The sequence below is a fragment of the Callorhinus ursinus genome, unplaced genomic scaffold (genome assembly GCF_003265705.2).
Source record: "Callorhinus ursinus isolate GAN/ISIS: 27379988/994484 unplaced genomic scaffold, GSC_fseal_2.0 scaffold1, whole genome shotgun sequence".
In the NCBI taxonomy this organism is placed as follows: domain Eukaryota; kingdom Metazoa; phylum Chordata; class Mammalia; order Carnivora; family Otariidae; genus Callorhinus; species Callorhinus ursinus.
Window position 1 is genome coordinate 13,499,410 of NW_027397063.1, and position 72,089 is coordinate 13,571,498.

Genomic DNA, 72,089 nt, shown 5'->3' on the forward strand with positions numbered 1-72,089 from the left:
CAAACTAATTTCTCTAACCATTCATTCCTTCTTATTGTCCTTAACTCCTATTTTTTTTTGTATTTTCTAAAAAACATAGTTGATTGGATATGATTTTTTAATCAAAAGTAACAAAGTAAAAATATTTAATTGGTCTAATTCTGTGGATGTGAGGCTAACATATGAAAGTTCCACTACATTATACCAAAACGTATTTTGTAAGGCAAACATTGTTCATTGATATTGTATTTTTTTAAAGATTTTATTTATTTATTTAAGAGCAAGAATGAGAAAGAGAGAGAGAGAGCACATGAGAGAGGGGAGGGTCAGAGGGAGAAGCAGACTCTCTGCCAAGCAGGGAACCCAATGTGGGACTCGATCCCGGGACTTCAGGATCATGACCTGAGCTGAAGACAGTCGCTCAACCAACTGAGTGACCCAGGCACCCATTAATTGATATTTTAAAGTTCAATTTCTAGAAAGTTTCAGTTTTGTTGTGTCAGATAATATGTATTTTTATTACATGTAGTTTATATGCACTTCATTCAAATAGTAAGAAGCTGTATATTCTGAATTAGGATGCCATGATTTTCATTGCTGTTTTGCAGTAACAATCACACTAACCCAACAGTGAGTATAGTAATTGTTTCCAACTTGCTTGACAGACATTATGCAAACTCAGAACTTTCTTTGGTTATGGTAATAGACCTCATTTTCAATGCAATTTGTAGTCTATAAAACAATGTCATTTTCATTATCTCATTTTATTTGTCTCATAACAATTCTATGTAGTGTTTATTGTCCATTCAAAAGGACAATAAGTTTTTCCACCAAATATTTGAAAAAATTGCCATCAGCTCATGATAGAAGAAAATGTTCAATCATAAATGCTCCAGTCTACACAATAAATGGAAAATGTGTGAATTTTTTTTCTTGTTAACCTTACCTTGTTGGTCCATGTTGGAATGAAGTGTTTTGATGAGAAAAAAAAAAAAAAAAACTTTTCAAGCAAATAAAAAGGGGGAAGAAAAAAGGTGTTAAGAGAAAATAAAATAATTACAGGAAAAAAAAGTTGATGAAAACTTTTGTGAACATCACAGTGTTATTGTGAGGGACTAGAATCCCACCAAATGGATGATCCTATTTCAACTTCCTTTGCAAACTTATAATATAGTAAAGTTCAACCAAATTTGTGGCTGGAGAAATTCTTACTAAAGAAATGTGGAATAATAAAACACAAATAATCTGAAATCAACACATGAGATAATTCAAAATCTTTTTAGTGTTAATCAAATATATCTATCATTTGGGTTACTGAGTCACTGGATGATAGCAAAATATTGAAATAATCATGTGAACTTCAGATATTCTGGTTTCTGATTGTGAATTCTAATTGCAAATTAATTAATATTTTTCTGTTTCCTTTTTCCCCATATGAAATTTAGATATTAGGAGTCAAACTCTATATACTAAGAGGGATCTCTGGGTCATACAAGCAGAGAGAATCATTACAGAAGTAAAAAATATACAATATAATCTAGATAATATGATCTAGATACAATGTAATCTAGATAATATCTATCTAGTAGCATAACTACAGTCAGGCTTCAACAGGCTATTTGTTATATAACCCTGCTACAAAATTCCTATCCAAAATAATAAATAATGTTACTCCAGTTTTACAGACCTATGAGTCATTAATTATTTTTTATATAAAACCCCATAGTAGGTGTTGGAGATAAGACCTCAAATTATTCTTCAAATTCAAAATATTATCTCTTACATGCAGTCATTTTAAGGCAGACCTCAATGTGAGACAGGAATCCATCAAAATCCAAGAGGAGAACATAGGCAGTAACCTCTTTGACATCGGCCACAGCAACTTTTTTCAAGATACATCTCTAAAAGCTAGTGAAACAAAAGCAAAAATGAACTTTTGGGACTTCATCAAGATAAAAAGCTTCTGCACAGCAAAGGAAACAGTCAACAAAACAAAGAGGCAACCAACAGAATGGGAGAAGATATTTGCAAATAACACTACAGATAAAGGGCTGGTATCCAAAGTCTATAAAGAACTTCTCAAACTCAACACCCAAAAAACAAATAATCAAGTCAAAAAGTGGGCAGAAGACATGAAAAGACACTTCTCTGAAGAAGACATAGAAATGGCTAACAGACACATGAAAAAATGTTCATCATCATTAGCCATCAGGGAAATTCAAATCAAAGCCACATTGAGATACCACCTTACACCAGTTAGAATGGCAAAAATGAACAGGGTTGTGGAGAAAGGCGAACCCTCTTACACTGTTGGTGGGAATGCAAGTTGGTACAGCGACCTTGGAAAACAGTGGGGAGGGGCCTCAGAAAATTAAAAATAGAGCTACCCTATGACCCAGCAATTGCACTCCTGGGTATTTACCCCAAAGAAGAAAGGCCATATGCACCCCAACGTTCATAGCAGCAATGTCCGCAATAGCCAAACTGTGGAAAGAGCTGAGATGTCCTTCAACAGATGAATGGATAAAGAAGATGTGGTCCATATATACGATGGAATATTACTCAGCCATCAGAAAGGATGAATACCCAACGTTTACATCAACATGGATGGGACTGGAGGAGATTATGTTAAGTGAAATAAGTCAAGCAGAGAAAGTCGATTATCATATGGTTTCACTTATTTGTGGAACGTAAGGTTTAGCATGGAGGACATTAGGAGAAGGAAGGGAAAAATGAAGGCGGGGGGGAATCAGAGGGAGAGATGAACGAAGAGAGACTATGGACTCTGAGAAACAAACAGGGTTTTAGAGGGGAGGGGTGAGGGGGGATTGGTTAGCCCAATGATGGGTATTAAGGAGGGCACGTACTGCATGGAGCACTGGGTGTTATACTAAAACAATGAATTGTGGATCACCACGTCAAAAACTAATGATGTATTGTATGGTGACTAACATAACATAATAAAATTTAAAAAATTAAAAAAAAAGGTTGATGGAGAATTACATAGGATTTGAGAGATAAAAAGTAGTCTGTTAATCAAATGTCTCAGGTCTTAAAGTTGAGAGATGAGGAAACTAAAGTTTATCAAGTTGTCTAACAACGGAAGCAGGACAAAAACCTATGTTTTCTAATACAATATCTACTAAATAAAAAATTATATCTCCAGATAGGCATATAAATATATCAATTAATAAAACCAAATTCATTAAAATTAAATTTAAATGGACCTGTAAATAATATGCATAAGCCACTGCGTGTGGAGAAATTATTCCTTGGGGAGGAAGGTGGGTGCTAAATAACTGAAAAACAAAAAGAAGAAAAAAGATGAATTATTGGTGGAAAGAACTCTGACAGACTTGAAACACAAAATATATGAACATTGTATTTTTTGGGACAGTATATATTATGTAATAGTTGCTTTATAAATATAATTCATCTTCTCAGATAACTTCAATGAAAACCAAAGGTCAATTCCAATCAATTTAACCTCTTACTTATCAATTCATTTTACTGAGGTTGTCTGGTTAACTCCTGATAAATATCTTTACTTGTAATATTTTGGTCTATATTTATCCTGTAACCAGATTAGAATGCAAATATGTATTATATGAAATCAGAAATATACTTTCAGAGATACTTTATTTTTTTTTTTAAGATTTTATTTATTTATTTGAGAGAGAGAGAATGAGAGATAGAGAGCACGAGAGGGAAGAGGGTCAGAGGGAGAAGCAGACTCCCTGCTGAGCAGGGAGCCTGATGCGGGACTCGATCCCAGGACTCCAGGATCATGACCTGAGCCGAAAGCAGTCTCTTAACCAACTGAGCCACCCAGGCGCCCGAGATAATTTATTTTAAAACTGTTAGAGTAGAAACTATAGTTCAGTAATCAATATTAAAATATAATGGTTTAATATTTAAGTTCCAAATTAATTTTATTAAGTTTCATTAATTAAGCTTCAAATTCATTTCAAACAGAAATTCTATTTAAATTTATACATTTTGCTGTAATATCACTACTATAAGACAGGTTGACTTAAGTGATACACGTGATAGATATTTTAAGTGATATTTATTATTTGTCAGGTCTTAGTCTAAGTGACTAGTATATATTAACATAATTAAATTTCACATAATCCCATGAAATAATTATTTTGTATTTTCCATTTTAGTGGGGTTGAATCTCAGTCATGAGAAGTTTAATAAGTTTCACAAGGTCACCTGCTGCTGAATTTTGGGTTGGTTACAAATCCAGGCAATATAATTTAAGAACTCACAAGCTATCATTTTGCTATACTAAATTGTAGCATTCCATTTTTAATACTAATTTATATAATAGAAAACTACTTATTAATTGATGCAGTTTAAAATAAAATGTAGATAGCATATAAATAGTAAAATTAACAGAAAAAATGTAAAAGAAAATCACCTTTAAAATAGAGGAAAAACATCCAATTCAGTAATTAATTTATCAATAAATAGTATATAACATTAAGGAAAGTGCAGTGATATTTATGATAAAGAACAGATATGTAAGCAATCCTTTGCATCACACCCATATCTCAGATTTAAAAGCACAGAAATTTCAGTAAAATCCTAGAAACTAAAATTAAGGTTAAAAGAGCCAGGAAATATTTGCAGTAGATACAACAAATAATTCTGACATTTATGATATAGAAATTCACTCAAATTCAGAATAAATTTAGTTGTTAACCAAACATAAATAATGAAAATATTTATTGTCAGTACAAAAGAAAAATAAATTGTAGAAAACATATAGAAATGGAAAATATGTTATAAATAAAATAGATCCTAGCAGTGGAGTATTTCATTGTCCTAATAAAATATTTAGTAGAATTTTATTGTCAACAATCTTGGATCCCACAGAAAGTGATATGATAAGATGATGTGGAGCCAAGAGTGCTCATTATGTAAGACTTGAGCATCTCATCCTTACATGGTTATGGAAAATAAATTAACAAAATAAGGAAAACTTAATATTCCCCCAAATAATTGTGTGTAGGCAGATCAAAATAGTTCAGTATATATGATTCTAGGTTTCAGTAGCATGAGTTCAATGTTATGTATTATTGTGCCTCATCTCAAAAAAATATAATATAATTGTTTTGAATTCAATTTAGGAAGTTGAAGTAAAAGTAGTGAAAATATGTAACCAAATATTTAAATCATACATATACATATATATTACACAAATACATACAAGTCAAAGAGCTAGGTGGAATGATAAATGAATATTTTCTTGATGTAAATGATGTTTAAATTTAACAAATAAATATATATATATAATTTATAAATATACGCACATCTAGCCCCATATAAATGTGCCTCAGTATTCTTTTGGTTTCCTTTCCATAAATGGAGAGAAGGGGAGACCAGAGGCAGATATTTTGAAGCAAACAAAATGGCATTTATTAATACAGACCAGAACTATTATAGTTTATTAACTTTCTGCCAAAACCACTATCAGGGTATAAGTGTGCATACTATTATCTTTTGTCATAAATTTTATCACTGTGAACTTTTTTTCTAAAAGAAACTTTTATCTAGGCTTTTCTTTGGCCAGGATTCCGTTATAAACATGATGGCTTAAACTCGTCCGGTGTTTTGATTTAGTCTAGAGCTAGGGTATGCATACTGAGGATCTCAACTCCAACCCTCCACTGTTTCTGTAAATGGCATTTTATTGGAACACAGCTACAACCATATGTTTTGTATTTTCTTTCACTGCTTTTATACTAAAAGCAGAATTGAGTAGTTATGACAGACTGTAGTTGTCAAAAAGCCTAAAATATTAACTATTAAGGCTGTATTTGTGAAAAAGCCTAAAATGTTAACTATTAAAGCAGGAGACTCTGTAATGTTAGAATTCCTGAATCATGACTTCTGTTTACAATTCCAAGAAGTTTCTAAACTCCTGCTGGCATATCATTAAACAAATAGAATTTGGAAAACCCATTTTTGTCATGGAGTGCATGTGTGTATTGGGGAAGGAATAATCCTTTTATTCAATTCTTCTAAGGATTTAATAATTTTGATCTTGGGAATCAGAGCATGATATTGACAGTAAAGATAAATAGAAAATATGAAATATATATATATATAATTGCATAATCTAGGTAACATACAACAGATTGTGCTTCTAAATTTATAAGGGTTGGTAGTAGAAGATTTTATGTTGAATTTATAAACTCAGTAATACAGACTTGTAGGCAGACAACCACATACATTTCGTATTTATTAAGCTCATGCTGTCCCAGGAGCATAATTAATAAATCATTTGCTAGATTCTGACTCCAAATATGTTATTTTTTGCTTTTGAGCCTGCTTATATTCTGTCTTCACCGTGCCCTGATCTGTTGCTGTGGTATAATGCTCAGTCTGGCCATGTGTAGGCTACAGCCTAATTTGTTCTATTTTAATGATGTGCATTAAATTGCCCTAGTGCACCTTGACTTCTTACAACCAATAAACATGATTAATATGTCTAAAAATGACAGTGTGTTTTAAAAATAGCACTATAAGTCACTGTTTAGGTTGAATATATCTTATGAAATTAGCAGCTGAGTGTAGCTGATGATTAAGGTTGCTATTCTGGGAAAGTGACAACATATAAATATATCTCAGGGAAGAAGGCATGGATATTTTTTTCCAGTTAATGTCTGCACATCTTGACCCTTCTGTTTACATGACAGATAGCCAACATGGGTCTCATTTGTAAGGATGACCTATTTTAAGAGAGAGTATGATTAAAGAAAACCTGATCTGAGAACCAGTCCTGAAGGCTGTCCCTTCATTTGCTCACAACATACAGAGGTGCTTCTTATCCTAAAAAATAAACCCCGCAAATCCTATTTTGTGACATTATTGTTGTTGAAATAATGAATTTTCCCAAATATTTATTCCCTTTTTATGATTAATGTGAATTCTCCAAGAGATAAACAGGAAATATCTCTGTGTTAATTTTTATATGTGACAACATTTAATAACAAAGTATCATATTTTCTTTGTAATAATAAAAATAATAAACATAAAAATCCCTCTAAAAATAGCACAATTTCCCTGCTCTCTTCCTTATGATAGCATTTGTATATGATTTTGGGGGAATTTTAATTACACGTCAGGAGTATTAGTTTCAGCCTTAATCATAGGCAAAGTATTTATCCACTGTATACTGTTGGAGGTTCACTAAGTCTGAATCCTGCATGTGTCATTCCTATTACCACCTATTTTCAAATATCAAGTAGAAGAGACCTAAGTGAATAATATTTTAAATACAGCAGTACATAATCAGAAAACATTTCTTAAGCATCTATTATAAGAAAAGCTTCCAAGGAAGTAATGGGATGGAGCATGAGAACGATTTGTTTGTTGATTCGCCTGTTTTCATCTTTCCGGTGTGTAATAAATTTTTGAACCAGTTTCAGACAAGAAATCTGTTAGATTGTTTTTTTGTTTTGTTTTGTTTTTGTCTGTTTTATTTTGAGAGAGAGAGAGAGTGTGTGGGGAGAGGAGCAGAGGGAGAGAACCTCAAGCAGTTTCCATGCTGAGCACAGAGCCATATGCAGGGCTCGATCTCATGAAGCTGAGATCAGGACACTGGTTGAAATCAAGAGCTGGATGTTTAACCAACTGAACCCCCCAGTTGCTCCAAGAAATCTATGAAGTTAAAATATTATTAGGACGCATACAGTTGATCATTAGGGTGGAAAACATCTTATAAAAAATTTCAAAAATTGAGCAGGAAGTGTGGATGACAAATTTACTAATTCAGAGATTTTTTAAGATTAGTTCTAATAAAAAATAAATAAAAATGTAACTTTCAGAAGTAAAGATAGCTGCTCATGTTATCTATGTTTCCTTTTTAAAGATTTTTCTCTGAGTACAAATAGAGTGAGGAGTTTTTAACAGGCAATGCTTAATTCAAGCTGTTGTGTTTTTAATGATGGAATAAAACATAAGACTTGTGTATGCTAAGAGATATTCTATAAAGTAAAAATCAGAACCATGATTTAAAAGGAGTTTTGATGACAAAGATGATGGTGCTAAGAAATGGAATTAAAATTTAGTATGGATCAAGATTAGGTCCCACATTTCAGTCAAAAATTAATGACCTGTATAGGACTGGCTACCAAGGGTTTTCATTCACTGCAACCTACATCATTCTACAAATATAGTAGCGGTCATAAAGTCAATGCAGCCTAGGCTGGAGAATAGAAGGCTAAGATCCGTAACAATTGAAGCTCTGCTTCTGAAATCACTTCTTGACTATGTGTTTATTTATGAAGCTCATTTGCAAAATTGGTTGTTGTCAGATAAACATATCCAGGAGATTAGAAATCTGAAGCCCTTTGTGTTCGATTTAGTGAAATGAAATTACCTGCAGCATTAGAAAAAAAAATACTGAAAACTACCATCATGAAATGAAATTGTTGGTTCACAACGTTAGGAGTTGCACATGAAATCTGAAACTGGCCCTGGTACAAGAAAGGCAAGGAAGGAGTACACCACTACGGAATGTTAAGATGGCAGTTTAGATAAGCAATGGGACTTACCTAAGAGATTTGTTTTTGTTGGCTGCAAGAGGACATCTCCTCAGCCGCCTTCCAGAATCTTAAAAGTTTATATAGAAGGCTTAACTGAGATCAGTCACATATTCAGCCCAGATGTAAATTTGAGTCATGTACATGTACATTTTCAGATCATTTTGCCAAAATGTAGAACCTAAAGAATTTGTTCCATTCCCTTTAGGGCTGTACCAAATTGAAAAGAACACTACTAGAAGTAAATACAAACACTATAAGCATATAAGGTCTTAAAACACCTTACTCTCTCAAGGCTATGCCCTTGGAATGGCTGCTCATGTGGGAATAGTATACTGGGTCCATTCCAAGGACTCAGGAAAGGGTGAGGATTCTCTCTGATTGCCTCCTCCTGCTCTGGGGTAAACCAGAAGCCATGTCCTCTCATGATATCTTCCAACAGCAAACTTCCTATATTTAAAGGATGGCCCCATGAGAAAGATGGATGCCTGCTGTTTGGGGAGCATTACTAGGATCAGGTGGATGAAGTGGTCGACGCAGGTTTCTGCTGACGGTAGGAACAGTTTTGCAATAATGAAAAAAATCACCAATTGAAGTATGTCAACTTGTGAGGAAGTGCTTCCAGTTATGTAGCACAGGCAATTCTTATTACACTAAATATATATGTTGTACTAAATGCCGTCTAACATTTCTTTCAAGTCCACAAATCTATCATTAATTTTGTTTAAACATTGGATTGTTCGGTTTAATGTAAGTATATTGTGAACAATTGATTTGTGCTCATTCTTTGTCAAGAAAATGCAGGGGTTTTTTTGTTTTGTTTGTTTTGTTTTAACAAAACAGCCATAGATAGTAGTATTATTTTAATAAAGCATTATTAATATAAATTAGAAAGATGAGTAATGAAAGAAAAACCCTTGACAATTAACCTAAGCTAAAAAAATGTGTTACATCTCATATCAATCTTTTCAGCTCTAGATGTTCCTTACGTAACTGTTTCTCACATTTAAATGTGTTTTAGCATGATTTTTAGAGTGCCTTTTGCAGCCTTATGTATCAAGTCAACAAGATGTCTTTGCATATGCTCCCAAGACATGTAGACTTCATACTTATATTTGTTGTTATGTTTTGAATTTGCATCAGTCCTCACAAGCATAACTACACACAGTGTTAATCAAAATCTTGATAATGATTTTGCCTGACAAAATTATGATTTTGAAAACTATCATTTTCATGATATTGTATCATTCACTAGTAGATAACTATGGTCACAACTATAAAATAGATAGGAGAACATATTTACTTAGGGGTTTCTATCCTGGTTAGCTGTTTGGTGCTTCATTGATATCAAATTGTAATATTTCCGTTTCCCAAAATGATCACTGGAGAAGGGTAATTTCATTTACTAACCAGTTAAAATTTCCCAGAGAAATGTACTTCAGGGAGGATAATGTAACTTTTTATTCACTGAATATACTGCACCTGGTTGGAACATAAGAGTTGGCTAAACTATTTCTTTTTCTGCTAAGGTGGTGGGTTTCTGAAATCAAAAATGTAAAAATCCCTGTACTTGAGCAGCACTGCTTTGGGGATCCTCCATAAATATCTGGCTGTCAGAATTTTAACTCATAGTAATATACCAATCCCAAGGGAAATCCACTATTATAATGGAGAACAAAGCCTTGTCAAGGGAAGATTATTCTGCTTATAGTGTTTGTATTTACTTCTAGTAGTGTTCTTTTCAATTTGGTACAGCCCTAAAGGGAATGGAACAAATTCTTTAGGTTCTACATTTTGGCAAAATGATCTGAAAATGTACATGTACATGACTCAAATTTACTTCTGAAGTGATCTTTGTAGTCTCAGATTGTTGTCAAGATCATGATGTTTGAAATGACAGTTTTGTATCCTTAGTCACCAAAGAAATCAAGAATGGTAAAAATTATTAATGAAACTTATCATTTTGTCATTTATAAGATTTTGTTAATGTTTTCACTTTCATATATTTTATGGGTTGCTCTGTAATAATTTATCGTGCAAAATAATCTTGTAGTAAAAATATGTAGCAACTGGAAAGGGAGATAATACGTAGTAAGAAGAATATAAATAGGGCGCCTGGGTGGCTCAGATGGTTAAGCATCTGCCTTCAGCTCAGGTCATGATCCCAAGGTCCTGGGATCGAGTCCCGCATCGGGCTCCCTCCTCCTTGGGAGCCTGCTTCTCCCTCTGCCTCTCTCTCTCTCTCTCTCTCTCATGAATAAATAAATAAAATCTTAAAAAAAATAAGAATATAAATAATCTATAATTTCTTATTTTTTATAGGAGGGATCTGCAAGTTTTTCAGTGTCTGAAAGTATGTAAGAATAGTATTTTCATACTATATTAGGTAAGTGGAATTTAGAATAAATATTTCAAAAATTATTAAATGTATGTCTTACATGTAGAAAAAAGATTATATGTTATATATACAACTATGGGTGTATATATATATTCTAACATAACATAGAATTATAGTATATGTATAGCATATATATAGCATATCTATAATATAAAATGTATATTATGCATTATACAATTTGATATAAGGTATATATTATGCATTATACAATTTGGGGACCAAATTCTGGAAAAATAAAATAAATCCAGTAAGTGTTCAAATAAAAGCAGTGAAAATATTTTAAAATTCCAAAACTAAATGATTATTGGGCTTAATACCAGCAATTATGCTGGACATTTACTACACAAAAGTGTGTAAAATTAATATGCCCACTATAGGAAGTTTTCAATCTGAAGATAAAACAACAAATAGAAAAGTAAATACAAAACTATTTGGTTCATGCCATGGTTGTAAGCATTAAAGTGTGTTTTACGAGCCCTGGATAAGGACATGTGACCAGACTGGAGAAGGTAAAAGGATAGTCGCTGAACACAGTTTGGAAGTACTAATACTAAACTGTAACTTAAAGATCTTGTCAGGTTGAACATGAAGCTATGAGTTTGGCACTATTTTATATAATGATCAAGGCTGAGTGAATATGATAGTGCAACAAGAAAAAAATGGCCATAACATCTCTTTGAAAGAATGGGATCGTTTCTTGTGGCTGAACAATGAGTTCTGTTGAGGTTATTGTGAGATCACAAAGAGTGGTTAAAGTCAGGTTTATGGAGATGAGCCGGACCCAGATCCCATAGAGTCTGCTCAGCTAGGTCTGTAATGGTTTCTCTTCTTTTGAAGTTACTAAAGGCTTCTTTCCTTTTTTTTTTTTTTTTGTTTCAAGTATTTATTTAAATTCTAGTTAGTTAACATATAGTGTAATATTAGTTTCAGGAGTAGAATTTAGTGATTCACTACTTACATAGAGCACTCAGTGCTTATCACAACAAGAAGGTACTTCTTTCCTAAAGGGAGAATCTCACTCTGTCTTTGTCCTGTGATTATGCCCTGAACATTGATTACTACTACTTCTATTTGATGACTGACGTCTCAGTACTTGCTTGTTCACTTCTAATTGAATTCTAATCCTCACCTTGAAGCAGATATTTCAAGTCCTTGTTTTCAAAAAGAAATGGTATCTGCAAACTAAATTAGTATGCTAATGATTCATCCATTTTACTGACGGAGATATTGACAAGAGTACACCTTTTATAAGATCTGTAGAACACTCTCATCCTTTTTAGACCAGGTAAAGAAACAATAACGATGATGGGCTGATGAAGAAATAGAACAAATGCCATTATACGGTTTTATGAAAACATATGCAATATGTGTTATTATTGGCCTAAATAGCCATTATTCCAAAAATCTTACACATTTTTATCCAAGCAATGCTGTATAAATACAAATCCTGTTATTTTTATTTATTTATTTATTTATTTATTTATCTATCTATCTATTTATTTATTTACCTTATTTATAGGACTTCAGATTATGTCAAATTTTAGCACTGGTATTTTAGAAAAAAATATAAATTCTTTACATGCAGAATTAAAAGAGAACATATGACTTATTTTCCAGTCTTTAACAAACCTTGAGTTCACTTGCTTCTGGAACTCCAGCCAGGAGGATGGCAATATTCAAATAATGTTGTTTCCCTGTTGTGATATTTATTATTCAATTAAGTTTTTGATGCTTTCATCTCCTATGGGCAGGAGTAGTAAGAAATCCCTTAATTACTTTCTATTTCACATAGAGCTGCTTTAGGTAATCTTAGAAAACAAATTCTAATTAAGAAACAAAAAAAATATAGCTGAATTCTACCTATGGTCTTTAGTCACTGCTGAAAATACGGGTCAGCAAAACACTAGTGATAATAAAATTATTCAAGACTTCGATTCAAATTTCTTTCAGTGTTATGATTTTTAAGCTTTTTATTTTTAGGTATATAATTTAAGACGCTGATAATGAAATTTTGAATTTCTTTCAAGGAATTTGATGGCCATGACCGTCCCTAGGCCTGCTAATCCATTTCTGACATCAATGGTTACAGACACAAGTTAATTAACATTTTTCCTCTTTAAAAATAAAAACATTCTGATCACAACAGAATTGATTGAATATTGATTTAATTCATCTGATCAGATCTCTGCAAATTTCACTTGATGAAGTTATTACTTTGATCAAAGTCATAAAGGTTTAGTATCACTATTTTGAATGTGTAAAATTAAGTTTAATTTTTCATTTTGTACTATAGATATAAAGGTTACTCAGGTTCATACATTTGAAAGAATCCTCAACACTCATGGGAGCTCACATAAGGATTTAACAAAGGTAAATAATGCAATACAGCAAGAGGAGAGATCAGGCAAATTTGGGGAGGTCCAAGAGACTTGTAGGCACAACTCCTCAGGGACCTTATTCTCACAAGTACTCTACTCTTGAAATGGAGCCAACATTTGTGTTGAATTTGGCTTGGAGAAAAATCAAGGAGGCAGATACACCTTGTGGGAGCTTCTCTGCCCCATGAGTCATGTAGCCTAGATAGAAAGGGAATTTAAAGCAGCAATGGCAGTTTGTTGGGACTCCCCAAGAATACCCTCAGGCTCAATGATTTACTAGAAGAACTCCAAGGACTCAGAGAAGCTGCCATGCTCATGGTATAAATATACTATTGCTATGGTCAAAGTATACAGACTTAAATAAGCACAGGGGAAAGGCACATGGGGCAAAGTCTGAAGAGACCAGGTACAAACTCCCAGATGTCCTCTCTCAGTAGACTTGCTCATTCTCTCAACGATGACGAGTGACAACATATGCAAGGTGGTCCCAACCAGGAACGCTCATCTGAGCCTGGATGTCCAAGGTATTTATTGGGGGTCAGTCACTTATGCCCACAGTGTTTGCATGCTTGACCTCAGCTTGTTAGACTCTAGCCTCCAAGCAAAAATCAACCATTCACCATGGATAACGTCATTAGTATAAACTGTCTGAACAAATTAGTACCCTGTGCCCAAAGGCCACAGGCATAAAAAATAAACATTTTTATCTCAGGCAAAATATTTCAAGGCCTTGGAGCTCATCTCTCAGAAGCCAGGCATGGGCCAGGTGCAAAGATAGGCCTTTCTTGGGAATGTTCAAGGCTGGAGTAACCAGGGTCTGCTGGGTTAAATCTTTCCTACACACAAATGGTTTTCAGTATATTGTTTTCAAGGTAAAATAAAGAACTAAAGAAGGAATTGATATATTAAAAAGCAAGTTAAAAGACTAATCAGCCTATTTCAATTTAGGGGCTTATTTGAAGCATTATACTAGCAAATAACCAATAAACACTCTGTGTTTGTGGGTAACATTTATGAAGCAATTAATAATTTTAGCACTAGATTTTTTAAGCATAATAATAATAATATGGTTATATAACAAGACCTTATTCTATAGATTTGCATCCAGAAATATTTAGAAATTTAATTAAATTCAATATCTGTAGTTTATTCAAAATAATTTGAAGTTAGAGAAGATGAGAGTATAAATGAAACAGTTTTTACCATAAGATGATAATTGTTATAATTGAGTGATAACATGAGGGTTTATTACACTCTGCCATAATTACATGTCTAAATATTCATATGTGAACATACATTTAAATAATTAAGAAGGAAAATTGGTTATTAAAAGTAATTTAAGTAATTTGAATGGGTACTGAGTAGACTGATGGATTATTGCTAATCCTGTTAGATTTGATATAGTTAATATAGTTTTGTAAGAAAATGTATTTTTAAGACCCATTGCAATGTATTTTGGCTTAAAATAACATATCTTTTACATATTTAGCAAAATAAAAAGAGGGTAAGACTAGATGAAACAAAGTAAAGTGTTGGTAGTTACTGGATAGTGGCAGGTACATAGGAATCTATTCACAATTAAATTTTATGCCTGTGTGTGTGTGTGTGTGTGTGTGTGTGTGTGTGTGTGTGTGTGTTGTGGTGTGTTTTAAATGAATAAAAATCAAAGAAATTTGACACTAAGTACAGAATGAACATCAATTTCCTAGATATGCAAAGTAATGCATAGTCGTGTCTCAGATTTTTTCAAGAGAATAATTAATAGCTTATTTTATGGCACATTTCACAAGGAGATGGCCTTTTTAATTTTTATTTATTTATTTATTTATTTATTTATTTATTTATTTATTTGGAGACAGAGAGAGAGAGAGAGAAAGCACGAGAGGGGGCAGGGGCAGAGGGAGAGAGAGAGTGCCAAACAGGCTCCATGCTCAGTGCAGAGCCTAATGTGGAATTCAATCTCAGGACCCCAAGATCACAACCCAAGACAAAACCAAGAGTCATATGCTTAACTGACTGAGCCACACAGGTGTCCCTGGTATGTTTCAAAGCACTTGGTGCTAATTTAAAAATGAATATTTTAGCATAACTGTAGATATAACTCTCCCCTGTTCTATTTCTAGCGTACAATGCGTTATTATGCTTAATGCATGTTTTGCATCTATGGGTTTTTATTCCCTTCCATTTGTTTTAGGAGCATTTGTAGCAATAAAATGTAAACTTCCTGAAATTCTCTCCTCTTCTATGTGCAGGCATATTAAAGTACCCCCTCTTTTCCATATTTATTACTTTCCTATACTTCTGTACTTTTCTGTATTTTTCAGCTCTTGTTCTCACATGTGGATATTTCCCAAGATTTTGCCAGCATTTATCATCTGAATGTATTTGTTAAGAGTTTATTTATCCCAGCCCTCCTCCCTGTGTTCTTTCTCCATTTTCTTAAATTTTCCATTGACTGTTTTTTATACTTATTAACCAGCATTCACCTGAGTTCAATACAGATGACACTGACCTAATCATATCACAATTTAAACTAGAGCTTCATCATGATCTCATTAATTTTCATTATGATCTTCTTATTTTTCATCATGAAAATATGTTTCTCTGGATTTCCTAGGCTATAAAATATGTAGTTATAATCTGACTCATTCTTCCTCATCCACCGCACCTAATTAATCAGTAGCTAATATTGTTTTCACCTTTATTTTACTCCTCTTTGTCTCTTACTTTACTCCACTGACCAGCCCCACCCACAATTTCAGCCTTTTACCATTAGACCATTTTAGTCCCACACTAATTAATAGGTTGACTAATAGGGTTTCCTATATGTCATTTGTCTAAGAATCTACTTCATCATCTCTTTCATCTTTGGACTGAAACCTAATGCCTCCACAGGTGCTACTCTCCTGCAAAAAATGCAAATCCACTTGCATGTCAGGTAATATGTTCAACCATTTGTCCCTGATGGGGTTTTACCATAGCACCCCGATCACCCCTAATATTACCACATTACTTAATGTTATTTCTTCAGTGGGTGCTTTTACTACCTTTTCTTCTAGTTTCTAAATTGGATTGTGGATGAACGCAAAAGAAGTGAAAAGGTTATAAAATGCCAACAGTTTCATATTTCTGTCCAGGAAAAATTAGAATTTGCTGCCTCTGACGTGATCCTATTTTGCTATTGTGAGACCAAGTAAATGCTGGATTATTAAGTGTGATTAAAATAAGATTTGGGTTCTACACTCCACTGCCCTCTGCCGGGTACATATTTTTGTCACTTTTCTTATGGCTCAATAATTGTTGTTCCCTTGCCTTTCTCCTCTCTTGGTAGATTGTCCCCATCCTTCAATTGACTGGTCTAGGATGAGCATATCCCAGGAATTATGGCTAGTATTCCCTTCCATATTCTTGTTATTTAGACACCTTTGATCACTTCTTGCTTACTCTATTTTCAAAAAAGAAAAATTAGGATAAAATAAGTTGAAAAAAATAGATGGAAAAACAAGAAAGAATGTTAAAAATGTTGACTATTTTCTTAGTCTTTTAGACTATTTCCATTCTCATTACTACTTTTAATGATAAAACTCTCCGTTGTATGTCAATGTTATTGGTTTTTTTAATACCTTATCTTGTTTTATTCGTATCTTTTACCTTTAGTAAGTCAAAATTATAGATTCACATCCCGAAAATCTTAATTACTGAGTATCTGCCTTGACCCATAATCTCGTGATATAAACATTGGTTTATACCAATGTCAGTCAATAATTCAAAATTTAAATAACTTGAACGTGCATAAATACATCTAGTTTCCCTTTTACTTTTTCTTAAGATATTTTTTACTTATTTTATTTTATTTATTTTTTTTAAGATTTTATTTATTTATTTGACAGACAGAGACAAAGCAAGAGAAGGAGCACAAGCCAGGGGAGTGGAAGAGGGAGAAGCAGGCTTCCCGCGGAGCAGGGAGCGCGATGCGGGCCTGGATCCCAGGACCCTGGGATCATGACCTGAGCCGAAGACAGACGCTTAACGACTGAGCCACCCAGGCACCCTTTATTTACTTATTTTAGAGAGAGAGTATGAACGAGAGACAGAGAGAGCACAAGCAAGGGGAGCTGCAGGCAGAAGGAGAAGCAGACTCCCACTGAGCAGGGAGCTGGACATGGGGTTCAATCCCAGGACCCTAGGATCATGACCTTAACTGAAGGCAGACACTTCACCGATTGAGCCACCTAGGCGCCCCCTTTTACTTTTATTAACATAGTATGCTCATATTTTTCTGATAAAAAGTCTAAGTCACAAGAATCATCTGTATACAATGGTATTTACTTTTTTCTAAATCCTATTCTTTTTACATAAATTTAATGAGATGACATATACAAATCCTTTTCTGATAATAAAACTAGCAGTATCAGATAAAAATTCTGCCCGCACTTATGCTACAGAAGAAATCATGTATTACTTTATATATTTTGGGTTAGCAGTACACCAAAATAAGGCACAAGGTATTTTACAATCTTGGTATTTTTTTAATATACTTGGAAAATTTTATTAAGTATATTTGAATACCATGAGTCTTATAGTTCTTATTTGTTAACTAATCTCAATACATATAAATTTGTATTTGTATCTCTGGAAAAAATTCTAACTGTAACTCTCAGTCACATTGAGCTAGACAATAATTAGAAATGCAATCATCACATCAAATATATTTCCAAAGTAAATTACCTTAATTAAACAATTTGTTTAGTACAATGGTTTTTCTAGTTATTTTACTCTAATTTAGCCATTAATCTCTGATTTTAACAAATAAAATTATTGAACACTAGTATTTAAAAATATCTAGTTTAAAGAGCTCTCTGGAAAAAAGGAAATATTTAGAAAATAGGTAATAACTACTTGGGATGAGCGTGCTTTATGATTTTCTTTTCCCTATCTTTTTCCCTTATCATTGTGAAAAACATGTTTATGTCTTTGAGAGAATATACCAATATATATATAAGAGGAAGAAACTGATGGGGGAATAAAATAGACTACAATCAATTTCTCCCTTAAGAGTTTCCTGCCACACCCCCACCAGGGTTAAAAGTGATTAATAATGTGCTTATAATGGAATATAATTGTAATCACTGATGCAATGTTAATTTTAGTTTTTCTATGTACACAAATACAAAATGAAATATAAAAAATGTGTTATTAGCAAGGTCTTTATTTATAATTTTCAATTATTTTTCTAGTTTGTTAAGCTGACATCCAAAAGTTAGATTGTCAGGTTGTAGCTAATACAAACAGGGTTTTGACTACAAATATGTTATTAAACACCCACAGATTTCTTGGTTGTGTATAATAAGTTAATTAGATATTTCATTCAAATACTGTGTATCTTTTTTTTAAGATTTATTTATTTATTTGAGAGAGGAGCAAGTGAGGGAGAATCCGTAGACAGAGTAAGGGAGGGGCAGAAAGAGAGAGAGAGAGAATCTCAAGCAGACTCCCTGCTGAGCGTGGAGTCTGACATGGGGCTCGATTTTATGACCCCAAGATCATGACCTGAGCTGAAATCAGGAGTCGGACACTTAACCAAATGAGCCACCCAGGAACCCCACAAATAACACAGATTATAATAGTATTGAATATTTATAATTTAAAGAAAATAAAATGTAAAGTAAGTGAAATACCCAGGGATATTTTAATAGATATTACAAATATACTGCAAATCACCAATTGATTTAAAAATAGTAATATTTTGAAATTTTCTGAGGAATCCACAAGAACTTTGTTTAATCTAAAAGTAGAATTTTCTTCTTCTGAATGTGCCTTCACACTCTTCTGACTATACACACTCCAAGCTCCTTTTTTTAATTTGATAATTTGCAGAGAATTTCCTATAAGACTAAGATTGTATTCCAAAGAACCCAAGTAATTAAGAGATTAGAAGGAAAAATAAAAGATAAATTAGACTATACTTATGTGCATGGAGGCAAAATAAACTATATTCCCAGAATTAAAAAAAAGACTACTGCAGGAACAAATAAGATGCTTATTTGCTTCTAGTTGATGACTACTCGGTTGTCTTCATTGTTAACTTCTCATCAGAATCAAAAATTAAAATGTTTTAGAAAAATATCTCTTGTTAGTCAAGTCTGTGGGCAAGTAGTAGGATATCAAGTAACAATTACAAAAAGTGCATATCTTTATGGATAATTATATATTATACATAGATTATCCATCTATCTGTGCACAGCAGTGCATGGATGATCACTATGCAGATGTATAGCTAATTCTCAATAAATTCTAAATCATGTTTCATAAATGAGCATATGACTCAAAAGAGTTAGTTGGCTTTTATTAAATTTGCACAGGATGTTAATAATGTCTTCCTAGATAAAGAAGAGTTTTTTTCATACATTTTGGGAATTTGTGCAATTCAGATGAATAGAATATTGTTATATATGTGTTTAGTACAAAAAAGCATTTTAGTTTTTTAAATTAGATACAGAATTTTCACTACTTAATCATCATTCTGAAGAAATGTAGACTATAGACTATTTAACAATAAGCAAGGATAAATAAACTTGATAGTTCTGGTTGAGTCAGGAAAATGAGCATCTACAGGAATAAATGGGTTTAATATAGGAATCAGGGTTTGCATGAAAATGGGAAAGATGGGACAGCGAAAGTCATTTATTACTTCGGCCTGAAGCACTCTATGGATATAGGAGATGGAACTATGAAAGAATCCGGAAAGTTGAACTTTAGGGTGGTTGTCCGATAAACCATGGTATTTGATTTCTATGGCTGGCCATGACACAGAAGTTGGACAATAAGCCTAAACAAATTTCTCTTATCTGGCCACCAATCCTGTGAAATGAGAGCTGAAAAGAAGTCAGAGGATGCAACACATCTACCACAATGTCTGAGAAACAAGTGTACCTCGAAGGACTGCAACACTGTCATGCCTCCCTGCATCAGCTTCCCAAGTAACAGCCTCTTCCCCTTCACAGTCCTGAGTAATTCCTTTCATTAGAAAACTCTAACCCAGAACGATATAGAAAAAGGTGTTCAGGAAATGGAATTCCTGCCTTCTTCTTTGCAGTGCAGGTGATATCGTAGCAGTAGGTAATTGTAGTTTAAATTTGACAACTATCAACGTGGGATAGGCTACTTGTTCATCAACTCAGATTCAATATCATCCTCTTTATTTTTACTAGCTTCCAAATAAATGTAGTAACATCATGCTTTTGCCTAGCCTACTGGAATGATCTCTTCTGCATACAGTATATATCAGTTAGGATTATACCCAAAAGTAAAGCAATTGTGCATTGTATGTGGGTACATATTTACACTTATGGTTATATTCATATTTATATTTCCATAAGAGACATTACAGTTGATTGGCTTACAAATTTTCTGGGGGGTGATTAAGCCAGTCCAAAGTCTGAAGGGTCAGGAAGGGAAGATCAGGTTCAAGTTGGAGCCCTAGGCTCATGTGCTGGAGCTTATTTCCTGAGCGCAGTCAGGAAGGAAGATCCAATGGTGGGGAGAGAAATTGTAGAACTACTTGTAGATTCAGCTGCTGTTGAGAGTCTCTTAGTTCAAGAAAAACATAAACAGCTTCTGGTGGTTTTACAAGCAGGCAGAGAGAGGAGGGAATTTCTAGGATTAAATGCTGCACATTAGCTGTCAGAAAATATGTTGTTTTGTCAAGTAAAGAGACCCTATCTGGAAGAGCAGCTGTAATTTCCGTAACCACAAGAATACATACAGGATAGTCTTCTGTGAATCTGTAAGATTCAGAGCTTAAGACAGGTCAAATAGTTAAGATGAAAGGCGAGGTGCTGGAAATCTGTACCTCTGCTATTGTCAAGCCTCTGATAGTGCTGCAGATTTATTCAGTTTCTCTGGTTTTATGGTATTTGAGGGTCATTTACATAGATAACTGCTGTCACATCACAGGCCAGGGAATCAATGTGGACGTTTTGCCAGCTACTGTCCTCTATTCCAACCATACACACTTCTGCTGGGAAAATAACCAAAGTGTGGAGCTGGTACCCACCAACACCACTGTGTTGTAATTCATCCAATCATCCTTTGTCATCCGTCTTCTATGAACCTGATTTTGATTTGAGAACCATAGTGGTACTCTGGTTCCCTGGGAGTTAGAGTATTATTACATTTCTTGAGAAAAAATATATTTTTTTAAGTAAGCTCTATGCCCAACCTGAGGCTTGAACTCACAGCCCTGAGATCAAGAGTTGCATGCTCCACTGACTAAGCCCAAAAGGCACCCCTCCTAAAAATATTGCTTTGCCTTAATGGCCATGGGTAAATTTGGGGAAGGCTAGGGAGAATGTTCTATAAAATTTTATACACATCTAAATTATATATACTATATATGAAACATTATGTATATAAGAATATATATACACATTTAATATAACCTCCATTTTGCATATAGGAATTGTCTGTGAATATTATTCAGTTGGTAAGTGGGATAGCATACTTCCCAACCGGAAGGCCCGGATCTAGAGTCTTTACCCTCATTTCCATATTATAATGCTAATATAGTTCATTCTTCAGTAACTGTTTGAGATAAAATTCATGGAAGGAAAACCATCAAAATGCTTGAACATCTAAAATTGTCCTTATTACAGGATTCATTTGTTGGATTATTTTTCTGGGTAATGCATCCTTAGTAGAAAAGCATTTTACCTTACCTTCTGGTGTTGGTGTTTATCAACATATCTCTGATTTCAGTTTTCCAAAATTTTATGGTCAATTTCCAGGGAATACATCTTCCTTTTTTTTCTTCTTCATTCATCAATTGTTTGAGATCTTAATGATCCCCATTCACTATGAGATCTCATTTTTATTATTTCTGCAAAATCACATTTTGATTTATTTATTTTCTCACATGAGTACTCTATTTTGAGAATACTATTAGTTGCATGTTGGCTCCTCTCACACTATCCTTTATTTTTTTTTTTTAATTATTCCTGCCACTTTGTGCTGTTTTCTGGAGGTTTTTGCCAAACTACTTCAAAATCTTTTCTAATTTTTAAATTTATTTTGTTATTTTTTAATTTGCCAAATGCCTCATTTTATTTTAATTTTCTTACTAGTTTGTTGTTTCATAACTTTCTATTCTTCTTTTTTTAAGTCAACACTACACCCATTGTGGGGCTTGAACTCATGACTACAAGATCAAGAGTCCTATACTGTACCATTTGAGCCAGCCAGGTGCCCCCATAACTTTCTATTCTTGATTCACAGATCAATACAATGGTTTCTACAATAGTTTTCTTAACACTACTTACACTGTTTTGATTCACTCTGAAGTCTTGTTTTGTTCTTTTCTTTTAGTTGAAGTTTACTCAAATACATGGAGGCTCCTGTCTGAACATACACATTTACTAAATACTAAATAACTCATTGGAAGCTGGAGTGAAAAAAAATCTTTTTACTGATATGGATAGAGGAGTTGAACTATAGTTTAAGTTAACAGTCTTTGCTTTTTTTAGTTTGCTTAGTAATTTGCTTGGAAAATAATTTTCTTGGTATGAAGAACATAAGGGTTAGGATCACACCAGTCAGAACGTAGACCGAATGTAGACCTTAGCCATGATTTAGTTATGCTTTTCTTCCCCTAATATTCCTCTCCACTGTTAAATGGGAATAATAACTAGAAAAATCTGTCTCTTGATTACACATCATTTTTCTGATATCAGTGTGACCTGTACAACTTTGAGGAATAATCGGTCTTCTCCTTTATCAGTACTTGTGTATCTCAGGAGGAAATTATATAGGAAAACCATTATTTCTGAATAAATATGATTAATGACACATCATAATTATACTTTCACAATGAATGCATAAAAATTAAGTGTATCAAATTTATTTGCAATTATTTTCAAAGATTGAGATAAAGTTGAGATTTTATTTTTCTTTATTTTATTTTATTTTATTTTATTTTATTTTATTTTATTTTATTTAAAGATTTTATTTATTTATTCATGAGTGACAGAGAGAGAGAGAAGCAGGCTCCCAAGGAGCAGGGAGCCTGATGTGGGACTCGATCCCAGGACCCTGGGATCATGACCTGAGCTGAAGGTAGATGCTTAACCATCTGAGCCACCCAGGCGCCCAATTTTTTTTTTTATTTTTTTTAAAGATTTTATTTATTTTTTGACAGAGAGACAGGGAGAGAGGGAACACAGCAGAGGGAGTGGGAGTGGGAGAAGCAGTCCTCTCGCTGAGCAAGGAGCCCGATGTGGGGCTCGATCCCAGGACCCTGGGATCATGACCTGAGCCTAAGGTAGATGCTTAACAACTGAGCCACCCAGGTGCCCCTAAAGTTGAGATTTAAAAAAAATATTTAAATGCTTTGTGGATTGTGAAGTTTGATGTTATAAGCTAATTTTTCAATGTTCAATATATGTGGAATGAGTTTCATTAACAATAGTGGAAATAAATCTATATATCAATTGGTCTTCTTAATTCGTTGAGATTTATTTATTTATTTATTTATTTATTAGTTCTTTAAGATTTATATCCTAGCAGATCACAACTGCTTTTACCTTATAGAAAGACTGATTATAAACTTGTAATTAAGTATAGACATGTCATTTCTCCCATTTTCTTGTTTTCTTAGCCTCGCACATTTATTTATAAGTTCATTTGTAAGTATATAAATACACAGTTCATTTATAAATTATTCATTTAAAATCACCTTTGCATCTTATGGAGTTTGCTTTAGTTTACTTTAAAATAGTTGGTGTGATACATATTAATGCTGGAGATAGCACTCAATATTTCTACTTGAAGAGCTCTCATTCTCTCAAGTTATCTTGAGTGTTGTATCTGAAATGTAATTGTATGAAATACACATTATGTGGATTCATCAGTGGCAATCTATGTATTAAATGTCGAAAAACTTAGTCATTTTATTTTTAATATGAAATCACCAGAAATATTAATTTTATTTCTTCCGCATCCTAATGGATCATCTCGTACACCCATTGGTGTGCACACTACTTTGAAGTCCACAACCCCAAAAATGTCCACCTAGGGGTCTATATTGATCATATAGTAGAATTTTCCTACATGTTCTGGGACGCATTCTTGTTTCACCAATAAAGGAAAAGGGAGACTGTCAGGTTAAAAATTTAATATTCACAACCTATAATTTTATTCTTGCTGCCCCAGGAACAAATTACACACACACACACACACACACACACACACACATTCATACCCACATTTTGAAATGTACCTATGGCTACATAAATATGCAACTGGAAAGTATCATGCATTGGATCTGATTTGGTAAACTGGCTATAGTAAACATTAATTTTGAATATAAAATATATTTTTTTTAATTTGAAGTCTTAAGCTATAGAAAAATCTAAGGCATGGCTTTAATAATTGACAAATTTTCACAATATGACCATATTCTTCAGCTAATGTCTCTATATCCTTGAATAATTTCCATCAGGAAAAATGTTATTTCCATAATTATAATTAATCTTGAAATGTAATCAAAGTAATCAGAATACTATAGTAGTTACTCAGTAGATTGTTTGTATTATTACAGTGTTTTTTAAGGGAAGTCTTGGCCAAATGTCAGGGGAGAATCCTTGCTGTCTGCTAAGACCTTAATTTGTTTCTTGATTTCATTTCTAAGGCAGAGACTAAAATGTTCAAAACTCTAGAGGCAGATTTGTTTATTCAATTCTTCCTTTTATTTTCTTCTCAGCCTAATAATGAATATTCGTAATAAATTACCTATATCAGTTACAAATCTCTTAAAAGCAATGCAAAAGATCCCTCCTTTAAGTTTTGTTTTGTTTCTTCTTTTTTTAAGACTGAGGAGGACTACTGATTTCCCGTTTCATGCAATTTTTCTATCAGAGAACCAGGAAAAATGTCTCAGCCATTCAGATTCAGGTTTTACTGATACAACTCGATCATAGATTCTTCCTATTAAAAAGATTGACAGTGATGGCAATAATTACATTTGTCTCTCTAATTACAAAACAATGGGGAAAAATGACCTTGATATAGATAAAGATATGAAGAATGAAGAGACATCTTATATTTTTATCTCCTACTAAATTGATATTTATGTAAATTATGTTACTTGGCTCATACCTTGCTGTGGCATGATTCCTTAATGAATTCCTCCCTCTCCAATTTCCCACCTTCACTCTTCCCTTCCTGCTATCTTCTTTCCAAAAGAAGTATTGTCATGTGACAAAGAACCAGAAGTCTTGACTCGAAAGACAAGATTTTCTAGGAATGCCTTGGTATTCACTGAAGCTGGTGTGTTAATTTGTATTAAAGAATTAAATTAGAGAAGCTCATCCCCAAATTCTTCCCATTTTAAATTTTATCTTTTCTGTTTGTGTAGAATTGTGTAGGTCACTGTCAGAGTATATACACTTGAGTAAAACATGTTATGAGCACTGGGTGTTATTCGTTATAATGAATCATTGAACACTACATCAAAAACTAATGAAGTACTATATGCTGGCTAACTGAACATAATAAAAAAATAAGTTTAAATAAATCTTTGATTTTTTGTGTATGTGATATTTCCTTGTGAATCACTTTTGGTAGAAATATTGGACAAAGACAAAAATACACACACACACATATATATATGTGTATATATGTGTGTGTATATATATGTGTATATATGTGTGTGTATATATATGTATATATATGTGTATATATATATATATATATATATATATATAATTTGAGAGAGAGAGAGCATGAGTAGGTATAGGGGTAGGGGCTGAGGGAAAGGGAGAGAGAGAATTTTAAGCAGACTCCACACTCAGCACAGAGCCCCACACAGGGCTCAATTTCACAACCCTGAGATCATGACCTGAGCTGAAATCAAGATATTTAACTGACTGAGCCACCCAGTGCCCCAAGACAAAAATACTTTGATCCATTAAGTCTGTTTATAAAATAGAAATAGAAAGGAAATTATTTGATGTAAAGAAGAGTACATAGAGTACAGTAAAGAAAAAATGATCCTAAAGAGTTTATCTTTTATTGCTGAATAGAGGAAACAGAAATATCATTATCATAATTCATTATTAATAGGTAAATATGTAAACAAAATAAGAATTTATAAATATTATTAGTACGGAGAGACCAATAAACACAATAAGGAGGCTAAGGGTTATCATAATGGATACGGTGGAATGAATTTTCCTATAGGACATAAACATAGCGTATTCGTTTTTAAAGCATACACATGTTTTAGTATCTGGCGAAAAGTAAATATAGGGACATCTAGCAATACACCAGTTTGTATAGATGCAGTAAAGGGACCTTATTTTCTCTTTTATTATTTTGAAGCTTTTTATACAAATGTAATCTGTAGAGCTTTCCACCATACCCTATGCATAAATTGCTAGAAGTAGATTTTATTTTTTTAAAACTTCAATGTACCTCTACCTACCAAAAATATTGTGTTGTGATTTACTATATGAAGTTTGTGACTTATCTTTCTTTCCAAATACATAGTGATATTTAAATAATGTTGTTGGATGAGAAAAGATATTTGAAAATGATAGCATTAACTTGCATTGTACCATGTGTTCTGTTTGAGATACATAGATTTAATAGCAAAATATGCTCCAGAAAAATAAAATGCAACGTTGTTTTTTTTAGAAATGCTTCCTTTTTTGTTGCAAAATATCAGACAAGATGTCTTATTGAGACAAATTTCAAAAGAATAATTTAAAATGAGTTTACTGCTTTTCTTTTTTTTGACTTTTTATTATTATTATGTTATGTTAATCACCATACATTATATCATTAGTTTTTGATGTTGTGTTCCATGATTCATTGTTTGCATATAACAACGAGTGCTCCATGCAGAACGTGCCCTCCTTAATACCCATCACCAGGCTAACCCATCCCCCCCACTCCCTTCCCCTCTAGAACCCTCAGTTTGTTTTTCAGAGTCCAAAGTCTTTCATGGTTCGTCTCCCTCTCCGATTTCCCACCTTCATTCTTCCCTTCCGGCTATCTTCTTCTTCTTCCTTTTTTTTTTTTAAACATATAATGTATTATTTATTTCAGAGGTACAGGTCTGTGATTCAACAGTCTTATGCAATTCACAGTGCTCACCATAGCACATAACCTCCCCAATGTCTATCACCCAGCCCTTCCATCCCCCCCACCCCACAGAACTCCAGCAAACCTCAACTTGTTTTCTGAGATTAAGAATTCCTCATATCAGTGAAGTCATATGATACATGTCTTTCTCTGATTGACTTATTTCGCTCAGCATAATACCCTCCAGTTCCATCCACGTCATTGCAAATGGCAAGATTTCATTCCTTTTGATGGCTGCATAATATTCCATTGTATAAATATACCACTTCTGCAAATCAATCAATGTGATACAATGCATTAATAAAAGAAAGATCAAGAACCTTATGATCCTCTCTATAGATGCAGAAAAAGTATTTGACCAAGTACAGCAAACTTTCTTGATCAAAACTCTTCAGACTGTAGGGATAGAGGGTACATACCTCAATATCATAAAAGCCATCTATGAAAAACCCACAGAGAATATCATTCTCAATGGGGGAAAACTGAAAGCTTTCCCCCTAAGGTCAGGAACACGGCAGGGATGTCCACTCTCACCACTGCTATTCAACATAGTACTAGAACTCCTAGCCACAGCAATCAAAGAACGAAAAGAACTAAAAGATACTCAAATCGGCAAAGAAGAAGTCAAACTCTCGCCCTTTGCAGATGATATGATACTTTATGTGGAAAACCCAAAAGACTCCACTCCAAAACTGCTAGAACTCATACAGGAATTCAGTAAAGTGGCAGGATATAAAATCAATGCACAGAAGTCAGTGGCATTCCTATACACCAAAAACAAAACAGAAGAAACAGAAATTAAGGAGTTGATCCCATTTACAATTGCACCCAAAACCATAAGATACCTAGGAATAAATCTAACCAAAGAGACAAAGAATCTGTACTCAGAAAACTATAAAATACTGCTTTTCAAATAACATATGGCTATCAAATTATTTGATTTGAAGCTTTAATTTCAAAAAACTGAAAATATTCACTGATAAAAATTTTTCCCAGATTTAATAACTGGGAATTTATTTATACTTAGTAGTGAATTTATTTAGTGTTTGTATTTTTAAAATATTTTTTTAGTATTTGTGTTTGAGGTTCCATTCAACTGTATCTGATAAGGTGTTCTCAATTTTCAAAAGAATACTAATAAAACTTATTTAAATAATGACATATGGGAAATAAAGGTATTTATCATAGGAGACATTGTTCAAAGTCATCTAGCCTGGTTTCTTCACGTTATAGATGAGCTTTCTACAGAAGTTTAACAATTAGTTTCGGTCAGAGAATTAAGTGATAGCCTCAATCTAAAATCAAGATCATCTTATTTCTAAGTTAGTGCTTTTCCTATAACAGTAACTACAACAATTAAGTTGTAATAAAACAACAAGAAAACAAGAACACAACAAAAATAAACCCTAAGCTAGTGTTTATTGAATGTTTGCTATAAGGAAATCAGATTATTTAATGTTTGTATTAGCTCAGATACATTGTATGCAAGTATTGTTTTTATTCTAATTTTAATGAAAAAGGTGAAGCCCTGTGTCTTATTTTACGCATACATATATCTATTTTTGTTGCCAATGTGAAGGTTTAAAAAATGTTCGTTGTTTGTTTTATAAAAGGCAAATGAGTAAACTATTTTGGGCTAAGTGTGTTATAAGACATACAAGGTTTAAAATGTACTTGAACTAGAGGCAAAATTTATTTTTTTATAAATAAGTATAGGAAATCATATAAAATTAAAATAATATAAACCTTTAAATGAAACTTACTATTAATCTTACCATAACTGTGAACCAGAAGCAAGTTACAGAAGAGATTTTCATTTGTCCCAATCTAGAGTTCCTGAATCTATAAAACCTATTTTTCTAATATAATTACATACCTTTGTCTTTAAAAATATATGACTTTGGACAAAAGTGTTAGTAGGAAGAGGAATGTGTTCAGCGTTGTGTATAAAACAAAATGGATTTTGATCTAGTGTGTTTTTCTAATATCCATCTTAAATTTGATATCTCACAAATTGAATCTAATGTTCTATAATTTATCATTAAATGTTTTTAAAGATCAGGTGAGGAAAGCATCCTTATGAGCAAACCTAGAATTAGGACAAGTCTGTTTTTTTATAGTTTTTAGCATGACATTTAAAGAAGAATTCCTTCTGTCAAAGAGAACTTGCACAGAAATAGATTCAATAAAATATGCCTATATGGAATTAGGACTCCTCCTCTCTTCCATTAATCTAATTCATTTTATTGTACAAAGTTCTCTTATAAATGCATCTGTGCACTGTGGAAATGTCACTGAACGTAATAGAGGAAATTCCTGTGAGATTTATCATGGGATGTAATTTTTAAATTACCCATATTGTTGTGCTGGACAGGATCACAGATGAAACTTATTTGAAATCACTGGTTCTTAGATGATCTTCAAAAGCTTAAAAGGTCACCAGGCTCCCCACTATGACTGAAAGTTAAAACATAAGTTAAAATGCTACAGAGAAAAATTTAGCCCAGATATAATCATCCCTATGTCTTAATGTGAAATATTTTTGGCTTCTGCTATTTTCAAGTATTAAGGCTAAGTTTACTTTTTTTTTTAATTAACAATGTATACTATAGAATAAAGGTGCATATGGATGAACTGATATGCTTAAACAAATTACAAAATCTTAGTCCAAAATGTTGATTCATTAAATATTGATGGAGAGACAGTGTCCCTGCCCTCTGAGATGTCAATTAAAGGCAATAAATCAAGCATGTGAACGGTTTATAAGATGCATGAGAAAAATACAAATATTTATAACAGTTTTATATAGGACAGTAGACATATAGGCTGATAAAATTACAACTGGAGATTATATATATTTTATATACATATACATATACATCTGGTTGGTTCATTCATTTACACAGGGAAACATTAAAAGCCAAGCTTTTACTTCCTTAAGTAAGAATGTAAATCAAGATTACTGGCAATGCAAAAGTCAACCCAAGAAGTAGATATGAAACTAAGTGATATCCGCAGAACAACCAAGTCTGCATAAATGAAAGGGAAGCTTTCAACAAACTCTAGTTTAAAACTTGGAAGTTATTAAAGACATTCCATAAGTTTCAGTATTCTAAGTTATACTCAACTATGATATATTTATAAGAACTTAATTTTTAATTTCATCATATATTATTACATTTTATTAACTAATTATTGAATTGGGAAATTCATGAGAAATTTAACAGAGTTGGGGTAGAAAGTACCAGAAGAAAAAAATGGATTTTTTTTAAAGATTTTATTTATTTATTTGAGAGAGAGAATGAGAGAGAGAGTGAGCACCTGAGAGGGGGGAGGGTCAGAGGAAGAAGCAGACTCCTTGATGAGCAGGGAGCCTGATGCGGGACTCGATCCCTGGACTCCAGGATCATGACCTGAGCGAAGGCAGTCGCTTAACCAACTGAGCCACCCAGGTGCCCAAAATGGATAATTTGCAAAAATAAAACAGAGAAGGGGTACCTGGGTGGCTCAGTCAGCTCAGCATTCAATGTTGGTTTTGGCTCAAGTCATGATCTCATGGGTCATGAGATTGAGCTCCATGTGCAGGCTCCAAGCTCATTTGAAAGTCGGCTTGAATATTGTCTCCCTCTGCCCCTCCCCCCACTTGCTTGGGCTTGCACATTCTCTCTCTCAAATACATAAATAAATATTTATTTATTATTTATTTTTTTAAAGATTTTATTTATTTATTTATTTGAGAGCGAGAATGAGAGAGAGAGAGAGAGAGCATGAGGGGGGGAGGGTCAGAGGGGGAAGCAGACTCCCTGCTGAGCAGGGAGCCCGATGCGGGACTCGATCCCGGGACTCCAGGATCATGACCTGAGCCGAAGGCAGTCGCTTAACCAACTGAGCCACCCAGGCGCCCAATAAATAAATATTTAAAAAAATAAATATACACCAAAAACATCACTCAACAAAAAAAAAGTAGGCTGCTGTAGTGCCAACTTGCATTCTTCTTTCCTCAAAACAGAGACTGTTTAAGATTTTTTATTTATTTATTTGAGAGACAGAGAGAGAGCGCACAAGTAGGCGGAGTGACAGGCAGAGGGAGAGGAAGAAGCAGGCTCTCCGCTGAGCAGGGAGCCAGCGTGGGCCTCTATCCCAGGACCCTGGGATCATGACTGGAGCCGAAAGCAGCCGCTTAACTGACTGAGCCACCCAGGTGCCCTGATTTTATTTTTAAGTCTGGGTTTCAGACAGGATAGCCATTGCTGTTACAGCAAATGCAAACAATAGTACAACCTAAGTGCATCACTTGTAAATAAATCTAAGACTGGTTTTGCTCTGCCTAGGGAATTGTTCATGCTCACTCTCAGATTTATATCTATAGCTAAAGTTATCTCTTCATCCATGATAAAGATTCAGTTCTTCTTTTTTGGCCTAGAATTTTGATAACAAAGTAAGACACACACACAAAAAAGAGTCATAACTTTGAAATGCTAGGGTTATGAGAAATTTCATATTTTTATTTTATGTGTGATGAAGCAAATACTGAAAGAGTTATACAATTCCCCTCCCCCAGGGGATAAAATTATTGTTAGTGCTTGCCATACAGCAAAAATCTCTTAACTCCCTTTCGATGGTCCATTCCTTTTGGCTAGAAACTTTCTCTTTACCAATAATAATAAGAGTACTTTCAATGTGCTCTATATTATTCTGAAGGCTTACTGGTTTTAATTCATTTACCTTTTTTTAAAAGATGCATTTATTTATTTTAGAGAGAGAGAAAGCAAGCACTGAAGTGGGGGAGGAGCAGCAGAGGAAGAGAAGCCCTGGCAGACTCCCCACTGAGTGCGTAGCCTGACATGGGGCTGGACCCCACAACCCATGAGATCGGGACCTGAGCAGACACCAAGAATCAGATGGATGCTCAACCGACTAAGCCACCCAAGTGTCCCTTAATTCATTTACCTTTTACAACAACATTAAGATCACCCCCATTTAGCCAGTGAAGAACCAGTGAAACTAGATTTTACATGATTTTCTCTAGATCACACAGGAAGTAACAGTGGTGACCCAGAGCCAGATGTTTAATCATTAGACTAGGTTGCTGCTTTTTTGCTGGTAATGTTTAAAACTGAAAGCTAGATTTTTATATAGAAAATAATATGATCTCAAGTTTAATGGCAGAATGGCTAATACAATCTTCTCTTTCTCAAAGGGCAGCATTTTCTTGCAAACATAGGATTTTGAAAGCACAAGACAGCACAATTAATGTCAATATTCTGAGAGCGTGAATACACAAAGGAACAATGGCCAGGATATATATAAAAACAGAAATGTAATCCACAAGCTGCAGCAACCAACCCAAGAAATCACCTAATTATTTTTTTAAATGTTTTATTTATTTATTCATGAGAGCCAGAGAGAGAGAGGCAGAGGGAGAAGCAGGCTCCCTGCCTAGCAGAGAGCCCGATGCGGGACTTGATCCCAGGACCCTGGGATCATGACCTGAGCCGAAGGCAGACGCTTAACCATCTGAGCCACCCAGAAATCACCTAATTATTTACGATAACCAGCCCAGTAACTAAGTCGGCTGTCAGTAAGACAGACTTGTAGGAAGTCAGACTGTTATCTTTAGTTACATACACTCTGCAATGATCAACTCAAAATGGCCAAGGCTTGATTAATCACTGACAGCTTCCCTAATTTTTGTCCGAATTTCCAATTTAGGAGCAAGCAGAGAAGACCAAATATGTACCCTTAATCGGTCATATAGGATGCCCCCCTTCTAATCAGCCTGCCTACAGCTACTCCATGCCAACATCCTCCAATCAGGGCATATCTGAAGCCTTCCTTTTCTTCCCCCTATAAAGCTTTACTACTCCTCTGCCTGCCTTTGAGTCTCTGCGAAAACACAAATGACAGGGTTGACTCACATCTTATGGCAAGCTCTGAATAGCCTTTTCTTGTTCTTACTTGTTTAGGCATCATTTCTACAATCCTTTGATTTTTTGAACCTGACTTACTTGCTTTGAGTAATGTTGGTCCACGTTATGTTATAATTCAAGCTATGTGATTAACACACGCCAGACTGCATTTGTTACGATAGTTTCTCGTATGTGCGTGTGTGTGGATGGAACAAACAGTATAGGGGTGTGTGTGGGGGGTGTCAACGACCTTATGTTGAGGCAATTAAAAACTTGACGCAATAGTAGTAAATCAGAGCAGTTGCTGACTACAGTTGTCTGTAGTTAACTAGTTTCCTTGTGTAATCTTTGAAAATTTCATCTTCATATTCATTTTCCCTTTCTAAACATAACTCCTGTTACCAACACAACATCATGAGACTGGAAATTTCTATACAACAATACTCAGTAATTTGGGAGATTAGTCTTCCCTCTACATCCAAGTTTGATCAATTACTTTTCTCATGTGGATGCACTATTTGAGATGAAAATTTTTGTTATCCACTCTCTGGTTTTTCCAATGATCCTTAAATTATAAGACTATAGCAAGGATGTTTTATTTCTTTGATTCTGGAAATGTTTTTGGAACAGAAAGCAAAAGATAACTTGAAGTCAATGTCTTTAAATAATTTGAATTTATATATATACATATATATGTATATATCTGAAGATATATATAAATCTGAAGATATTTTAATTGATTTCTTGGACAAGGAGATGAAAAAGAATGCCTTTACGAGTAGTAAGTGATAGAATGGTTTCTTACCAGTTTTAGCAGCTGATATGATTCAAGGTTCCCATGACTTTAAGAAGCTGACCATCCACTCCAGAGTTACGCTGTAGAGACAACTAGAGCATGGGAGAGAAGGTAGTCTGGTCACCTACAAATCTGTGGCAGACAATATGGCTCTATAGAGGGTTTACAATACACAGACATATAAAATGAAAGATAACTGAGATATGCAGTCTTATGCACTAATTATGTTACTCAGTCACCAGTAACCAATTGAAAGCATATTTAAGGCAGGAGAAAATCTGATGTCTTATGGTACATAAAATGTTTCTTTATTTCCTTGTTTAACCCTCCTCCTATTGTTTGGTCTTCAATTTTTTTTTTTTTTTTAAAGATTTCATTTATTTTTTAACAGAGAGACAGCGAGAGAGGCAACACAAGCAGGGAGAATGGGAGAGGGAGAAGCAGGCTTCCCGCTGAGCGGGGAGCCCGATGTGGGCCTCGATTCCAGGGCGCCGGGATCATGACCTGAGCTGAAGGCAGACGCTTAACGGCTGAGCCACCCAGGCGCCCTGGTCTTTAATTGTTTTAATGCCTAATTCCAGTCAGTTTAAAATCCCCACTACAGGGAAGGTTTGTTTGTTTGTTTCTTTTTTTTTTTAAGATTTTATTTATTTATTTGAGAAAGAGAGAATGAGAGATAGAGAGCATGAGAGGGGGGAGGGTCAGAGGGAGAAGCAGACTCCCTGCTGAGCAGGGAGCCCGAATGCGGACCTCGATCCCAGGACTCCAGGATCATGACCTGAGCCAAAGGGCAGTCACTTAACCATCTGAGCCACCCAGGCGCCCCAGGGAAGGTTTGTTTCTTAGTTGAAGAATTGTCTCTGCTTCCTTTTCCTTCAGAAAGAATCCCAGTTCTTGACTGCTGCTTCAGCATTTTCCTCCAGTTACAGTGAGATAGATTATCAGGCTTTTGTTAGATGAGCTCTCAAGATTATTGAGCCCTCATTGTGCAAATAAATCTTAAGGACCAAAATGACAAACATTGCTCCCAAAAACCTCAGGAAAGATTCAGGAATTTTCAGCACAAATTAATTGTAACATAAAAGGAAAACTATAGTTACTTAAGAAACACATAGTGTAGGACATTTAATTTTGGGAATTACATTTGTATCTTAAAATGGGAAAATATTTTGGTAAATTTGTATAACACTTACAGTTTCTTTCTGACAAAACTAGAGTATTTCTAAATCATGTGCATGTTTCTCCAGAATCTGTAGCCCAACAAAATATGTGTTTTCTTTCTGGAAAATGGGTTCAAATTATATTTCTTTAACTTAGTCCTAAATAATTTTCTTTTGACTGACTATCTTTAAAAAATAAATTCCAGTCAATAACAGAGAGTTTTTGCAAAGTGATGTCTGCCTTTAGTCATAGAATAAAAATCAAAGTCTCTAATGGGCTTACAGAGGTGATTCTATTTGTTTTGTTGAAGATGTTTGTAGATAAAATTAGTGATAGCAGTAAAGTTAATTTCAGCACGAGAATGAACTGCAATGTATACTTTTCACTATTGCAACAAAAAGCAAGCCAGAGTCAATATATATAAAAAGACAGATTACCAGGTCGAGTTTTCCATTCTCGTCTCCAAGTCTAGCATGTGAACTCAATGGAAATAATCCCTATAAGCAACCATTCCATACTCTTTACATTTATGGAATTCCAGCCTAGGTCTCTGCATTTAAAACAGGCAATCTAAACATGTTCTCAGAGGATAAGAATAAGCCCTGAAGAGCTACTCTTTAAACTTTATATTTTTCCACAGAAACTAGACTTCAAAGATATTCTGAAAACACCATAAAGTCTCAAACTACAGTGCCCGCAAACTTCGCACATGGCTCCCATTGACATCAATCAGAATTCTATGCACATGGACTGAGGGCAAAGCATAACCTTTTATATGGTCGACAATATGTTTGAAATGTCTACAAAAATGTCTGAAACTTCAAACACTGTACTGACTTTATACTTTGAAAGGACACTTAGTTTTAAGAACTCAACAACTGTCTAAATATCCTGGGTTTTGCTAACTTAATTTCAAATTTTAAATACTTTAGGGATTTTTCTTAATAATTTGAAGGTCAAGATTAAATTAACTGAAAACATCAAAAAAGTCAAAGTATTTTATGGTGGCTCTTAAATATCCTTTTATTGAGTTATTTCTACAGAGTATTGATTAATTAAGTATCTAATAATAGCAAACAGAAATTGCCCCCCAGTCATTTGGGTAAACCAAACCCACCAAATAAAACTTCAGTGGTAACTAAACATTGTAAAAACAAACTAAAGACATGTATCATATGACCTCACTGATGTGAGGAATTCTTAATCTCAGGAAACAAACAGGGTTGCTGGAGTGGTGGGGGGTGGGAGGGATGGGGTGGCTGGGTGATAGACATTGGGGAGGGTATGTGCTATGGTGAGCGCTGTGAATTGTGCAAGACTGTTGAATCACAGATCTGTACCTCTGAAACAAATAATGCAACATATGTTAAGAAAAAAGAAAAAGAAGAAGATAGTAGGAGGGTCAGAATGAAGGGGAATAAGTCGGAGAGGGAGACGAACCATGAGAGAGGATGGACTCTGAAAAACAAACTGAGGGTTCTAGAGGGGAGGAGGGTGGGGGGATGGATTAGCCTGGTGATGGGTATTAAAGAGGGCACAGTCTACGTGGAGCACTGTGTTATGCACAAACAATGAATCATGGAACACTACATCAAGAACTAATGATTAACATAACAATAAAAATTTTTAAAAAAGCACAACACTAAAAAAAAAAAACTAAAAATCGCGTATAATATAGCAGGAGATATTTACAAAATAAATACAACATTTTAAGTGCCATTAGCTAATCATATTTGTATCTTACCTTTGTGAGGTTTTAATGCCTTTGGCTCCCTATGTTTTAAGTTTGTGCTTATTCATCAGATGTTATAAACCGCACAAGTCGGGCTCTGAGACATTTTTAGAGCTGTTCTGATCCCTGGAATTATGTGGAAGTACTTTTCTGTGTCTAAGTATAAAGATTTAAGAATTAGTTTTTAAACATCTTTCTCATTGTTTCCCTCAGATCATGGAATTCCATATTTTATACTTTATGTATGCTGAAAGGGCTTTCCCATCTCCAAAATCTACTATCAAAACTGTAAGTGCTGGGAATGTATAATATTAAGCTGCCTTGAAATCTCATTAGTGATATTTAGTGGGTCGAAAGGAAAGAAAAAGTTATCTGGAAATCAATGTCTTTTCAAATAGGCTATAACATAAGGACAGGAGGTTTAGAAAACATTGGAAGTAGGAAAAATAGGGGAAGTAGAAATACAAGATCTCCAAAGTGAGCTTTAAAAGCATCCTAACTATTCATCAAAACAAAATCTGACCCTAGAGTATTAACATGGGCTCTCCTGTTACTTACAGTTTTCTAATTTGAGAAAACAAACTGCATTATATATTGACTTTTCATGGTGGGCTGGAGTCCATTAACAACTCAACATAGGATTCAGGAAACAGGTTAGTCAAATCTGGACGAAAGTTAGATTTTATAGAAAGACTTACCAGGAAAGCTTAGTTTCCCAGAAGAAATATAAATATTTACATAAAAATTTCAGTGGACAGCTTTTCCAACAGTTTGAGAATAAAACGACAAAGAAATCTCCATCTCAGGAGATTTCTTACCTAACAGTAAGTATAGTCCAGTCACTCCTCTCTGAAAGATGCATGGTCTGAGACCTACGGCTAAGGCAGCCTCCTGGAATCTCTGTGATGCAAGATTTTTAACCCTTTTAGTATCTAAAATTCAGGAAGTCCTGGGAGAGAGGATTAGCAGCTGGGTCAGCAGGGGGTTTTCAGGAACCTCGATGAAGTGTTTATTTCCCAGCTGGACTGAAATGTTTTGTTTTGTTTTTGTTTTTGTTTTTTACAAACTGGTTTCGTCTTTATAGTATGCTACAGTGAATATCAGGCTCCATCACATATTTAACAGTTTTACTTGGTATAAGATTTCTCCCTACAAATCTAAGCATATATAATTAAAGAGATCTCCGGTTCTTTTCCATCTGTTCTCTTACTGCAACTCACATCAGCAATGTGCTATATCAGACATGGTGTGGACTGAATGTTTGTGTCCTAAAATTCATAGGTTTGAGGCCCTATTGTGTTGGTATTTGGATGTGGGGCCTTTAGGAGGTAATTAGGCCATGAGGGTGGAACCCTTATGCTGAATGTCTATAGTCTTTATAGGCCAAGGTTGAGGCCAAGTAGAGAATAGGGCTCAGAGAAGGCTGACTAGGGTTTGGTCAGGAAGACAAACTTTGTCCATGTGCACTGAACCTAATGCTACCATTGGTCTTACTTTTAAAATATAGTAAGTTTAAATCTTAATTTTCTCAAATCTTATCACGACTCTGTAGGGGTGAAGGGCAGGCTGCCTCAAAATGTGCCACTTTGGTATATTGATTATTTTAAACAAAAGTTACTTAAGAGACACTCTGAGTAAAAAGGACACTCAGAGCCTCCTCTGCCCCCGCCCCCTTAAAATAAATCTCCCATGTGAAAGGTACCCTCTGGGTACTAGAAGTTAAAGAGACATCCTAATCACCAGAAATAGAAAATATAGAGCTGAGAAGGCTATATGGATAAACCTTACTACTTTTATTAATTTACTGCCCCAGCCCAAATTCTGCTTAGAATTCCTTACTAATTGAAGCTTCCAAAGTTAGGTTTTCTTTGGCCTGTCAACTCATCACAGATTTATTGCCTCTTTGTCTAAAAAGTATAAAAACTGCCTGACTGAGAACTTCAGCTACCTTCATTTTGACCTCAGTTTGTACTTTCTAATTGATTAAATTCTTCTTTCCAGTTTACCTCTTAATTTTGGAAAAAGACCCAGATGGCAAAATGTCCTCTGATAGGAACTGAAACTACCCCCTCAAGCATTAAGGACTGCCCTGAGCCAGCAAGACCCCTCAAGATCAACTCCGAGACAATGATCAACCTGACTTTTACTGACTTTTACTGCATCTACCCACCTACCTTCATCCCGTATTTCCCTTACATAAACCTAGAAGTATTTTCAGCACTTTGGAGACAGCCTTTGAGACACTAGTCCACTGTCTTCCTGGTGTTGGCCTCAGCAGTAAATTATTTTCTTATTTCACTACCACTCATCTCTCTGCCTTTGGATTTTGTCAGCAGCAAGTAGCTGAACCTGATGTGTTTGGGACCCCAGAGCCAGGCCCTCTCGCATCTCTCTGCCCCAGCTACGTGCCTACCCTTGGCCACTTCTTTAGGTCTCAATTATATTATTGGACTTCCATGTGCACATAATAAAACTTTGTTTTTTTTTTTTTCTTCCGTTAATTTGTCTCATGTAAATTGAATTCTTAGTTCGGCTAGAAGAAAGGGTAAAGAAAGAATTATTCCTCCCCTTTAACACATTGCTCCACAAAATTCTATTAGAGTACCTACCATAAGTTAGTAACAAATAAGATGGGACATATGATAAAGAGAGATTTTTTCTTTTATTTTTTTTGTGAATTATCATTGTTACTAGGTGAGGTTTATGATTTATTCTTCATGATTGTTTTGTTTGTTTACATAAGAGGGGTTTTCAGTATCTTCCCTTGTGCATTGTAGTATCCACAAATTTTTGTCCATCAGTAAATAAGTGAATAACCCGGGTGCCTGGGTGGCTCAGACGGTTAAGCATCTGCCTTCAGCTCGGGTCATGATCCTGGGGTCCTGGGATCGAGCCCTGCATCGGGCTCCCTGCTCAGCAGGGAGCCTGCTTCTCCTTCTCCCTCTGCTGCTCCCCCTGCTTGTACACTCTCTGTGTCTAATAAAAAAATTTAAAAAATTAAAAAAAATAAGTGAATATCCCAAAATGCTGCAAAACTGGTACTTTGTATTCAATAATGACAACTTAGATTCAGGGCGCCTGGGTGGTTCTGTCAGTTAAGCATCTGCCTTTGACTCAGGTCATGATCTCAGTGTCCTGGGACTGAGCCCCACATCGGGCTCCCTGCTCAGCAGGGAGTCTACTTCTCCCTCTATGCTCTCCCTCCCCCCCCAAATAAATAAATAAAGTCTTTAAAAAATCATAATTTAGATTCAAATATAATTGTATTCCAATTTTATAATATTATAGCATTCTGGAACATGCCTTGTTTTATGTAGCACAGTCTTAGTTTAGATTTTCCCTAAGGTAGATGATGAGACAAGTAGTATATTTGTAAGGTGATCCCAGGAAGCATGGATCTGATAAGTAAGGGGGGAAGTGTGATAAGGAAGAGAAGGAAGACCACAGAAAGTTCACACGTAAGTACCTCTCTCAAAGATATATTGGGGCTCAATCTGAATACTGAGAGAATATACCTTAAAATTATGGCTCTCTGGGCTGAAGATGTTAGGGAGGACTCACCACCTTTTTTTTCTTTTCCCTCATTAGTGTAGATCACTCTGAGTTCGTTGCCTCTCTAGCATGTCCAGCTCACTCAGGAAAGGTATCAAAGAACTCCCCTGTTGCCAAAGATGCCCTTAGGCTGAGAGTTAGATGTAAGAGCCCATTGAATGTATAGAAAACATTTTCAGGAGACCTCTAGGATTGGCTGAGTATACATGAACTGAGTACTGACAGTATCTTCTCACATCCATAAAATAAAGTCTATTGTGAAGAGTCCATATTTTACTCATATGTGAGGTACCATTATCACTCTGCAAAGTTTGTAATAAGAAAATGAGATAAAATGGTCAGGAAATTATCAAATTTAAGGGCTGATTTTAAGACAGATAAAGAACGATCTACTAACTGATCTTGTATTTTTTTCCCCTATGGACTTCAGACAAAGTGGGATACATACAAAATAAGAAGTCTTTTGAAGTCAAAAAATGAAGATTGCAATATTTTGGTATATTCTCTTTAAATCATAATCTTAGAAATTTGGAAATAATAATGCACCTGAAAAGGAAACTGAATAATTGAAATTGGTAAATGCAATTAGGTGATGATTACTGGAATGAAAAACTAGCCCTGTTATGATTGAGTGTTACCAGGCAGCAAGAACTAGATAATGTCAGTGTGAAAATGGACCCATTAACCTTCAGAATCTATTTAAATAGAGGCTGCATCTCTAATTGAGTTGAAAAAAGGGACAAACATAAAGAAATTAGCTTTTAATATGTTTATTAATGTCAAAATATCATTGCTGGTTTTGTCCCCGTGTATTTTTATGAATTATTTTACATACGTTACCGGCCATCATGTATCATTCATCATATAAGAAGACATTCAATGTAGAAAACTTAATCTTCTTCTTAAGCCAAATTATTTTAAATGCTTTTCTTATGGTATTGAGTCATACAATAATGATATTCCCAGGTTAGTCCTGTAGAATTGCTTACTCCAGGGTTCATTGAATACTGTGAACGCCTGGGTTAATACCCTGATTTATTTTAAAGAAAGCTATCCATCTAATGGATGCTTACTTGCTTAAGATTTTCTCTTTCTTTCTTTGAAGAATGATATGTAAATCACACACTATCATCATAAAATTGAAAATATATGTAAAGAATTATGTATTACTATAAAACATAGTACTTTATATTAAATATTGTTCTCTTTGATAGGCTTCAAAACTGCTTTACAATAAAACGTATATAGAAAGATATTACTATAAAAATAAGGTCATTGAATGTTTGAAACTATTTATTATAACAAAATCAGTATTTGTAACAACATAGAAGATTAACAAGATAAATATTGAAAACATGGATACATAGAGCAAGTTTCTTATTTTTTCATAGTGCTGAATTCATGCTTGGATACATATTCAAAAATTATTTTTGAAATGAAAATATGTTATAGATATCTCTGTAGTCATTTTAACTTTAGATTAAAAAGAAGTGTTTTGGGGGGCGCCTGGGTGGTTCAGTTCATTGAGGATCTGACTTTGGTTTTGGCTCAGGTCATGAACTCAGGGTCCTGGCATTGAGCCCTACATCAGGCTCCACAATCAGGGTGGAATTTGCTTCTCCCTCTACCTCTGTTCCTTCCCTGCTCATGCTATCTCTCTCTTTCTCTCTCAATAAATAAATAAAATAATTTAAAAATAAAATAAAAATGTAAAAAATTAAAAAATGTATTTTTGTAAATAATTTTTCTGTAAATTTTATTTAGAGCCATCGCATGGTTAATTGATACCACGATAGTTGCCTTTATATTTAAATAATGACATTTTATCATTTAATAACTACATTTTTAAAAAGTTTAAAAATAATTTACCATTCCTAACATTTTCAAAATGTGCATGTGTCTGTTTAAAGAAACTTTTCCTCCTCCTTTCTAATTTGGTTGACATTTTTTTTTTCTTCTGCCTGTTTTTACTGGCTAGACAGACTTGGCAGTACAATGTTAGAGAGAAGGGCTGAAAGTGACCACCCCATCTTCTGAGCTTATCAGTAACTCTGGGGCTCTGCAATTTCAAGAGTTTCCTGGGTGCTCTAAAAGTGGTTCCTGTACCTGGAGGGCAAGGGAAGACCAAAGAAAGAAGCAGATCCCTCCAGATTGGTAAGTGGCAGTTTTAATAAGCAAGAGAACTAATAGATTAGGCTTGTCTTAGGCAGCTGCAAGAACATTTCCACACCCACTTCCAGAATTTTAAAAGTTTATACACAGGCTTTAAGTGTGTTCAGTCATTTTTCAGTCTAGAATGTATAACAGAACTTTGTTCTCTCAACATTGTGTCCTTGAAGTGGCTTCTACTGGGGATATGTATTCCAAGAAGGGAGGGGGAAGACACCCGGGGTAGCCCAGGTCTGCTGGGCGATCAACCAGCAGTCCCATCCACTTGATAACCTCATCCAACAAAACCTTAATTCTTTCATCACTGATGTAGGAAAGACATTAGGGTTCCTAAGCCAACGGTCAAGAAAGAATTCTTTTTTTTTAAAGATTTTATTTATTTATTTGACAGAGAAAGAGACACAGTGAGAGAGGGAACACAAGCAGGGGGAGTGGGAGAGGGAGAAGCAGGCTTCCCGCTGAGCAGGGAGCCCGATGCGGGGCTTGATCCCAGGACCCTGGGGCCATGACCTGAGCCGAAGGCAGACGCTTGACGACTGAGCCACCCAGGCGCCCCAAGAAAAAATTCTTGAGATGTCTTTGGTGCAAAAAGGTGGTTTTATTAAAGCCCGGGGACAGGACCCGTGGCCAGAAAGAGCTGCACCGGGGGTCATGAGGAGGGGCCCATTATAGACTTTCAAGTTGGGAGTGAATTAGGGATAGTGTAAGCCTCCCAGGTATTCTGGAAACGAGGTTTCCAGGATCATGAGGGGGCTAGCTATTGTTAAGAAAGGTCATTTATTACTGTTTAGTAAAAACTCAGTCATGAGACCCTGTAGATGTATATCGGTGGGTCATATACTTGGGGGATGTTTGCCAACATGTATCTTGGGGGGTAGAGATAAAGGAAGTTTCCAAAGGAATTTTATATGTTAAAGTAGACTTACAGGGTCATGGGAATTGGGCTAAGGTTGCCTTTTGCCCTTAGCAAAGTATTAACATGGAGGCAGTTGAGTCCCTAGAGAAATGCCACTCTGCCTGTTTGAAGGACTTGTCAATGGGCTGTAGATAGTAAGGACATTTAACAATTTTTCTTCGGCCTTTGTTTCCCACATTGACCACTAACTATTTTGTTTGAGCTGTGAGAGATGTAGGCACTGAGGAGATGCCATCTATTCCTAATTGGTAAAACGTTTTTTGAGGTATAGATGGATTTTGCCAAATGCTTTGTCTGAATTTATTCAAAAATCACTTTTTTCCCCCTCTTATGTTAACTTCATAAATTACATGAATTGATTTATAATCTATCATGAATTCCTTGGAGAAATTCCACTTGATGATGATGCATTATCATTTTTATATTGCTGAATTCAATTTGCTAAAATGTTTAGAATTTCTGCATCTATTTCCATAAAGGATGTTATTCTATACATTTGTTTTTGCTTTTTGTAATTTTGTTATCTGGTTTTAGTGTCCGGTTGATACTGGCTTCATTGAATGAGTTGGGAAATATTTTCTCTTTTTTATTTTCTGGAGGAGTTTATGTAAAATCGGTATGATTTATCCCTTAGATATTTTATCAAATTGGCTACTACACTAGTGCAGACATCTCAGCCTCGGGGTTTCCTTGTGAGAATGATTTTAATTACAAATTTAATATATATCATACATATAGGGCTATTCATAATATATATTTCATCTTGAGGTATTTTCTGTAATTTTTGTTTTTCAAGAAATTTGTTTTTTCATATAAACAAATTCATTGGCATAAAGTTGATTATAATATTCCCTTTGTTATCCTTTTGAAACCGCTAAAGAAATGTAAAAATGGATGGAAATTAAGATGGACACAGTAGTGCTTCGGCAAGGCTTGACTTTAAAATGAACAGATATTTTTCTTCCTCATTCTTGAGGCCTACCCCCACCCCTTCAGCTTGTTTCTCTGTAGAATCCTTTGTTCCAGGAACTCAGTATGATACTGACATCTCGCAGACCTCAATGTATACTCAGGAACAAGACTCAGATGGCCAGCAATGTCCGCTAGTCTGGAGAACTTTCTGAAGTTCTGAAGACCTGACTAACGTGGCTGGCAGCACAAATCAGATATCCTATCAGAACTCTCCAGATCCTATGTTTTCTTATAAAACCCTCAGCCTTGTACCCCAGGCGGGCTTGCAGTTTGGGAGGTATTCCCTGCTGCAGCCTCCTTTGCCTGGCAAAGGAATGAACTATCTTCCTTCTTTTCACCCAGACTCCGTCTTTATGTTACATATTTTGGTTCTGGAGCACAGAGGTCGGTTTTCCACAACAAATTTGGCCACTACAAAGGGACCTTGTGGATAATCCCCCGCTGAGACTCGGTGGCTTGATCAAAGGCTTAGGGCAGTTTCCATACCAGCTCTCCCTTAGGAGGAGCAGAGGTTGGAAAGGCCCTGTGGAGGCCACATCCCTAACGGTTGGGTTTTCAGTCAGGTGGATTGTTCTCCCATTTGAACTCTGGTAGAAAACCTCCAGGATGACTTGAGCAGACCACAGGAGGCAGATTCCCCGAGTGTTTCAGCAGATGCCTAAGTCCTTCAGGGACCTCCCAGTTCTAGTCCTACTCACTGCTGCCCAAACTCCCAGGCACAGGGAATTTTTTTGAGAAAAGGAGGAGCATAGTGAAAAGGAAAACGTCCCGACTCTTTGGCCACAATTAAGGTAAGTCCCCCAGTGTGCACACTAAGGCCCTTTGGGCCTTATCTACGTTTTGGGAGAAACTCTGAAACAGGAGAATTTCAATTTGCAGGCACCACACAGGTGTTGGTCACAGGCTTAGTGGGACTGAGCCAGCCAGAGATTTCCTCCTCCCATTTGGTTGCCTCCAAATAGGGTGCTTTGGTTTGGCTCTCTCAGCTTGTCTAGGGAGCCATTTGGTTCCGTCAATGGAACTCTGACTTTTGGGGAGGAACTAGAATAGCAACTTCTGTTAGACAACCGAAGTTTTGAACAGCGTGCAAGGTTTTTGTATGTGAAATAACATGGGAGGTGCCATTCCACCTAAGAATCCCCTGGGGAGAATTTTGGCTGATTGGTTGACCTAAAGCTGCAATTCTATACCAAAAAAGAGAATGGTGCTTTATTGCAATACTGCCTGGCTTATGTAAGTTTTGGAAAGCAAGGAAAGGTGGTGGCTGGATGGATCCTTGAATTATTGTATCATATTACAGTTAGAGTTCTTTTGTCAAAGGAGTGGGAAGGAGGATGAGATTCTGTATCTACAGGCCTCTATGCAATTGCATAACAAGGATGGTGTACAACCAGGCAGTAAGTTGGTGGTGCAAAGGAAATCTCAACCTCTGTTGTTTGATGATTTTCGAACACTGGAAGACAAAATGAATGAATGAGGGCATGTTAACTTTGAGTGCAATGAATCCTTTTAATCCAAATTATGGTCAGCCCCCTGTGCCGCCAGCCCTGGCAGCACCCTTTTGGTTGCAAAGAGAAAACACTAGAGTTGAGACTATTTCTCTGGTACCTCTCCGTCCTTCGTTGCTGGAAGGATGGGCGGAGGGACGTCATGATGAATGAGAGGAACTCCCAAGTTATGACCCACGAATGGGTATGGGCACCTCCCCCCGAAAGACCTGATAGGGTACACAGTTCACATGGAACCTACCTGATGTGGTTGTAGGGCAATTTCCATTGTGCCAACTTCCTGTTGGAGTGAGTGGACAAGGCCAACTGGCTGCTCATTATTGGACCTGTGGTCCATTCTCTGCCTTGGATTTGTTAAATTGGAAATCTCAAAACTCTTCATATCAAGATGATCGTAAAATTAAAAAAAAATAGCCGAAGGCACTGATTTAGATCGAGAGGTCCCTGAGAATACAGGACTGGTCAATATGTCCTTCCCTGGGCAGAGTGTTCTTGACATCAGGCCAAAGCTGAATAAAGTTGAGGGTGCCATAACTCTGAGTCTGGCCCCTTTGGTGCAGGTTGCTTACAAGGCTTCTAATGCTAGGGAAGAACAAAGCAGGCTTATTTGAGTTTTGCATTTGACACCTGGTAAAGGGGATGCCGACACACAGGGCAAGTCAGGATGTCTCAGGTTGAGCAAAGACCAATGTGCCTATTGTAAACAAAAAAGGTATTGGAAAGGAGATTGCCCAAAGAAAAGGCCAAACCGAAAGGTCTGGGAAATAGATGGTCATGTACAGCGAAGGATGGGCCAGGGAGAGTGAATAAAGGGACCTGGAGCTTCTGGCCACATCAATGGCCCCTATTAGAATAACCCCACAGGAGCCATGGGTGCAATTAACAGTGGGGTCCCACATGATAGACTTCTTAAGGGATGCCAGAGCAACCTATTTGGTCTTAAATAGTAAACTGTCTTCTTTAAACCCTTCTGCTGCTTTCATGGTGGGCAGCACTGACCAGGAGCAACAGTAGTCTCTGTTAAAACCATCGGAAAGTAAATTAGGTAAACAGAAGTCGAGACATAGCTTTTCATACATGCCTGACTGTCCAATTCCTCTTTTGGGGGAGAACATTTATGCAATTAAATGCTCAAAGAACTTTCTCACCTGAGAAATGCCACTTGCAGTTACAAGTTCCACCTGAAAATGCCATAAGGCTTCAGCTGTTGCTGCTGAACCAAGAAGACAGAAATAAGGCTAAGGACCACTTGAGATCTATAAACAAGTGACAGGATATCTGGGCGAGCTAAGTCAGCCACTCCCGTAGTAGTGTTATTAAAAGAATGAACAAAATTTCCTCATGTTAAACAGTATCCTTTAAAGGAGGAATCATTAAAAGCCACACCATCGATTCTCGATTGTTTTTTACAACATGGACTGATTCACCCTTTGTCAGTCTCCCTGTAACACTCCTATTCTACCAGGGAGGAAGCCCCATTCAGAGGAATAATGCTTTGTTTGAGATTTAAGAGCTGTAAATGAGATAGTTCAGGATATCTATGCTACAGTACCCAATCCATACACTCTATTGACTGCCGTGCTTAAGACTATGGATGGTTCACAGCGTTGGACTTAAAAGATGCCTTCTTTTGTATTCCTTTGGAAGAAAAGTCTCAATTGCTGTTTGCTTTTGAATGGCAAGACCCAGAGACATGGGCCATTACCCAGTATTGTTGGACTGTGTTCCCTCAGGCGCTTCAAAAATTTATCTACTCTATTCAGTGAGGAGCTGGTTAAGGACCTAAATGGGCTACATCTAGACCAAGGTCAATTATTGCAATAATGTCCATAATCTGCTAATCACCAGCCCTAACTGTGAACATTGCCTAGAAAATACCATCGCTGTACTTAATCACCTGGCATGGTGTGAGTACAAGTTTTCCTCTAAAAAGGCCCAAATTTGTAAACAGCAAGTCTACTACCTGGGTTTCCAGTTAAATCAGGGGACCCCAAATTTAATAGCTAGTAGAAAGCAAGCCATTTTGGATTTGGATATTCTAAGATATCGGTGACAGCTATGAGGGGTTTAGGGTATGGCTGGTGTTTGTACAATCTGGAGATTGAATTTTGGCCCTATGGCTAAACCCTTTTTTGAAGCCTTAAAGGAGGCAGATTCAGAGTCAGGGGATTGCCAAGAGGCCTCTGATAAAACAGGCACTAGTGTCTGCCTTTGCATTAGGACTCCCTGATCTGAGAAAGGATTTTAAATTGTGTATTCATGAAAGGCAGGGGCCAGCCTTTGAAGTGCTAATACTAATGCTGAGAGAGGTACCACATCCCGTCCTGTCCCTTATCCGTCCAGACAATGGGACAGTGTTGCAAAGGGATGGTCCCCATGTTTACGTGCAGTGGTTACCACCTGTGATTTACTGTTAGGACAGCCCATGGTTATATATGTGCCCTACCAAGCGTTGCTTTTATTAGAACAAAAAGGGGGCTATTGGTTGACTGCAGGCCAAATGGGAAAATACTGAGCAATTCTTTTGGATCATCCAAATGTCACTTTAAAGACCATGAGCTCTTTAAAATCCAGCCACCCTGCTGCCTTCTCCTTTGAACGAGACTCTCTCCCGTAATTCTTTGGAATTTCTTGAAATTGTCAAATCGAGCAGGTTTTATTTATCCGACCAGCCACTGACACAGGCTGGTTGGGACTTGTTCCCCCATGGCAGTAGTTTTCTTGATCATGGGCAGCGCTGGGTGGGATATGTGGTGGTGAGTGGCCAGTGAGTTGTGGAAGCAAGAGCACTTCCCCTGGGCACATCCTCACAGAAGGCTGGAGTAGTAGTTCTCCTCAAGGAAGGAACACCAAGGTATGGACTTCCTACTTCCAGCCAAAGTGATGAGGGATCCTCTTTCCTTGCACCAGTGGCTCAACAAGTAAGATTTTGGGCATTAAGTGGAAATTACGTGCATCATGGAGGTCCCAGTTTATGGGAAAAATGGAAAAAAATTGAATCCTACTTTTAAAAAGACAGTTGCTGGGATGCCTGGGTGGCTCAGTCAGTTAAGCATCTGCCTTCAGCTCAGGTCATGATCCCAGGCTCCTGGGATCAAGTCCCGCATCGGGCTCCCTGTTCAGCGCAGAGCCTGCTTCTCCCTCCCCCTCTGCCCCTCCCCCTCTGCTTGTGCTCTCTCTCTGTCAAATAAATAAAATCTTAAAAAAAAATAAAAAAGACAATTGCAAAAAGTTGCCAGGAAACACATCTGAAATGGGACCAGGTCCTACCAATTGCCCTTCTTTGAATCTGGCTCGCCCCCAGAAGTAGGCTCTAATTAAGCACCTATGAACTTCTGTATGGTAGACCATTCCCAGCTTCCCCAGGCAGAGGGGAAGATATGCATTTGGTTCAGGAAGTAAAACTAATAATGGTATTGTCAGCAGTTGAATCAGTTATTAGTAATTATGGATGAGTTTGTTTCTTTCAGAAAACCACCCCAACTAGAAGCACCACTATAGCCCTTTAAGGCTGGTGACCAAGTGCTACTTAACACTTGGAAAGAGCAGGGCCCAGAACTTCAGTAGGAAGAGAAGTGAAAAATACCCTACAGTGTTCTCTTGACGACATACATATCCCTCAAATTGGCAGGAATAAAATGGGTCCACCATACTCAAGTTAAACAGTGTCCTACACCAAATATTAAGTCAGACAACCAATCCCAGTGGGAAAGTCAACCTTGGAGATTCGAAATACTTATTTAAAAAAAGAAAATGAGCAACTATGCAGTGTTATTTATACTTTGCCATCTATTTGCCTTCTCTGCTGGATGGAAACATAATTACCCAGACTGCATTGCTCAGATCTTGGCCTTGTCTACACTGGCTGCAGAGTGCTGGGTTTGTCTCCCCAGGGCACAGGTGACACCGGATCACAGTGATCCATTTGTGCATCCAATAAAAAACTTGACTCAGGTCCCTGAGGAACCCTGGTACCTGACTTCTGAGTCCTTGCTTAACTTGTAAACTTCTATAGACTCCCTCGTTAAAGTATTTCTGGACAATCGTATGGCTTTAGATTATATGTTGGCTGAACAAGTGGGTATTTTGTGCTCTTGCACATATATCCTGCTATACTTATATAAAAACTTCTCCAGTTGAGACTAGTATGGAAAAAAATCCAACAGCAAGACACCTAGTTGCAAAGATCTCCAGCCCATCATACATCTATTTCGGAGGGAATGAAAGCTAATCTTACTGACTGGTTTCCTGCCTTGTTCTCATGAGTCCCAAACAGGCTAAAATTTACTTGCTCTTTTCCTGCTGCCTCAAGGGATGTATCTACTATAAAAAAAAAAAAAAAAAAAAATCATCCCCTGCTGTATACCTTAAAGCCAGGAATGATGATCGGGAAAAACAAGTGCATGCTTTCCATAATAAGAATCCCCTTACATGGTCTCCACTGAGCAGGAAGCAGCCAGATGAATACAACTTCCCTTTTCTCCATAGAAATGAAGGTCTGAATTAACAGTGAGGAAATTGAAACCACTATAGCAAAGTAAAGATGGATAGACACACTAGTGCTTTGGCAAAACTTGACCTTAAACTGAACAGATTTTTATCTTCCTCATTCTTGAAGGCTCCCCCTCCCCTTCAGCTTGTTTTTCTGTAGAATCCTTTGTTCCAGGAACTCGGTAAGATACTGACATCTCACAGACCTCGATGTATCCTTAGTAATGAGACTGAGATGGCCCGCGCCAACGCTTGGCACGAGACCACCTCGAAGACATGACTAACGCGGCTGGCAGCAGGCACCGGATTCCTGTAGAAACCTTCCAGATCCTGTATTTTCCTGTAAAACCCTCAGCCTTGTACTCCAGGTAGGCTTGCAGTCTTGGAGGCATTCCCTGCTGCAGCCTCCTTTGCCTGGCAAGGTTATGAATTTCTTTCCTTTTTTTTCCTTTTTTCAAATTTTTATTTAAATTCTAGTTAGTTAACATGTAGTGTAATATTGGTTTCAGCAGTACAACTTAATGCATTTAATGATTCATCACTAACATATAACACCCAGTGCTCATTCACAACACGTGCCCGCCTACTTTCCTTCTTTATAACCAAACTTGTTCTCCGTGTTACATGTTTTGGCTCCGGAGCACAGAGGTCGGTTTTTGACAACATTTTTGATATTTGTATAATCTATAATGAAAACATCAGTCTAGTTTCTGATACTAGTCCTCTCATCATCTCTCCTTTTACTGTCTTTTTCTCCTGATCACTCTAGCTAGAGGTTTATTAACTTTAGTGATTTTTTCAAAGAACCAGCTTTTGGCTTCATTCACGTTATCTATTGTTTTTCGGGTTTCCTTTACCTTGATTTCCACTTTGATCTTTACAACTTCCTTTCTTTTACTTATTTTGTGCTTTTCTTTTTGCCAAGAGCTCCATTGAGTTGGGGAGAGCTGAGTGTCAGGATATTGGGCAGCCAATTAAAACGAGCTAAAATGCAAGTAAGAAGGGGACACATTCAATAAGTCTTACTGCACAAGTGAGACGCTAAACCTCAGAAAGCTCCACTCCACATCTGTTCTTCTCACCCCGTTTGTGATCCAACTTCGATGCTCTGGCTGGCTGTGCACGGTGCCTGCTGTGGGATGAATAGTTTTCCCCTCTGGAGGACCTGCCAGGAAACCTTTGTAATCGTTTGTGGTTGCACCTGAAAAAGATCACGCTTCAGTTTTTAACAAAAAGCCACACTCCTTAGATTCCCCTACCCCTTATGATTTTTAAGGTAAATGCTGAACTTATTATTTGTAAACTTTCTTCTCTAATAAGGCTATTTATTGCTATGAATCTAACCCAATTATTTCTTTAGTGGCACCCATAAATTCATTATGTTGTGTTTACATTTTTATTCAGTACAAGATACTCTTATTTTCCATTTAATGTCTTCTTTGAGCAGAAGTATTTCTTGTACTGATTTCTGGTTTAATTCTGTGTGGACAATGAATATACTCTGAATGACTTGAGTAATGTCAAATTTATGAGACTTGTTTTATGGCTCAGAATATAGTCTATGTTGATAAATGTCCTGTATATATTTGAAACAAATTTGTGGTCAACTGATATTAGTTGCATGTTCTAAAACAGTCTTAATTAGGTCTAGCTGATTGATAATTGTGGTCACGTTTTCTATATCCTTGCTGATTTCTAATCTTCTTGTGCCATCAGTTGTTGAAGGTGTGTCTTGAAATATATTTTTGTGGGTTCGTCTATTTCTCTGGGGTTTCTGTAAGGTTTTATTTCTTATATTGTGAAATCGTTACTAAGGTGGTAAACATTTAGAGTTGTTAATTATGAATTGACTGCTTTTGCAGATGCTATTTTAAATTTGAAATGGATTTAATTACCTATTTTAAAATACTTAAACTTTTAAGTGATGTTTAAAACATTCAAAGAATGCAGAGCTGAATGGTATTGAATGCTTGAGTACATTTTTTGGTCTAGAAGTATAGTATCCTTTAATTTGAACATTTTTCTTAATTTTAAGATTTCTCAGATAATTAAAAATGTGTTTCTATTAGTCTGATGCTGTTTTATGTTGGATTCACTTGACTTTCTTCTATTTTTGCTTAAATGTCATTGGTTTGGGCTCCTTGAATTTCTCTTTGCTTTCACTGTGTGATTACTACTATTTTTCTTAATAGATTTGTGTTTTGATATTCTATAATGGTTATTCCTGTGGTCTCAAGTTTATTAACCACTTCACACAATATGTTGTTTGGTTTTAAAACTTTTTTAGGCCTATAGTTTCATTTTCATCTCATTATTTTGAATATTTTCACCAGTGTGGTTTTGTTTTACTATATTCATGTTTTGTTCATAAAAATTAAGACCTCTTGAAAAAACTTTTTTTTCTTTTTTTTAGAGAGGGAGGTGGGGAGGGGCAGAGAGAGAGAGAATCTTAAGCAGGCTCCTTGTTGGGTGTGGACTTGGGAGCTCCATCTCACGACCCAGAGATCATGACCTGAGCAAAAGCCAAGAGTCGAACTTAAACAACTGAGCCACACAGGTGCCCCGAATAACTTTTGAGTTACATTTTCTTCTGTATCTGATTCTTTTTTAAAGATTTTATTTATTTATTTGAGAGAGAGAATGAGAGAGAGAGAGAGAGCAGATGAGAGGGGGGAGAGTCAGAGGGAGAAGCAGACTCCCCATTGTGCTGGGAGCCTGATGCGGGACTCGATCCTGGGACTCCAGGATCATGACCTGAGCCGAAGGCAGTCACTTAACCAACTGAGCCACCCAGGCACCCCTGTATCTGATTTTTAAAAGAAACGTTTGAGTGTTTTTTTAATATTATTATTTTGCTAATATGTGGTGGTTATTTGACATTTTGAGATTGGTTGAAGACCTGAGAATTTTTGTTGTTTATTTTTTTGGTTGCATAAACAGAAACACTGAAAAATGGAGAAGAAAGTCATAAGACCATAGGCTGTGTTTATTAGAAAACTCTGTTTCTCTTCTGAAATTTGATCAGGTATCCTTGAAATAAAATGATGGTGACAGAGATTTAGATATTTTTCTTGAATTCATTGAAAGGTCATGGATCCTTTATGTATATAGTTCGGAGTCCAATGTATTGATTATTTCCTTAACTCACAGGTTTCTCCCTAGATGTTATCCCCATTATTTCTCAATCTGGAAGAGAAAATTATAGATGTGCATTCTATTTCATTGTTGGAAAAGCTAGGATCAATACTAAGAATTTCCTGGATTTTGCTGTGCTGGTAATCCACCTTCTGTGGGTATGCCAGTGGTTGGGAAGGGAATGTCCGTATTGTGTGCTCTTCTGCTTTGAGTCACCCATGTTTGCTCATGTGTTTGTTTGAATTTACAAAGAACATTATATAAGACAATGTGCTTTTATTTGTTTAGTTGGCAGTGATAATTTATCACAGCTTGATTTTTCACTCATCCTAGATATCAGTGGAAAACTGTTCTCTGTAGTTTAATTCTGATATCCTAATGTGAATTCTTCAGGCACAATGTATTTGTTTATTTTTAGAAAAAATTCAAAACCATTGGAGATTTTTTTCCTCTACCAGAATTAATATATATTTCACCTGCCTCTAAACCCAGCATATGCACGTAAAGAGTAGAAAAAAGAATGAAAACACAGTTCCTTTGGTTAATACTAGAATAGTGGTCTGAGGACATCTTTACTTGAGGATTTCAAATTTAAACCGTGTTAGCTGAAAAGTATTATGGTTCATTTGCAATATGAATTGAAATTGAAAATGACCAATATTAAGTCATTTTTGAAATTAGAATAATAAACATTAGAAAGGTACAATTCGAATCTTATTTTTTCAAAATGGTGTTAGACCAATGTCTCCATTTCAAGCATTATGTTTCAGGCGAAGATGTAACTTTTATTTTTTCTTATGATATTTATTTACTTGAGAGAGAGAGAGAAGAGCAGAGGGAGAGAGACAAGCAGACTCCACACTGAGCACAGAGCCCAATGCTGGGCTTGATCCCAGGACCATGAGATCTCAACCCGAGCTGAAATCAAGAGCTGGATGCTTGACTGAGCCGCCCAGGTGCCCCTAAGATGTAACTTTTCAATATCATCAAATAACCTAATGTTGCGAAGTATTATTAACAATAAGTTCAGTTATGTGAGAATTGTAGTTAAGCTTTAATATCTACGTATTAGTTTGGTGAGTGAAAAATTCAGTTCTGTTATACAGACCTCTTTGGATATTCATAAATCCAGGAAAAAAGTCTATAAATGATGACCTTTTTCTTTCCTAACCATACCATAAAATGTATGTAATAGTATACGTACTGATATAGTCAATCACTATTTTATTCTAATCATCAGAGACAAATACACTATTACAGAGTTTATCTTCTAAAAAGAAAGGAAATATTTTGCAATACAATCTTCGATGCTACTCCTTATTCACAAAAGATTAAAATCAAGCTATTGTGTGAAGTTTTCATGAACATAACATGATTTGTCTGTATTTTGTTTTAATGCTAAAGATTTAGATTAAATAAAGATGGTATTTCAACAAAACAAACTTTTTCACTTTCTCAGATATGCTATTTACCAAGTGAAAGTTTTTATATTCATGCTTTATCTTTTTGGAAAATGTGGGGACCCCAGGAACTCATTATGGATGATTGAGACAAGACTAACTTGGGAGGAGACAATGTTGATCTAGCCTTATGCTCGGTGGCTATTATGTTCTCCAACGGGCATTGAGATCCATCAACACTGGAGTGTCAGGCTGCCCACAGCTGGCTGATTGTTTTCTACTGCAGCCAGGTTTAATTCATGATGCTTATGAAGTCTTGGCTCTAGAGGCGTCTAAGTCTGACCCCGGGTAGGGGAAAACATCTCAGCTGGTAGGAGTATATGTTTTTCTCCACTTTTGCACCAAAGACGGTGTAGTACCAATGTATTTCTGGCTCCAAAAGAGTTACACAGATTGAAATTCACCCTTGATATTTACTCTCTAACCTAAATACAGAAGAACTCATTAAGTTGTGGGAAAGACAATGTGTTAAGCTCAGTTTTTGAAAATTCAAGTAGGAGAACGTAGACACAAATATAAACTGAAAGAAAAATTGTTCTCTACTTGGGAGGAGATCAACAAAAGACAAACCCAGGTACAGTGGTCTAATCAATTAAATCATATACAATTTGATTATGACACATGAGAATATTAAATAAGAACTAACTTCAACTATTTGCTAGTCTATAATTAATAATTCAGTTTGAGTGTGGAGTGAGGTAGGGATCCCTGTAGTTTTGGAAATATGTAACTAAAAGCACCATTTTCCTCTGATCTGCAGTGTTCTCTCAGATATACACAGACACATTTCCACATATAGGGATCGGTTTCTGGGTTCTTTCTTATGGTCAATGGATTTGTTTCTATTTCTCTAAGCTTTCACTAACTTCACTTTTGTTAACTGGCTGAAAAGCCTATAGGCAACTTCATTTTTTCCATAATTAAATGTTTCTTGTTGTGCTCTTTTATGAAGAATTGGCTTAAGTTAATATAAAATCTTGTAAAGATTTTGATAGGTATCAATGAATCAATTTTTTAAAAAAAGTATTTTATATCTTCAAAATATTTTATGTAAGAACACTGTATATCTTCACTTTCTGACATGAAAGATTCCATAATTTTGTAGACTTCCTATGTGTTTTATATATTTTTAACTGCTAACTTTGATTTTAATATTGTCTTCTAACAATCTGCTGCCAACATAAGAACATTGTCTTTTACATATCATGTGCATATGTATATATGTGTGAATGTAGAGGGTTTTTTCAGTCCACTACTAAAAAAAATCAATTCTGTTATTTTATTAGATAGTTGGGGAGGTAAGACTCTCTATAGAGTCTTAATTCTTTAATTTTGAGCTGTTCTTTTTTTTTTAATTTTGAGATGTTCTCTCATGTAATTCCCTCCTTTCTATCAGTAAGCCTTTTACAGATATACATTTTACTCTAAATGTTAATTTCTCTGCCTTTTCTGGCATTTCTTTTTTTCCACATGGAACTAAATATCTTTTATTTGATTTCAAGTGCAATAGTACTGTGGTCTGAAATGTACTTTGTACTGTCACAATTCTCTTAAATATGTTGAGGTCTGTTTCAGGGACCAGAATATTGTCTGTCTTAATGATTCTTTTGGTTAAAAAAATAATAATTTGGTGTCGGGGGAGGATACGTTCTATGAATGGCGGTAAAACCAACTTATTAGTAGTTTTGTCCAGGCCTTTTCTAATCTTACTGATTTTTGTCTCTACTTGCCTTTTAAATTATTGAGTGAAGCGATTTAAATACCAAAAAATATCTCCTCTTTTTGAATAATTATAGCTGAATTATTAGTTTGGGTATTTTGAAGCTCTATTGCTGGACACATACCCATTTATAGGTTTTAATAAAAGATATTGTTTTCAAGGCATCTTATCTTTTTAATTTTTATGTGTCTTTGTATCTCTTTTATTTCCTTTTTATCACTTCCAAACTTACTCTTTCCAGTGTGAGGAATTTTGGGCTTCCTTGATCTGTGGTTTCTTGAATTTTTGGAGAAAAATTCAACTACTATTTTTTTCTTTGTTCTCCTTTTTAATAAACCTAGCTTTGTATGTGGTATGTTCCCAGGCTCTGACAAACACTATTTGACCTTAGTCACATTGCGTAATATCTCTTTGGCTCAAGACGTCCATCTATAATAAAGAATATATTTCCCATAGTATTTTTTTAGAATTAACTGCAATCTATATCAAATGATTATAGACATATTTAGAGTAGATGGCTTTGATCTTTATCATTGGATTATATTTAGACCAATAGGTGAAAACCCGATCTATAAAATTATTTGTCTAAAAAGTAGGATCAAATGAGTTAATTGAGATTCTCTGATAAATTGAGATGGGATATTTTCTATCTTTTTTGCTATGACCTCTGATAATATTAAAAAATATATAATAAAAACAGCATTTTCCCTACTAACCATCACTCTTCCATTCATTATACTCGTGTAACAAGAATTGTTGGATTTGCACTGTATAATCCAAACTTCTACCTACTGATCTCTAGATTTGCTTCATAGATTTGCTTCATATAGTTCTTATTTTATATATGAATCGTATTTTGTGTATGATTTATATGTGGAATTGGAGAAAAATAGCACTCCTAGAAAATGTCCAACAAGTATTGCTACTTTTTGTTCTTTCAGTCTTGTAAATGTTTCTCTCTTTCAATGGTAAATAGGTATTCATTGCTCATATCTATTAACAATACAAAAGATCATCTATCAATGGAATTTCTTCAAATGTTGAACAGAATTTTGACCTGCATTGTTTCACTTTACTTTTTTAGCTTATGTGTCTCCAAGAATATTTTAGTGGGAACACCTATCTTTAGGGAATGTTAGCTAAATCTCCTTGGAATTGGAAATCTGTTAATTTTGAACTCATCTTGGATTTAGTTCTTCCAAATTGAGCCACTTTATTGGTTCTTGGGTTTGTCTACTTTAAAATTTAATAAATCTCAACTTGTAATAATGGAGATAATCACAAATTGCTTGTACTCAAGAGTTTTAAAAGTCAAACTGTGGTTCTCTTTACAGCTTTACATGAGAAAATGAATGGAAATGAATTCATATATGTTATCTTTTCTAATTGCCTTTATTTGAAATGTTCATATTTCCTCCCGTGAGTCCCTATTTGCCTCAAATTTATTCAATTATAAACTTGTACAGTTATTTTCTGGACTTTCAGATAATCAAGTCTAAATACGAATTTACATATTACTATAAATGGCATTTTGATAGCGATCATTGTAGGGCTGGCAGAGGATAGCATTTGCATAGAAAAATAGCCAATTCTGTAATATCATATTCCTTCTTGGATCTGCTCTGCTTAAACACCGCAATGCCAATCAAATTCTCATGTCTTGTACCCATTTCCTTAAGGGATTTATTTCTCCTATGGCAAATATTTACACAAATTTGTTTAATTGGTGTTTTGGTGATAATAGAATGATGTATTACTATCTCCTAATAACTGGTTTTTAGTTAAATACAATTCTATAAAGTCTTTATGACATAATTCCTATCCTTGAACATTATGCTTTGTCAGAGTTGTTGAGCTTTTCAATTTCACAGGGTCTAGCTATCCAGGATCCTAGAGTTCTTCCTATAGACACTTTATATCTCAAGCCCACAATTTTTGTTAATGTTAATGCCAGTCAGCACACTTTTAAGCATAAACTTAAGCATATGGCTAGGCTGCCATATGTCATAGTAGGTATTCAAGAAATGATAACTGGGGCTCTTGAGTGGCTCAGTCGTTAAGCGTCTGCCTTTGGCTCAGGTCATGATCCCAGGGTCCTGGGATCCAGCCTTGCGTCAGGCACCCTGCTCTGTGGGAAGCATGCTTCTCCCTCTCCGACAGCCCCTGCTTGTGTTCCCTCTCTCGCTGTCTCTCTTTCTATCAAATAAATAAATAAAATCTTAAAAAAAAGAAATGATAGCTATTTCTTTTTGACTCAGGCGGCTTTCCTTAAATTTCACTTCTAAATTTAAGAAACATGGAGCACCCGCGTCGCTCAGTTCAGTTAAGCTTCTGCCTTTGGCTCAGGTCATGATTCCAGGGTCCTGGGATCAAGCGCCACATTGGGATCCCTGCTTAGTGGGAGTTTGCTTCTCCCTCTCCCTCTGCCCCTCGCCCTGCTTGTGCTCTCTCTGTCTTTCAAATAAATAAATAAAATATTAAAAAAAAATGAATTCAAGAAACCTTTAGCTCTTCATTCCCCTGCAAAGCCCCATTATTCTTCCAATGGTTTTCTTGGAAAAAAAGAAAAAACCTTGTTTCCTCTACATTATACTCTATGTTTTAGACTGGTGGTTGTTCCTTTTTTCTTTTTCTATTTCTTTTCTCTTTTTTTTGGAAATTGGAAAGTTACTGAAGTGCCCTCAAAAAAGGTGGTTTTAGGGATCCATATTTAAGTTGCTGCTTAAGGTAATAAGGCAAATCTGTAATTAAAATCTCTAAAGATTCTGAATTTTGAAATGGAGCTCCATGATTTTCAAGAAAACTTAATCTCATTTTTAAATTTTGACCTAATACATATTTGACAATTTTAGAGAAAGCACTTGTCATAGTATAACAGAATGTGCAATAATAAAATATGAGAACTTAAATATATGAAAGAATTTGGGTTTAAAGTTAAACTCTAAGTGCTAAAGTGATTTTTTTTTTTCTAGAGTGACAAAAGAAAGCCCTTAATATTTCTTGGTGGCTTGGTTAAGGAAATTAGATGAATACCATGACAAAAAAATAATAAAACAGATTTTTAGAAAATAATACAAACCATCTGATCTTCAGGGACTTTTGCCAGATCAAACCATTTGAATTTTCTTTGCTGCTATCCTGCAATTAATATGCTAATGATAGTATAATACTGGCAGCAATAACTATATACTTTAGGATTTAGCGAGCTCTACCTGCTCATTTTGTGTCCAGCCAGATATATAAACAGCTGAAAATTATACTGTCAGTGAAGCAAAATCAGAAATCCTGTATTGTAGAAGCAAATCTACCTAAAGAATGCACCCCCCCAGTATAAAAGGAACAGTTTAGAAAGAAATTTGCAACAAAATGTTTTTCTATTTAGAGAGTTGTTTTTTTTCTTGAGCTATTCCCGTCTTCTTTTGTCACATATCATGGCAGCAATGCCTAGAATGATATTCACAGCATTCCAAGTCCCAGTCAGTATTCTTTTTAATAGTAAGAATGACCATTATGAAAATAAAGGGGAAAAATGAACATTATATGACATTGTTTATTATTAAATGAATAATGCTAATGTCTACTTATATGATTATACTAGCACGTATATGTGGTAAAATTTCATCTATTACGAACAATATTAAACATAGTCAAATACTTGTTATTGGCAAGAAATCATCCTGATAGAATATAAACAGATGGTTAATGTAGTGTTGGTTTTTCAAAAAATATTTGGAGAGCGTGTGTGTGCATGTGTTCATGTATTGGGGGAGAGGTCTGAAAGTTAGGATTGAGTAAATATAGGGATAGAAGAGAATTAAACTATTATAAAACATTAGCAAATTATGTTAAAATTGATATATATTATATTCTTCCATTTGTGTGTATGAGAATGAGTATTTGTGTATGTTTATTATTGTGTATAGTACAGAAGTATACCTGAATGTGAATTATGGATATATACACCGAGACAAATTGTCATGAGATTGAATAACAATGTAATAAAGTATAGAACTAGTATGAAAAAGATGACAAAGGTGGGGAGTATGGAGTACTCATCACAGAGAAAGGTCAGTGTGTTCTAGTTTCAGACTAGGACACAGGCAGCACCTAGACATTCTAAAATCCTGTAAATCAAAGGATAGATATTAGGTTTTGTGGGGATTGATGACATGGAGACAGTACTACTGAAAATGCTTGAGCAATGCTCATGCCCAACTCCACCTAGTTTTCTTTTTGTCCCCATTGCATTCTAGCTTCATGAACTTTCTGAGATATAGTATGAATAAAGACGTAATGAGCTGTTTTCACTGTGATTACCTCAGATTACATTAGGAATCTGTATTCATGCCAGAAAGAAAAAAATGACTTTTAGATAAACATTCTTTAATTCCACCAATTAAAAAAAGAAACTAAAAGGGATGTATGTGAGATCTTGAGTTGTTCAGATTTTTTAGTTAAATGAATGTATAGAATAATCTATTTGTTTCTCACTTAAATTGTTCATCTGGGTATAAAACGCAAAACTTTTATGAAACTGAAGTGTGTCCATTTTTTTGACCAAAAAGTTGGATATTCTCCACATCCTGATCAGCTTCCCTGGGCTCCTTTTTGACCATACAACGTATATGCTTCTAACTGGAGCCATCTGTTGAAAATTATAAATTCATCACTGCCTGCCAAACGGCATAACCAAGGAAGAATATACCTGCCATGGGAAGCTGGAAGCAATGTAAATGTATGACTCCTGCTCAGACTACTAGAAATCTCAAATACCAGTCCTAGAATATACATATTATGTATATATATGTAGCACTTATCTGTTTATACTAGAGTAGGGGAAGCATGCTCCCAATATTGTGCAGGGAGATGTGCAATGTGTTTACCTAGATCTCTGATGTGAGATTCTGTAGCAAATGAACACTTCCTAAAAATCATACGCTGAGCTGAACATTCATGGTCAGCTAAGATTTATCAAGCTCTTTGAGAGGCACATTAAAACAATTATTTTGTATTTAACAGTTGAAAAGTATCATACTCATTGGATGTGTCTTTATCTTTCTCACACACATAGGTCAAATCCAATTCTTCTCTGTGAGAGGAAGAACAGTCCTGACTTGTTTCTCTGCAGTTCCACATGACTTAGTTCATTAAACCAGTATTTTCTGGGATTTTGTCACATGACTAATGTGAGAAGGATGATTATTATTGTTACTATTTTTACCAATACAAAAGTAGTCATGGGCATAACTGACATAAAAAAAAAAATTCCATTCAATAGGGAAGGGAAAAGTCTGAAGGTAAAATGTTCCTATTCACAATCAGAAAAACCTTTGGTTGCTTTAGGTGTACAGCAGTTAATAAAAAAGAAGTTGGTCCATTGCTTCCTAAAAAAGTATTAAATGGAGAAACAGAACTCATCATTTAGAAGGAAAGGAGAAACAGCTAGCAGAGGAAAACTTTGGCCATGAAATCACCCTTTATGCCAGGAATTGCTTTTGCAGGATTAAAGTAAAATTGAGAAACCATTTTGTGAAGGAGAATAAAAATTGGGTGTGAGAAAAAAAAAACAGTAATGGGAAAATGTTACTTGGGAAACTATAAGAATAACTCTTCTCAGAGCTCTCCTTATCCTATAAGTGACTGATTATAATTGTATCACAATTACATGATTTCTGCCTTGGGTTATACCTGGATAGATAGGTTAGGAGTATATAAATATTTTTTGCACCCTAGAAGCAAAGAAATAAAAAGAAAACAATTTGCTTTGTAAAAATGTTTTATAATAAGTTAAAGAAATATTTTATTTTTCTATTCTCTTTAGCCCATTTTGAATATAATATCCTCAATTAATACTAGCTGTTATTAAGTATTCAACTTCTCAAGTGGGATTTGGAGTTTGAATCAGAAAATAAGCATTCCTTTTCCTAAAACTCTGCCTGCAACATAATTCTGACCCACTGGGTGACGTTTATAGTGGTCCTTGTAAGACATTATCACTTAAAGGTAATAAAACTTTCTTTACTAAATTCCAAGAAAGTCTCAGCCTAATAATTTTTATGGCCACTTTAGGGTAATAGTCTGAATTCCAAACTTCATCAGGATTTGAAACTTACTTCTTTCCCCCAGTTTGAGCAGACTGCTGCAAATCGATGTGGTCTTTTGTCTTTAACTTTTAGGTCCTCCCCATCCCAACACAAGTTCCTTAGCTGTAACTTCTGACTTCCTTGATTTTTGAGCATAGAGAGAATGGGGAGTTAAGACAGAAAACAAATTTTAAAACTTCAAATGTTGAAATTGGTTGGACACTAGGTTTCTTTGGAAATGGCAGGTACACAAAGCTGACACTCATAGAAACATTAATGGCTTTTTAAAAGAAACCTATCTTCAAAGACCTTGTAGTTCTTCTCATGAAAAAAAAAATGTTTTTGCACACTTCCTATGTGCCAACACTATTCTAGGCTTTAGAGATACTACAGTTAAAAAAGAAAAAGGAAAGAAAGTACAAAATGCTACAGGATCAAATGTGTTTAGGTGTTCCAGGCACCATGAGGAAGCCAGAGTGATTGGAACAGAGGGAGCTTGAGTGATCGGAGAGAGTTAATGGGGATCAGGTTGAGTACAGGATGAATAGGAAAAACTGGTGACTGGCTACATCCCCCAGAGATTCTGATTTCTTCATCCCTAATAAAAACATTTAAAACACCCTGTTCTTTTACTTTACAGCCAAATGAGATTACCACTGTTGAAGGATGTTTCCAGTTATCTTTAGTCTGAGCAAATTGGAGTTCATTGAAGTGATCTAATTTTAATTGTATTTTTAAAGTACTCCTCCTGTTACTTTGATGAAATTTTTTACTTTGATGAAAGACTGTAGAGGATCAAGGAAAGAATAGTGAGACCAGGAAAATGGTTATGGCAAAATTCCACTTAGATGATGGTGTGTTGGATCAAGATGATTGTGGAGAAGTGGGAGAAGGTGTTGAAAATGCCCAGCAGTAGACACAATGGGATATTCTGGAGAATCATATATGAGGTATGAGTAAAAAAGAAGTCCAGATGATATTGAAATTTTTGGCTTGAGCCAACTCTTCCAGTTGGCAGAGTGAAGTTATTGTTCATTGAGATGGATAGGAGCTGTGAAGGGACAGGCATAGAGACTGTGATCCTAGTCAAATCAGACAAGGATGGGCAGGTATTCAAGTTGCGGGGAGTGTTCTTAGAAGGAACACCAAGTCATGGGAGCTGTCCCTAATTTCTGCAATATGTGGAGGTAGAGGTGAAGGCAGGCATTTCATTGGAAACACTGAGGTCTGTGGCTCCTTCTTGAATTTTGCTGAAAAAGCCAGGAAGTCTGAGGATGAGCAGTTGAAGAGGAGGGAAGCCTGGGTGGCTCAATCATTAAGCCACATAAGGCTCCCTGCTTGGTGGGAAGCCTGCTTCTCCCTCTCCCACTCCCCGTGCTTGTGTTCCTGCTCTCACTATCACTCTCTCTGTCAAATAAATAAATAAAATCTTAAAAAAAAAAAAAAAGAGGAGTGCTTTCCAGACTATTGCTGATGAATGACAAAGGCCAAAGTAGCTGTGTCGAAACAACCCTGTGGAATCTCTCTAACTCACACAACTCTCATAAAACTTAGGTATGGCACTTGGAAAAAAGAACAGTAGATTAATTCTTGGGTGAGTTTACTTTCTGAACAGAGCTATCAGTTGACATTCTGCCACAAGCAGGATTTTCTCTCCATAATGTTTGGATTTAGTTTTAACAATGAGCTGGAATGCCCCCATCCCCTTGCCCCAGTATTTAGGAGATGGAAATAAAATTCTCCATTGTCTCCTTAAATTCTGATTCAATTCTGTGAGATGAAGATAAAACCCTCTATCAATATCTACCCTTACTGGAGTATGTGGGGTACAGATAGACTGCTTGTAGAAAACCTTTTCCATCTACTCTCCATGAGGATCCCTTTATTGTTTTAAAGATTTTTGTATTTGAGAGAGATAGAGTGAAAGTAAGTGAGCAGGGGAAAAAGAGAGGAGAGAAAGAGAGAATCTCAAGCAGACTCCCCATGAGCATGGAGCCCAACACAGGGCTCAATCTCAGGACCATGAGATCATGACCTGAGCCAAAACCAAGAGTTGGATGCTCGACCAACTGAGCTACCCTGGTGCCCTTTTGAGGATCCTTTTATATGTTCTGTGTATTGAGGGTAATTGTCAAGTACACATTCATTCACCTTTTGCCAATCAAGTATGGTGGCTGAATTAGGAAACTTGGAATGGTTGCCATGTATCAACTGGGAGCTCTGCCAAAACTAAAACTGCAATAGGTTTATTTGAATATATTGTTACACGCACATAGATTTTTAAAATTTTATTTAAATCACTTGAACTTCATAATTGTTTATGAGTCAAATATGACAGTTATTTATTATCCTCATATACAGATTAAAATTGGGCTCAGAAGTTCAATGACTTGCTTCAGGTGATATAAACAGAAAATGAAGAAATCCTATTTGAACCTAGGTTTTGTGCTTTCAGAAAATGTTCTCTAATACAAGAATGCTCCTATTTTTTTTCCCTCAAAAGTGAGTCATATAATCATCCTTTTAAAAGAAAAGTAATCTTGTGTTTTCTTAGCATCTCTATATATCTTTCTTACTGCAATGCTATTGAGACATATATACATAACTTAGGTGATGTAAATGTCTAAAGCTTATATTTCTCAGCTGTTCATAAAACAAAAGCATAAAAATCAAAGTTAATGCCATTTTGTGTCTTGCAATGAAAAATAACATTTATTTGACTATTTTTTTGCAATAAACATTAATAACATCTGGATAAAACATTAGAATGGATTAAGGCACAGGATAGTAATGTAATCATAAACTAGAAAAAAATCAGTATTGAAAAGGAACCATATTGGGTAAAGTTCACATATATAGCTTTTAGTTATAGGGTACCACACACAATGAAGTATGCAGAATCAAACAAAGTCAGTTTCACTTGCTTAAGGAATCAAATGGTAAATTTGAGACAAAGGGGAAATGAGAAAATTAAAAGTGAGATGCTGTAGGGGAAATCCATACAGGGAGAGCTCGAAAACTGTGTTCTAACTCTCTCCAAGTCGCTGTTTGAGTCCTGTAATACATGTCTTTGAAAGAGATTCCAAGGTCCCAGCTAATTACAACAGCTGGGAAGATAAAAGATCAGATAATTTTCTGCTATTGCCAACTTCAGGAGTCAGAATGTCCGGCATTCAAACCTAACAAAGTTAACTGCCTGCTAGAATAAAAGACAACATTATTTACAGGAGGATAACAGAGGCAGGCAATCTACAGTATATTTATAATGTCTAGTATGCAATCAAAAATTACTAGGCATACCAAAATCATGGAAATGTAACCCATGGGCAAGAATGAAAACATTCAATACAAACCAACCACAAAATGACCAAGCAATTGTATTTAAAAGACAATTTTAAGGTAGTTATTTTTAATATAGTCAAGAACTCAAAAGGAGATCATCATATATAAGCAGGTTAAGAATCTGGGGAGGGGGGATTAAAATTGCATGCACCTAGCAAAACGAATCAAGAAACATGAAACAAGTTATCAATTTCAGGAGTGAAAATAAAAACTCTATAGACACTAAAACATTAATATACAATATTATAAATATTTTTGGCCAATCTGACAATTTAGAGAAAAGAGAAAAATATCTTAAAACACAACATAACCAAACTGGTTGTACAGTCCTAAACCTATTTGAAGAGATAATATCCCTCTTTAGATCCTCCTGTATAGATATTTCCAGTCCAATGTGACTTCGTGGATACATTTTACCTGCTTTTACAAAGGAATATTATAATCTCACATGATCATTTCCAAAGAAATACTTATCAGCACACAAAGGCAAGATAGATTAAAAATGGGATAAAGATTGGAGTGGGAGAAATAAAACTCCATGTGTAAATTATATGATTTATGAGCATAATTTTAAGAAATACATATTAAAATATTAAGTATTGCTGAGGAAAAATTAAAAAGACTTTATGAAATGGAGTGGCATATGGTGCTATGAATTGGATGATTTGATGTTGTTAAAATTCTCCCAAATTATTGTTTAGATTCAGCGTAGTTACCCCCAAATTGCTAGAGATTTTTAAATATAATTTGACAATTCTATGCTTACATCAAAACTTAAACATCCCTTTGCCACATTTGAATATTTTAGTGGGCTCCTTTCCAGCTTGCGAATTCTTTCTCCTTTTCTGTCTAGTCTGAGACAATTCAGCTATCAGCTTTTTAATATTACTTGTTTTCATCTTTAGAATTTCCATATACCTCATTTTAGGATTTCATGAACATTTTAATCTTTCCTCTTTTTCCTATTTTGTTTTAAGGTTTCTTGACGTCAGGACTGATATTTTAGGATAGGATATTTGGGGATTGATGACATTTCGTTGTAGGAGGATTCTTCTGTGCCCTATAGGATTTTTATTTTTTAAAGTTTTATTTACTTTAGTGAGATATAACATGCGCATAGGCCCACAGGAGGAAGGGGAAGAGAGAGAGGAAGAGAGAGAGAGAGAGAACCTCAAGTGGACTGCCTGCTGAGCTTGGAACATGATCCCGATGATCCCAGAACCCCTGAGATGATGACCTGAGCCACCCAGGCACGTGCCCCTGCAATGTAGGCATTTAGCAGAATTTCTAACCTCTACTCACTAGATGGCATAGAAGCTCCTTCCCCAATTATGACAATCAAAAATATCTTCAGAAATTGCCAAATATACCCAGAGGGGGAACAATCACTCCCTATTGGGAACCCTTGTTTTGTGCTATTTAAGTTGTGTGTATAAATGTGCATCTATTCCAATATTTGAATCACTTATGATTTTTAGTCTTATTTTTCTGTGTTTGGTCAAATTCTTGTCTTGCCTTGAATTCAGTTTATTTGGGTACTTATTTGGTATTTTGTTCATTAAAAATAATTTCAGGTTAATGTTATGTTCTTTCTAGAGAGTTCAATCTTTGCTTCTTCTGTAGTAGTTTTCCTTCTTTGTTTGTTTTTTTTTTAAGATTTTATTTATTTATTTGAGACAGAGAGAGTAAGTGAGGAAGAGAACATGAGCAGGGTGGAGGGGCAGAGGGAGAGGGAGAAACAGACTTCCTTCTAGGGGGGTACTGATGAAGGGCTCAATCGCAGGAACCTGGGATCGTGACTAAGCTGAAGGCAGATGGTTAACCAAGTGAGCCACCCAGGTGCCCCTCCTTCTTTGTATATTTAACCTCTCTAGCTCCCGTTGCTTCTGGAGGTCCCTTATCTATTTAAAGACTTCTAAAAAATTATATACTTTTGTATTTAATCTCAGCAGGGATGGTGTTCTGTTCCATACTGTATCTTATACAGCAGCAGAACAATGTTATTTATTTAACTGTATTTAATTTTTGATAGGTCCCTGAGATACATAACTAAACATAAATAAACTTTTCAGCTATATCCCATGTTATACTTATAATATCCATTCATTTTTTATGACTAATCTGTATGTTATTTCCAAATTTATTTAGTTTTTCTTTATATGACCTTTTTTGCAAGTATTCTATATTTATCTTTACCTCAATTGGAATCATATTTAATATGAACTTTTAGTTTGTTTATAGTCTAGTATTCTTGGATTGCTACATTAAATCTTACTTATTTTTGTTGGAATTTCCCTTTGGGATTGTCACCATTTTTCAACAGCATCAGGATGAATTTCACTCTGTCACACATGTCATGGGTCTATGAGTAGAAGGCACTAGGTTAAAGAAAAACTTGCACAAGGCTACTGTCAGCAAGTAAAGACAAGATCTTCACTCTTAACTCTTTAGCCCACAAAGTAATATATCAGAATCTGGATGATTTTCCAGATTGGTGTTTTATTAAACGTTCCAGTAGAAAGAATACAACTGCCTTTTGGTCTTTCTTTTTGGGGAAGGGAGCTTAAAGCATAGTCTTGTTAGTTATATTCTTGCTATGCTTATATTTAATATTGTGCATTCTTTTTTAAGCCTTAACTAAAAGGATTTCCTTATTGACCCCCAATTTTCTGGGCTCACCTTAGTAAAATGAGGGGGAAAATGGATGTCTTCAAATCAGGTAGTTTTTCATATTCCTGAAACAATACTGAACCAATTCAATACTCTTGATGATGATGAACAATGACAAAGGTTATATTTTTAAATATATGATAGAGTACTTAAAGCCTACCTTATGTGGAGTAGAATCAGTTTTTATTCACCTTCAATATTTTCAACTTCATTTTGGCCTATACTCTCCTCATCTTTGAGGAGAAAGTTTTGTCATTCTTCATAGTGATCTAGATATTATTGTTGTGATGTTTGTTGTCATCCTATCCAGAGCTTTAGAAGATATCAAATTATCTTAGACAGTATAGACTTATTAGAATTGTGATGTGCATTTTTCTGATTGACATCATCAAGAAGTTAAGATACTAGTTTTCTTTGTCTTTAAAAACAATCAAGAGGGGGAGGAGCAAGATGGCGGAGGAGCAGGAGACCTGGATTTCCTCTGGTCTCAGGAATTCAGCTGGATAGGGATCAAACCATTCTGAACACCTATGAACTCAACAGGAGATGGAAGAAAAGAATAGCAACAACTCTCTGAACAGAAAAGCGACCACTTTCTGGAAGGTAGGACATGCGGAGAAGTAAATCTGAGGCAATGTTCGGGAGGATAGATGGCGGGGGAGGGGGCCTCCGTCGGCCGCTTCTGGCAAGTGATAGAGCATTGGAGGACAAAATCGGACCTTTTAGAAGTTGGCTCCGTGGAGGGACGTCACTCCAGTGGCTAAGGGGGGGGGGTGGAACCCTTGTGGGACAGTGTGGTCTCAGGACCTTCGGGGTCACAGAAAGACCGGGGGTGCCTGAGTGCGGCAGAGCTCCCAGGGATCGGAGCGGGGAAGCCGGCTGCAGAGACGGAGCCGAGGCGCAGGCTCTCAGCTCGGGGTTGCCATAAACTGTGATCCGCGGCCCAGTCAGGCCACTGCTCCTCCAGCAGGGACCCAACAAGCGGCAGATGTAGGGAGACTCCCCTTCCTCCCCCAGGAGGAGCGGCACGGAAGTGCACCGCAGGGATCTGCTGGGTTTGAAGACTCCACACAGGGTCTTGCACCAGAGATAGAAACGCTTGGTCACAGGCCGGGTGAGCACGGAGTGTGGCCGGAGACCGGGTGGGCGGGAGTGATTAACTGCTTTTCTCTGGGGGCACACTGAGGATCGGGGCCCCAAGTTCTTGGCTCCTCTTGGGCAGAGAGTGGGAGGCCACCATTTTCACTCTCATCCTCCAAAACTGTACGGAAAGGTTGTGGTGAACAAAAGCTCCCGAGAGCAAACCCGAGCAGATTACTTAGCCTGGAACATGCAAGGGCAGGGCAATTCCGCCTCCGGCAAAGACATTTGGGAACCACAGCAAAAGGCCCCTCCCCCAGAAGATCAGCAAGAACAACCAACCAAGACCAAGTTTACCGATCAGTGAGAAGGGCAGATCTCCAGCACTAGGGGAATACTGCACATAGAATTCATGGCTTTTTTACCATGATTCTTTAATCTTTCAAAGTTAATTTTTTTAACTGTCTTTTTTTTTTGAATTTTTCTTTTTCCCTTTTTTAACCAACATCATATCAATCCCGTTTTTGAAAAACAATTGCATTTTTCGTTTTTAGAGTCATATTCTATCCCTTCATAGTAGTTACCCTTATTTTTGACATATATATAAGTTGTTCTCTCTTTAAATTTTGAAATTGTTTCTTCTAACAGAACAAAATAGACCCTAAATCTCTAATGTATGGCTTTGTTCTAGTCTCATGCCTGATCACATTCTCTCCCTTTTTTTTTTCTTTTTTTTAATCCTCTTTCTTTTTTCAAACAACTTCTTATTGTATCAATTCCTTTTATAAAATCTTTTATAATTTTCATCTTTACAGTCATGTTCCATCCCTTCATCATATTAACCCTTATTTTTATACATATATAAGTTTTTCTTTCTTTAAAATTTTGGGAGGCACTTTCTTCTAACAGACCAAAATACACCCAAAATCTAGTGCATGGCACTGATCTATGCACTAGCCTGATCATATTTGATCATATTCTGTTTTTTTGTTTTTATCTTTTTCTTTTTCTTTTTTTTTTCTTTTCCTTTTTATTTCTATCCTTTTTTTCCTCCGGCTTCAGGTCTTTTCTGATTTGTTTAGAGTATATTTTCTGGGGACATTGTTACCCTGTTAGCATTTTGTTCTCTCATTCATCTATTCTCCTCTGGACAAAATGACAAGATGGAAAAAATCGCCTCAACAAAAAGAACAAGAGACAGTACCGACTGCCAGGTACCTACTCAATATGGACATTAGTACGATGTCTGAACTAGAGTTAAGAATGATGATTTTAAAGATATTAGCTGGGCTTGAAAAAAGCATGGACATTATTAGAGAAACCCTTTCTGGAGAAATAAAAGAACTAAAATCTAACCAGGTCAAAATCAAAAGGCTATTAATGAGGTGCAATCAAAAATGGGGCTCTAACTGCTAGGATAAATGAGGCAAAAGAGAGAATTAGTGATATAGAAGATCAAATGATGGAAAATAAAGAAGCTGAGAAAAAGAGGGATAAACGACTACTGGATCACGAGGGCAGAATTCGAGAGATAAGTGATACCATAAGATGAAACAACATTAGAATAATTGGGATCCCAGAGGAAGAAGAAAGAGAGAGGGGCAGAAGGTATATTGGAGCAAATTTTAGCATAGAGCTTCCCTAATTTGGGGAAGGAAATAGGCATCAAAATCCAGGAGGCACAGAGAACTGCTCTCAAAATCAATAAAAATAGGTCCACACCTTGACATCTAATAATAAAACTCAAGAGTCTCAGAGACAAAGAGAAAATCCTGAAAGCAGCTCGGGAGAAGAGATCGGTAACCTAAAATTGTAGAAACATTAGATTGGCACAGACCTATCCACAGAAACCTGTCAGGCCAGGAAGGACTGGTATGATATATTTAGAGCACTAAATGAGAAAAATATGCAGCCAAGAATACTATATCCAGCTAGGCTGTC